Source organism: Phyllobates terribilis, unplaced genomic scaffold (genome assembly GCF_046119375.1).
Source record: "Phyllobates terribilis strain yellow unplaced genomic scaffold, ASM4611937v1 Scaffold_2032__1_contigs__length_175373, whole genome shotgun sequence".
Classification (NCBI taxonomy): domain Eukaryota; kingdom Metazoa; phylum Chordata; class Amphibia; order Anura; family Dendrobatidae; genus Phyllobates; species Phyllobates terribilis.
Genome location: NW_027364792.1, coordinates 1 through 72,089, shown reverse-complemented (window position 1 = coordinate 72,089; position 72,089 = coordinate 1). Strand labels below are relative to the sequence as shown.

The 72,089-nt window shown below is 54.2% G+C and overlaps 1 protein-coding gene across 1 annotated transcript; it reads left to right on the top strand.

Annotated features, from left to right (window-relative positions):
* Nucleotides 1-33,282: 33,282 nt before the first annotated feature.
* Nucleotides 33,283-69,930, top strand: LOC141245678 (regulator of G-protein signaling 9-like; the record flags this gene model as incomplete). Its single annotated transcript, XM_073669083.1, has 8 exons — nt 33,283-33,441; nt 53,267-53,363; nt 53,582-53,632; nt 53,949-54,055; nt 67,965-68,016; nt 68,103-68,161; nt 69,514-69,590; nt 69,849-69,930. Coding segments are annotated over exons 1-8 (588 nt in total), but the record flags the coding sequence as incomplete, so codon positions are not given.
* Between the last annotated feature and the right edge of the window lie 2,159 nt (nt 69,931-72,089).

Here is a 72,089-nt window from a genome sequence, read left to right as displayed (position 1 = left end):
AGATACACTGCTCAGCAGATGGTATCACACAGGATAGGATTAGATACACGGCTCAGCAGACAGTATCACACAGGAGAGGATTAGATACACGGCTCAGCAGACAGTATCACACAGGAGAGGATTAGATACACGGCTCAGCAGACAGTATCACACAGGAGAGGATTAGATACACAGCTCAGCAGAGAGTATCACACAGGATAGGATTAGATACACGGCTCAGCAGACAGTATCACACAGGATAGGATTAGATACACGGCTCAGCAGACAGTATCACACAGGAGAGGATTAGATACACGGCTCAGCAGACAGTATCACACAGGATAGGATTAGATACACGGCTCAGCAGACAGTATCACACAGGATAGGATTAGATACACGGCCCAGCAGACAGTATCACACAGGATAGGATTAGATACAAGGCTCAGCAGACAGTATCACACAGGAGAGGATTAGATACACGGCTCAGCAGACAGTATCACACAGGAGAGGATTAGATACACGGCTCAGCAGTCCGTATCACACAGGAGAGGATTAGATACACAGCTCAGCAGACAGTATCACACAGGAGAGGATTAGATACACGGCTCAGCAGACAGTATCACACAGGAGAGGATTAGATACACGGCTCAGCAGTCAGTATCACACAGGAGAGGATTAGATACACGGCTCAACAGACAGTATCACACAGGATAGGATTAGATACACGGCTCAGCAGACAGTATCACACAGGAGAGGATTAGATACACGGCTCAGCAGACAGTATCACACAGGATAGGATTAGATACACGGCTCAGCAGACAGTATCACACAGGATAGGATTAGATACACGGCTCAGCAGACAGTATCACACAGGAGAGGATTAGATACGCGGCTCAGCAGTCAGTATCACACAGGAGAGGATTAGATACACGGCTCAGCAGACAGTATCACACAGGAGAGGATTAGATACACGGCTCAGCAGACAGTATCACACAGGAGAGCATTAGATACACAGCTCAGCAGACAGTATCACACAGGATAGGATTAGATACACGGCTCAGGAGACAGTATCACACAGGATAGGATTAGATACACGGCTCAGCAGACAGTATCACACAGGATAGGATTAGATACACGGCTCAGCAGACAGTATCACACAGGATAGGATTAGATACACGGCTCAGCAGACAGTATCACACAGGATAGGATTAGATACATGGCTCAGCAGTCAGTATCACACAGGAGAGGATTAGATACGCGGCTCAGCAGTCAGTATCACACAGGAGAGGATTAGATACACGGCTCAGCAGACAGTATCACACAGGAGAGGATTAGATACACGGCTCAGCAGACAGTGTCACACAGGATAGGATTAGATACACGGCTCAGCAGACAGTATCACACAGGAGTGGATTAGATACACAGCTCAGCAGACAGTATCACACAGGAGAGGATTAGATACACGGCTCAGCAGTCAGTATCACACAGCAGAGGATTAGATACACGGCTCAGCAGACAGTATCACACAGGATAGGATTAGATACACGGCTCAGCAGTCAGTATCACACAGGAGAGGATTAGATACACAGCTCAGCAGACAGTATCACACAGGATAGGATTAGATACACGGCTCAGCAGACAGTATCACAAGGAGAGGATTAGATACACGGCTCAGCAGACAGTATCACACAGGATAGGATTAGATACACGGCTCAGCAGACAGTATCACACAGGAGAGGATTGGATACACGGCTCAGCAGACAGTATCACACAGGATAGCATTAGATACACGGCTCAGCAGTCAGTATCACACAGGAGAGGATTAGATACACGGCTCAGCAGACAGTATCACACAGGAGAGGATTGGATACACGGCTCAGCAGACAGTATCACACAGGATAGGATTAGATACACGGCTCAGCAGACAGTATCACACAGGAGAGGATTGGATACACGGCTCAGCAGACAGTATCACACAGGAGAGGATTAGATACACGGCTCAGCAGTCAGTATCACACAGGAGAGGATTAGATACACGGCTCAGCAGACAGTATCACACAGGATAGGATTAGATACACGGCTCAGCAGTCAGTATCACACAGGAGAGGATTAGATACACAGCTCAGCAGACAGTATCACACAGGATAGGATTAGATACACGGCTCAGCAGACAGTATCACAAGGAGAGGATTAGATACACGGCTCAGCAGACAGTATCACACAGGATAGGATTAGATACACGGCTCAGCAGACAGTATCACACAGGAGAGGATTGGATACACGGCTCAGCAGACAGTATCACACAGGATAGCATTAGATACACGGCTCAGCAGACAGTATCACACAGGAGAGGATTAGATACACGGCTCAGCAGACAGTATCACACAGGATAGCATTAGATACACGGCTCAGCAGACAGTATCACACCGAAGAGGATTAGATACACGGCTCAGCAGACAGTATCACACAGGAGAGGATTAGATACACGGCTCAGCAGACAGTATCACACAGGAGAGGATTAGATACACGGCTCAGCAGACAGTATCACACAGGAGAGGATTAGATACACGGCTCAGCAGACAGTATCACACAGGATAGGATTAGATACATGGCTCAGCAGACCGTATCACACCGAAGAGGATTAGATACACGGCTCAGCATACAGTATCAAACAGGATGGGATTAGATACACGGCTCAGCAGACAGTATCACACAGGAGAGGATTAGATACACGGCTCAGCAGACAGTATCACACAGGAGAGGATTAGATACACGGCTCAGCAGACAGTATCACACAGGAGAGGATTAGATACACGGCTCAGCAGAGAGTATCACACAGGAGAGGATTAGATACACGGCTCAGCAGACAGTATCACACAGGATAGGATTAGATACACGGCTCAGCAGTCAGTATCACACAGGATAGGATTAGATACACGGCTCAGCAGTCAGTATCACACAGGATAGGATTAGATACACGGCTTAGCAGACAGTATCACACAGGATAGGATTAGATACACGGCTCAGCAGACAGTATCACACAGGAGAGGATTAGATACACGGCTCAGCAGTCAGTATCACACAGGAGAGGATTAGATACACGGCTCAGTAGAGAGTATCACACAGGAGAGGATTAGATACACGGCTCAGCAGACAGTATCACACAGGAGAGGATTAGATACATGGCTCAGCAGACAGTATCACACAGGAGAGGATTAGATACACGGCTCAGCAGTCAGTATCACACAGGAGAGGATTAGATACACGGCTCAGCAGACAGTATCACACAGGAGAGGATTAGATACATGGCTCAGCAGACAGTATCACACAGGAGAGGATTAGATACACGGCTCAGCAGTCAGTATCACACAGGAGAGGATTAGATACACGGCTCAGCAGACAGTATCACACAGGAGAGGATTAGATACACGGCTCAGCAGACAGTATCACACAGGAGAGGATTAGATACACGGCTCAGCAGTCAGTATCACACAGGAGAGGATTAGATACACGGCTCAGCAGACAGTATCACACAGGAGAGGATTAGATACATGGCTCAGCAGACAGTATCACACAGGAGAGGATTAGATACACGGCTCAGCAGTCAGTATCACACAGGAGAGGATTAGATACACGGCTCAGCAGTCAGTATCACACAGGAGAGGATTAGATACACGGCTCAGCAGACAGTATCACACAGGAGAGGATTAGATACATGGCTCAGCAGACAGTATCACACAGGAGAGGATTAGATACACGGCTCAGCAGTCAGTATCACACAGGAGAGGATTAGATACACGGCTCAGCAGACAGTATCACACAGGAGAGGATTAGATACATGGCTCAGCAGACAGTATCACACAGGAGAGGATTAGATACACGGCTCAGCAGTCAGTATCACACAGGAGAGGATTAGATACACGGCTCAGCAGACAGTATCACACAGGAGAGGATTAGATACACGGCTCAGCAGACAGTATCACACAGGAGAGGATTAGATACACGGCTCAGCAGACAGTATCACACAGGATAGGATTAGATACACGGCTCAGCAGACAGTATCACACAGGATAGGATTAGATACATGGCTCAGCAGACAGTATCACACAGGAGAGGATTAGATACACGGCTCAGCAGACAGTATCACACAGGAGAGGATTAGATACACGGCTCAGCAGACAGTATCACACAGGATAGGATTAGATACACGGCTCAGCAGACAGTATCACACAGGAGAGGATTAGATACACGGCTCAACAGACAGTATCACACAGGAGAGGATTAGATACACGGCTCAGCAGTCAGTATCACACAGGATAGGATTAGATACACGGCTCAGCAGACAGTATCACACAGGAGAGGATTAGATACACGGCTCAGCAGACAGTATCACACAGGAGAGGATTAGATACAAGGCTCAGCAGTCAGTATCACACTGCAGAGGATTAGATACACGGCTCACCAGACAGTATCACACAGGAGAGGATTAGATACACAGCATCACACAGGAGAGGATTAGATACACGGCTCAGCAGACAGTATCACACAGGAGAGGATTAGATACACAGCTCAGCAGACAGTATCACACAGGATAGGATTAGATACACAGCTCAGCAGACAGTATCACACAGGAGAGGATTAGATACACGGCTCAGCAGACAGTATCACACAGGAGAGGATTAGATACACGGCTCAGCAGACAATATCACACAGGATAGGATTAGATACACGGCTCAGCAGACAGTATCACACAGGAGAGGATTAGATACACCGCTCAGCAGACAGTATCACACAGGAGAGGATTAGATACACCGCTCAGCAGACAGTATCACACAGGAGAGGATTAGATACACGGCTCAGCAGACAGTATCACACAGGATAGGATTAGATACACGGCTCAGCAGACAGTATCACACAGGAGAGGATTAGATACACGGCTCAGCAGACAGTATCACACAGGAGAGGATTAGATACACGGCTCAGCAGACAGTATCACACAGGAGAGGATTAGATACACGGCTCAGCAGTATCACACAGGAGAGGATTAGATACACGGCTCAGCAGACAGTATCACACAGGATAGGATTAGATACACGGCTCAGCAGACAGTATCACACAGGATAGGATTAGATACACGGCTCAGCAGACAGTATCACACAGGATAGGATTAGATACACGGCTCAGCAGACGGTATTACACAGGAGAGGATTAGATACACGGCTCAGCAGTCAGTATCACACAGGAGAGGATTAGATACACGACTCAGCAGACGGTATTACACAGGAGAGGATTAGATACACGGCTCAGCAGACTGTATCACACAGGATAGGATTAGATACACGGCTCAGCAGTCAGAATCACACAGGAGAGGATTAGATACACGGCTCAGCAGACAGTATCACACAGGAGAGGATTAGATACACAGCTCAGCAGACAGTATCACACAGGAGAGGATTAGATACACGGCTCAGCAGACAGTATCACACAGGATAGGATTAGATACACGGCTCAGCAGACAGTATCACACAGGATAGGATTAGATACACGGCTCAGCAGACAGTATCACACAGGATAGGATTAGATACACGGCTCAGCAGACAGTATCACACAGGATAGGATTAGATACACGGCTCAGCAGACAGTATCACACAGTAGAGGATTAGATACACGGCTCAGCAGACAGTATCACACAGGATAGGATTAGATACACGGCTCAGCAGACAGTATCACACAGGAGAGGATTAGATACACGGCTCAGCAGACAGTATCACACAGGAGAGGATTAGATACACAGCTCAGCAGAGAGTATCACACAGGATAGGATTAGATACACGGCTCAGCAGTCAGTATCACACAGGAGAGGATTAGATACACGGCTCAGCAGACAGTATCACACAGGAGATGATTAGATACACGGCTCAGCAGACAGTATCACACAGGAGAGGATTAGATACACGGCTCAGCAGAGAGTATCACACAGGATAGGATTAGATACACGGCTCAGCAGACAGTATCACACAGGAGAGGATTAGATACACGGCTCAGCAGACAGTATCACACAGGATAGGATTAGATACACGGCTCAGCAGACAGTATCACACAGGATAGGATTAGATACACGGCTCAGCAGACAGTATCACACAGGAGAGGATTAGATACACGGCTCAGCAGACAGTATCACACAGGAGAGGATTAGATACACGGCTCAGCAGACAGTATCACACAGGATAGGATTAGATACACGGCTCAGCAGACAGTATCACACAGGAGAGGATTAGATACACAGCTCAGCAGACAGTATCACACAGGAGAGGATTAGATACACGGCTCAGCAGACAGTATCACACAGGATAGGATTAGATACACGGCTCAGCAGACAGTATCACACAGGATAGGATTAGATACACGGCTCAGCAGACAGTATCACACAGGAGAGGATTAGATACACGGCTCAGCAGACAGTATCACACAGGATAGGATTAGATACACGGCTCAGCAGACAGTATCACACAGGATAGGATTAGATACACGGCTCAGCAGACAGTATCACACAGGATAGGATTAGATACACGGCTCAGCAGTCAGTATCACACAGGAGAGGATTAGATACACGGCTCAGCAGACAGTATCACACAGGAGATGATTAGATACACGGCTCAGCAGACAGTATCACACAGGAGAGGATTAGATACACGGCTCAGCAGAGAGTATCACACAGGATAGGATTAGATACACGGCTCAGCAGACAGTATCACACAGGAGAGGATTAGATACACGGCTCAGCAGACAGTATCACACAGGATAGGATTAGATACACGGCTCAGCAGAAAGTATCACACAGGAGAGGATTAGATACATAGCTCAGCAGACAGTATCACACAGGAGAGGATTAGATACACGGCTCAGCAGACAGTATCACACAGGATAGGATTAGATACACGGCTCAGCAGACAGTATCACACAGGATAGGATTAGATACACGGCTCAGCAGACAGTATCACACAGGATAGGATTAGATACACAGCTCAGCAGTCAGTATCACACAGGAGAGGATTAGATACACGGCTCAGCACACAGTATCACACAGGAGAGGATTAGATACACGGCTCAGCAGACAGTATCACACAGGAGAGGATTAGATACACGGCTCAGCAGACAGTATCACACAGGAGAGGATTAGATACCCGGCTCAGCAGACAGTATCACACAGGAGAGGATTAGATACACGGCTCAGCAGACAGTATCACACAGGAGAGGATTAGATACACGGCTCAGCAGACAGTATCACACAGAAGAGGATTAGATACACGGCTCAGCAGACAGTATCACACAGGAGAGGATTAGATACACGGCTCAACAGACAGTATCACACAGGATAGGATTAGATACACAGCTCAGCAGACAGTATCACACAGGAGAGGATTAGATACACGGCTCAGCAGACAGTATCACACAGGATAGGATTAGATACACGGCTCAGCAGACAGTATCACACAGGAGAGGATTAGATACACAGCTCAGCAGACAGTATCACACAGGAGAGGATTAGATACACGGCTCAGCGGACAGTATCACACAGGATAGGATTAGATACACGGCTCAGCAGACAGTATCACACAGGATAGGATTAGATACACGGCTCAGCAGACAGTATCACACAGGATAGGATTAGATACACAGCTCAGCAGACAGTATCACACAGGAGAGGATTAGATACACGGCTCAGCAGACAGTATCACACAGGATAGGATTAGATACACGGCTCAGCAGACAGTATCACACAGGAGAGGATTAGATACACGGCTCAGCAGTCAGTATCACACAGGAGAGGATTAGATACACGGCTCAGCAGACAGTATCACACAGGATAGGATTAGATACACGGCTCAGCAGACAGTATCACACAGGATAGGATTAGATACACGGCTCAGCAGACAGTATCACACAGGAGAGGATTAGATACACGGCTCAGCAGTCAGTATCACACAGGAGAGGATTAGATACACGGCTCAGCAGACAGTATCACACAGGAGAGGATTAGATACACGGCTCAGCAGTCAGTATCACACAGGAGAGGATTAGATACACGGCTCAGCAGTCAGTATCACACAGGATAGGATTAGATACACGGCTCAGCAGTCAGTATCACACAGGAGAGATTAGATACACGGCTCAGCACACAGTATCACACAGGATAGGATTAGATACACGGCTCAGCAGTCAGTATCACACAGGAGAGATTAGATACACGGCTCAGCACACAGTATCACACAGGATAGGATTAGATACACGGCTCAGCACACAGTATCACACAGGAGAGGATTAGATACACGGCTCAGCAGACAGTATCACACAGGATAGGATTAGATACACGGCTCAGCAGACAGTATCACACAGGACAGGATTAGATACACGGCTCAGCAGTCAGTATCACACAGGAGAGGATTAGATACACAGCTCAGCAGACAGTATCACACAGGAGAGGATTAGATACACGGCTCAGCACACAGTATCACACAGGAGAGGATTAGATACACGGCTCAGCAGACAGTATCACACAGGAGAGGATTAGATACACGGCTCAGCAGACAGTATCACACAGGAGAGGATTAGATACCCGGCTCAGCAGACAGTATCACACAGGAGAGGATTAGATACACGGCTCAGCAGACAGTATCACACAGGAGAGGATTAGATACACGGCTCAGCAGACAGTATCACACAGGAGAGGATTAGATATACGGCTCAGCAGACAGTATCACACAGGATAGGATTAGATACACAGCTCAGCAGACAGTATCACACAGGATAGGATTAGATACACGGCTCAGCGGACAGTATCACACAGGATAGGATTAGATACACGGCTCAGCAGACAGTATCACACAGGATAGGATTAGATACACGGCTCAGCAGACAGTATCACACAGGAGAGGATTAGATACACGGCTCAGCAGACAGAATCACACAGGAGAGGATTAGATACACGGCTCAGCAGACAGTATCACACAGGAGAGGATTAGATACACGGCTCAGCAGTCAGTATCACACAGGAGAGGATTAGATACACGGCTCAGCAGACAGTATCACACAGGAGAGGATTAGATACGCGGCTCAGCAGACAGTATCACACAGGAGAGGATTAGATACATGGCTCAGCAGACAGTATCACACAGGATAGGATTAGATACACGGCTCAGCAGACAGAATCACACAGGAGAGGATTAGATACACAGCTCAGCAGACAGTATCACACAGGATAGGATTAGATACACGGCTCAGCGGACAGTATCACACAGGATAGGATTAGATACACGGCTCAGCAGACAGTATCACACAGGATAGGATTAGATACACGGCTCAGCAGACAGAATCACACAGGAGAGGATTAGATACACAGCTCAGCAGACAGTATCACACAGGATAGGATTAGATACACGGCTCAGCGGACAGTATCACACAGAAGAGGATTAGATACACAGCTCAGCAGACAGTATCACACAGGATAGGATTAGATACACGGCTCAGCATACAGAATCACACAGGAGAGGATTAGATACACGGCTCAGCAGACAGTATCACACAGGATAGGATTAGATACACGGCTCAGCAGACAGTATCACACAGGAGAGGATTAGATACACGGCTCAGCAGACAGTATCACACAGGATAGGATTAGATACACGGCTCAGCAGACAGTATCACACAGGAGAGGATTAGATACACGGCTCAGCATACAGTATCACACAGGATAGGATTAGATACACGGCTCAGGAGACAGTATCACACAGAAGAGGATTAGATACACAGCTCAGCAGACAGTATCACACAGGATAGGATTAGATACACGGCTCAGCGGACAGTATCACACAGGAGAGGATTAGATACACGGCTCAGCAGTCAGTATCACACAGGATAGGATTAGATACACGGCTCAGCATACAGAATCACACAGGAGAGGATTAGATACACGGCTCAGCAGACAGTATCACACAGGAGAGGATTAGATACACGGCTCAGCAGACAGTATCACACAGGATAGGATTAGATACACGGCTCAGCAGTCAGTATCACACAGGATAGGATTAGATACACAGCTCAGCAGTCAGTATCACACAGGAGAGGATTAGATACACAGCTCAGCAGACAGTATCACACAGAAGAGGATTAGATACACAGCTCAGCAGACAGTATCACACAGGATAGGATTAGATACACGGCTCAGCGGACAGTATCACACAGGAGAGGATTAGATACACGGCTCAGCAGTCAGTATCACACAGGATAGGATTAGATACACAGCTCAGCAGACAGTATCACACAGGAGAGGATTAGATACACGGCTCAGCAGACAGTATCACACAGGATAGGATTAGATACACGGCTCAGCAGACAGTATCACACAGGATAGGATTAGATACACGGCTCAGCAGTCAGTATCACACAGGATAGGATTAGATACACGGCTCAGCAGACAGTATCACACAGGAGAGGATTAGATACACGGCTCAGCAGACAGTATCACACAGGAGAGGATTAGATACACGGCTCAGCAGACAGTATCACACAGAATAGGATTAGATACACGGCTCAGCAGACAGTATCACACAGGATAGGATTAGATACACAGCTCAGCAGACAGTATCACACAGGACAGGATTAGATACACGGCTCAGCAGACAGTATCACACAGGAGAGGATTAGATACACGGCTCAGCACACAGTATCACACAGGATAGGATTAGATACACGGCTCAGCAGACAGTATCACACAGGATAGGATTAGATACACGGCTCAGCAGTCAGTATCACACAGGAGAGATTAGATACACGGCTCAGCACACAGTATCACACAGGATAGGATTAGATACACGGCTCAGCACACAGTATCACACAGGAGAGGATTAGATACACGGCTCAGCAGTCAGTATCACACAGGATAGGATTAGATACACGGCTCAGCAGACAGTATCACACAGGAGAGGATTAGATACACGGCTCAGCAGTCAGTATCACACAGGATAGGATTAGATACACGGCTCAGCAGTCAGTATCACACAGGATAGGATTAGATACACGGCTCAGCAGTCAGTATCTCACAGGAAAGGATTAGATACACGGCTCAGCAGACAGTATCACACAGGATAGGATTAGATACACGGCTCAGCAGTCAGTATCTCACAGGATAGGATTAGATACACGGCTCAGCAGACAGTATCACACAGGATAGGATTAGATACACTGCTCAGCAGACAGTATCACACAGGAGAGGATTAGATACACGGCTCAGCAGACAGTATCACACAGGAGAGGATTAGATACACGGCTCAGCAGTCAGTATCACACAGGATAGGATTAGATACACGGCTCAGCAGACAGTATCACACAGGAGAGGATTAGATACACGGCTCAGCAGACAGTATCACACAGGAGAGGATTAGATACACGGCTCAGCAGACAGTATCACACAGGAGAGGATTAGATACACGGCTCAGCACACAGTATCACACAGGATAGGATTAGATACACGGCTCAGCACACAGTATCACACAGGATAGGATTAGATACACGGCTCAGCAGACAGTATCACACAGGATAGGATTAGATACACGGCTCAGCAGACAGTATCACACAGGATAGGATTAGATACACAGCTCAGCACACAGTATCACACAGGAGAGGATTAGATACACGGCTCAGCAGACAGTATCACACAGGATAGGATTAGATACACGGCTCAGCAGACAGTATCACACAGCATAGGATTAGATACACGGCTCAGCAGACAGTATCACACAGGAGAGGATTAGATACACGGCTCAGCAGACAGTATCACACAGGAGAGGATTAGATACACGGCTCAGCAGACAGTATCACACAGGAGAGGATTAGATACACGGCTCAGCAGACAGTATCACACAGGATAGGATTAGATACACGGCTCAGCAGACAGTATCACACAGGATAGGATTAGATACACAGCTCAGCACACAGTATCACACAGGAGAGGATTAGATACACGGCTCAGCAGACAGTATCACACAGGAGAGGATTAGATACACGGCTCAGCAGTCATTATCACACAGGAGAGGATTAGATACACGGCTCAGCAGACAGTATCACACAGGAGAGGATTAGATACACGGCTCAGCAGACAGTATCACACAGGAGAGGATTAGATACACGGCTCAGCAGTCATTATCACACAGGAGAGGATTAGATACACGGCTCAGCAGACAGTATCACACAGGAGAGGATTAGATACACGGCTCAGCAGACAGTATCACACAGGAGAGGATTAGATACACGGCTCAGCAGTCAGTATCACACAGGAGAGGATTAGATACACGGCTCAGCAGACAGTATCACACAGGATAGGATTAGATACACGGCTCAGCAGTCAGTATCACACAGGATAGGATTAGATACACGGCTCAGCAGACAGTATCACACAGGATAGGATTAGATACACGGCTCAGCAGACAGTATCACACAGGATAGGATTAGATACACAGCTCAGCAGACAGTATCACACAGGAGAGGATTAGATACACGGCTCAGCAGACAGTATCACACAGGAGAGGATTAGATACACAGCTCAGCAGACAGTATCACACAGGAGAGGATTAGATACACGGCTCAGCAGACAGTATCACACAGGAGAGGATTAGATACACGGCTCAGCAGACAGTATCACACAGGAGAGGATTAGATACACGGCTCAGCAGACAGTATCACACAGGATAGGATTAGATACACGGCTCAGCAGTCAGTATCACACAGGATAGGATTAGATACACGGCTCAGCAGACAGTATCACACAGGATAGGATTAGATACACGGCTCAGCAGACAGTATCACACAGGATAGGATTAGATACACGGCTCAGCAGACAGTATCACACAGGATAGGATTAGATACACGGCTCAGCAGTCAGTATCACACAGGATAGGATTAGATACACGGCTCAGCAGACAGTATCACACAGGATAGGATTAGATACACGGCTCAGCAGACAGTATCACACAGGAGAGGATTAGATACACGGCTCACCAGACAGTATCACACAGGATAGGATTAGATACACGGCTCAGCAGTCAGTATCACACAGGAGAGGATTAGATACACGGCTCAGCAGACAGTATCACACAGGAGAGGATTAGATACACGGCTCAGCAGACAGTATCACACAGGATAGGATTAGATACACGGCTCAGCAGTCAGTATCACACAGGATAGGATTAGATACACGGCTCAGCAGACAGTATCACACAGGAGAGGATTAGATACAAGGCACAGCAGACAGTATCACACAGGAGAGGATTAGATACACGGCTCAGCAGACAGTATCACACAGGAGAGGATTAGATACACGGCTCAGCAGTCAGTATCACACAGGAGAGGATTAGATACACGGCTCAGCAGACAGTATCACACAGGATAGGATTAGATACACGGCTCAGCAGTCAGTATCACACAGGATAGGATTAGATACACGGCTCAGCAGACAGTATCACACAGGATAGGATTAGATACACGGCTCAGCAGACAGTATCACACAGGAGAGGATTAGATACACTGCTCACCAGACAGTATCACACAGGATAGGATTAGATACACCGCTCAGCAGACAGTATCACACAGGAGAGGATTAGATACACGGCTCAGCAGTCAGTATCACACAGGAGAGGATTAGATACACGGCTCAGCAGACAGTATCACACAGGATAGGATTAGATACACAGCTCAGCAGACAGTATCACACAGGATAGGATTAGATACACGGCTCAGCAGACAGTATCACACAGGAGAGGATTAGATACACTGCTCACCAGACAGTATCACACAGGATAGGATTAGATACACAGCTCAGCAGACAGTATCACACAGGATAGGATTAGATACACGGCTCAGCAGACAGTATCACACAGGAGAGGATTAGATACACTGCTCACCAGACAGTATCACACAGGATAGGATTAGATACACGGCTCAGCAGTCAGTATCACACAGGAGAGGATTAGATACACGGCTCAGCAGACAGTATCACACAGGATAGGATTAGATACACGGCTCAGCAGTCAGTATCACACAGGATAGGATTAGATACACGGCTCAGCAGACAGTATCACACAGGATAGGATTAGATACACGGCTCAGCAGACAGTATCACACAGGATAGGATTAGATACACAGCTCAGCAGACAGTATCACACAGGAGAGGATTAGATACACGGCTCAGCAGACAGTATCACACAGGAGAGGATTAGATACACGGCTCAGCAGACAGTATCACACAGGAGAGGATTAGATACACGGCTCAGCAGACAGTATCACACAGGAGAGGATTAGATACACGGCTCAGCAGACAGTATCACACAGGAGAGGATTAGATACACGGCTCAGCAGACAGTATCACACAGGATAGGATTAGATACACGGCTCAGCAGTCAGTATCACACAGGATAGGATTAGATACACGGCTCAGCAGACAGTATCACACAGGAGAGGATTAGATACACGGCACAGCAGACAGTATCACACAGGAGAGGATTAGATACACGGCTCAGCAGACAGTATCACACAGGAGAGGATTAGATACACGGCTCAGCAGTCAGTATCACACAGGAGAGGATTAGATACACGGCTCAGCATACAGTATCAAACAGGATGGGATTAGATACACGGCTCAGCAGACAGTATCACACAGGAGAGGATTAGATACACGGCTCAGCAGAGAGTATCACACAGGAGAGGATTAGATACACGGCTCAGCAGAGAGTATCACACAGGAGAGGATTAGATACACGGCTCAGCAGACAGTATCACACAGGAGAGGATTAGATACACGGCTCAGCAGTCAGTATCACACAGGAGAGGATTAGATACACGGCTCAGCAGACAGTATCACACAGGATAGGATTAGATACACGGCTCAGCAGTCAGTATCACACAGGATAGGATTAGATACACGGCTCAGCAGTCAGTATCACACAGGATAGGATTAGATACACAGCTCAGCAGACAGTATCACACAGGATAGGATTAGATACACGGCTCAGCGGACAGTATCACACAGAAGAGGATTAGATACACAGCTCAGCAGACAGTATCACACAGGATAGGATTAGATACACGGCTCAGCATACAGAATCACACAGGAGAGGATTAGATACACGGCTCAGCAGACAGTATCACACAGGATAGGATTAGATACACGGCTCAGCATACAGTATCACACAGGAGAGGATTAGATACACGGCTCAGCATACAGTATCACACAGGATAGGATTAGATACACGGCTCAGGAGACAGTATCACACAGAAGAGGATTAGATACACAGCTCAGCAGACAGTATCACACAGGATAGGATTAGATACACGGCTCAGCGGACAGTATCACACAGGAGAGGATTAGATACACGGCTCAGCAGTCAGTATCACACAGGATAGGATTAGATACACGGCTCAGCATACAGAATCACACAGGAGAGGATTAGATACACGGCTCAGCAGACAGTATCACACAGGATAGGATTAGATACACGGCTCAGCAGACAGTATCACACAGGATAGGATTAGATACACGGCTCAGCAGTCAGTATCACACAGGATAGGATTAGATACACAGCTCAGCATACAGAATCACACAGGAGAGGATTAGATACACAGCTCAGCAGACAGTATCACACAGAAGAGGATTAGATACACAGCTCAGCAGACAGTATCACACAGGATAGGATTAGATACACGGCTCAGCGGACAGTATCACACAGGAGAGGATTAGATACACGGCTCAGCAGTCAGTATCACACAGGATAGGATTAGATACACGGCTCAGCAGTCAGTATCACACAGGATAGGATTAGATACACGGCTCAGCAGACAGTATCACACAGGAGAGGATTAGATACACGGCTCAGCAGACAGTATCACACAGAATAGGATTAGATACACGGCTCAGCAGACAGTATCACACAGGATAGGATTAGATACACAGCTCAGCAGACAGTATCACACAGGACAGGATTAGATACACGGCTCAGCAGACAGTATCACACAGGAGAGGATTAGATACACGGCTCAGCACACAGTATCACACAGGATAGGATTAGATACACGGCTCAGCAGACAGTATCACACAGGATAGGATTAGATACACGGCTCAGCAGTCAGTATCACACAGGAGAGATTAGATACACGGCTCAGCACACAGTATCACACAGGATAGGATTAGATACACGGCTCAGCACACAGTATCACACAGGAGAGGATTAGATACACGGCTCAGCAGACAGTATCACACAGGAGAGGATTAGATACACGGCTCAGCAGTCAGTATCACACAGGATAGGATTAGATACACAGCTCAGCAGTCAGTATCACACAGGATAGGATTAGATACACGGCTCAGCAGTCAGTATCACACAGGATAGGATTAGATACACTGCTCAGCAGACAGTATCACACAGGAGAGGATTAGATACACGGCTCAGCAGACAGTATCACACAGGAGAGGATTAGATACACGGCTCAGCAGTCAGTATCACACAGGATAGGATTAGATACACGGCTCAGCAGACAGTATCACACAGGAGAGGATTAGATACACGGCTCAGCAGACAGTATCACACAGGAGAGGATTAGATACACGGCTCAGCAGACAGTATCACACAGGAGAGGATTAGATACACAGCTCAGCACACAGTATCACACAGGAGAGGATTAGATACACGGCTCAGCAGACAGTATCACACAGGATAGGATTAGATACACGGCTCAGCAGACAGTATCACACAGGAGAGGATTAGATACACGGCTCAGCAGACAGTATCACACAGGAGAGGATTAGATACACGGCTCAGCAGACAGTATCACACAGGAGAGGATTAGATACACGGCTCAGCAGACAGTATCACACAGGATAGGATTAGATACACGGCTCAGCAGACAGTATCACACAGGATAGGATTAGATACACAGCTCAGCACACAGTATCACACAGGAGAGGATTAGATACACGGCTCAGCAGACAGTATCACACAGGAGAGGATTAGATACACGGCTCAGCAGTCATTATCACACAGGAGAGGATTAGATACACGGCTCAGCAGACAGTATCACACAGGAGAGGATTAGATACACGGCTCAGCAGACAGTATCACACAGGAGAGGATTAGATACACGGCTCAGCAGTCATTATCACACAGGAGAGGATTAGATACACGGCTCAGCAGACAGTATCACACAGGAGAGGATTAGATACACGGCTCAGCAGACAGTATCACACAGGAGAGGATTAGATACACGGCTCAGCAGTCAGTATCACACAGGAGAGGATTAGATACACGGCTCAGCAGACAGTATCACACAGGATAGGATTAGATACACGGCTCAGCAGTCAGTATCACACAGGATAGGATTAGATACACGGCTCAGCAGACAGTATCACACAGGATAGGATTAGATACACGGCTCAGCAGACAGTATCACACAGGATAGGATTAGATACACAGCTCAGCAGACAGTATCACACAGGAGAGGATTAGATACACGGCTCAGCAGACAGTATCACACAGGAGAGGATTAGATACACAGCTCAGCAGACAGTATCACACAGGAGAGGATTAGATACACGGCTCAGCAGACAGTATCACACAGGAGAGGATTAGATACACGGCTCAGCAGACAGTATCACACAGGATAGGATTAGATACACGGCTCAGCAGACAGTATCACACAGGAGGGGATTAGATACACGGCTCAGCAGACAGTATCACACAGGATAGGATTAGATACACGGCTCAGCAGTCAGTATCACACAGGATAGGATTAGATACACGGCTCAGCAGACAGTATCACACAGGATAGGATTAGATACACGGCTCAGCAGACAGTATCACACAGGAGAGGATTAGATACACGGCTCACCAGACAGTATCACACAGGATAGGATTAGATACACGGCTCAGCAGTCAGTATCACACAGGAGAGGATTAGATACACGGCTCAGCAGACAGTATCACACAGGAGAGGATTAGATACACGGCTCAGCAGACAGTATCACACAGGATAGGATTAGATACACGGCTCAGCAGTCAGTATCACACAGGATAGGATTAGATACACGGCTCAGCAGACAGTATCACACAGGAGAGGATTAGATACAAGGCACAGCAGACAGTATCACACAGGAGAGGATTAGATACACGGCTCAGCAGACAGTATCACACAGGAGAGGATTAGATACACGGCTCAGCAGTCAGTATCACACAGGAGAGGATTAGATACACGGCTCAGCAGACAGTATCACACAGGATAGGATTAGATACACGGCTCAGCAGTCAGTATCACACAGGATAGGATTAGATACACGGCTCAGCAGACAGTATCACACAGGATAGGATTAGATACACGGCTCAGCAGACAGTATCACACAGGAGAGGATTAGATACACTGCTCAGCAGACAGTATCACACAGGATAGGATTAGATACACAGCTCAGCAGACATTATCACACAGGAGAGGATTAGATACACGGCTCAGCAGTCAGTATCACACAGGAGAGGATTAGATACACGGCTCACCAGACAGTATCACACAGGAGAGGATTAGATACACGGCTCAGCAGACAGTATCACACAGGAGGGGATTAGATACACGGCTCAGCAGACAGTATCACACAGGATAGGATTAGATACACGGCTCAGCAGACAGTATCACACAGGATAGGATTAGATACACGGCTCAGCAGACAGTATCACACAGGAGAGGATTAGATACACTGCTCACCAGACAGTATCACACAGGATAGGATTAGATACACGGCTCAGCAGTCAGTATCACACAGGAGAGGATTAGATACACGGCTCAGCAGACAGTATCACACAGGATAGGATTAGATACACGGCTCAGCAGTCAGTATCACACAGGATAGGATTAGATACACGGCTCAGCAGACAGTATCACACAGGATAGGATTAGATACACGGCTCAGCAGACAGTATCACACAGGATAGGATTAGATACACAGCTCAGCAGACAGTATCACACAGGAGAGGATTAGATACACGGCTCAGCAGACAGTATCACACAGGAGAGGATTAGATACACGGCTCAGCAGACAGTATCACACAGGAGAGGATTAGATACACGGCTCAGCAGACAGTATCACACAGGAGAGGATTAGATACACGGCTCAGCAGACAGTATCACACAGGAGAGGATTAGATACACGGCTCAGCAGACAGTATCACACAGGATAGGATTAGATACACGGCTCAGCAGTCAGTATCACACAGGATAGGATTAGATACACGGCTCAGCAGACAGTATCACACAGGAGAGGATTAGATACACGGCTCAGCAGTCAGTATCACACAGGAGAGGATTAGATACACGGCTCAGCATACAGTATCAAACAGGATGGGATTAGATACACGGCTCAGCAGACAGTATCACACAGGAGAGGATTAGATACACGGCTCAGCAGAGAGTATCACACAGGAGAGGATTAGATACACGGCTCAGCAGAGAGTATCACACAGGAGAGGATTAGATACACGGCTCAGCAGACAGTATCACACAGGAGAGGATTAGATACACGGCTCAGCAGAGAGTATCACACAGGAGAGGATTAGATACACGGCTCAGCAGACAGTATCACACAGGAGAGGATTAGATACACGGCTCAGCAGTCAGTATCACACAGGAGAGGATTAGATACACGGCTCAGCAGACAGTATCACACAGGATAGGATTAGATACACGGCTCAGCAGTCAGTATCACACAGGATAGGATTAGATACACGGCTCAGCAGTCAGTATCACACAGGATAGGATTAGATACACAGCTCAGCAGACAGTATCACACAGGATAGGATTAGATACACGGCTCAGCAGACAGTATCACACAGGATAGGATTAGATACACGGCTCAGCAGACAGTATCACACAGGAGAGGATTAGATACACGGCTCAGCAGTCAGTATCACACAGGAGAGGATTAGATACACGGCTCAGCAGACAGTATCACACAGGATAGGATTAGATACACGGCTCAGCAGTCAGTATCACACAGGATAGGATTAGATACACGGCTCAGCAGACAGTATCACACAGGAGAGGATTAGATACAAGGCACAGCAGACAGTATCACACAGGAGAGGATTAGATACACGGCTCAGCAGACAGTATCACACAGGAGAGGATTAGATACACGGCTCAGCAGTCAGTATCACACAGGAGAGGATTAGATACACGGCTCAGCAGACAGTATCACACAGGATAGGATTAGATACACGGCTCAGCAGTCAGTATCACACAGGATAGGATTAGATACACGGCTCAGCAGACAGTATCACACAGGATAGGATTAGATACACGGCTCAGCAGACAGTATCACACAGGAGAGGATTAGATACACTGCTCACCAGACAGTATCACACAGGATAGGATTAGATACACCGCTCAGCAGACAGTATCACACAGGAGAGGATTAGATACACGGCTCAGCAGTCAGTATCACACAGGAGAGGATTAGATACACGGCTCACCAGACAGTATCACACAGGATAGGATTAGATACACAGCTCAGCAGACAGTATCACACAGGAGAGGATTAGATACACGGCTCAGCAGACAGTATCACACAGGAGAGGATTAGATACACTGCTCACCAGACAGTATCACACAGGATAGGATTAGATACACAGCTCAGCAGACAGTATCACACAGGATAGGATTAGATACACGGCTCAGCAGACAGTATCACACAGGAGAGGATTAGATACACTGCTCACCAGACAGTATCACACAGGATAGGATTAGATACACGGCTCAGCAGTCAGTATCACACAGGAGAGGATTAGATACACGGCTCAGCAGACAGTATCACACAGGATAGGATTAGATACACGGCTCAGCAGTCAGTATCACACAGGATAGGATTAGATACACGGCTCAGCAGACAGTATCACACAGGATAGGATTAGATACACGGCTCAGCAGACAGTATCACACAGGATAGGATTAGATACACAGCTCAGCAGACAGTATCACACAGGAGAGGATTAGATACACGGCTCAGCAGACAGTATCACACAGGAGAGGATTAGATACACGGCTCAGCAGACAGTATCACACAGGAGAGGATTAGATACACGGCTCAGCAGACAGTATCACACAGGAGAGGATTAGATACACGGCTCAGCAGACAGTATCACACAGGAGAGGATTAGATACACGGCTCAGCAGACAGTATCACACAGGATAGGATTAGATACACGGCTCAGCAGTCAGTATCACACAGGATAGGATTAGATACACGGCTCAGCAGACAGTATCACACAGGAGAGGATTAGATACACGGCACAGCAGACAGTATCACACAGGAGAGGATTAGATACACGGCTCAGCAGACAGTATCACACAGGAGAGGATTAGATACACGGCTCAGCAGTCAGTATCACACAGGAGAGGATTAGATACACGGCTCAGCATACAGTATCAAACAGGATGGGATTAGATACACGGCTCAGCAGACAGTATCACACAGGAGAGGATTAGATACACGGCTCAGCAGAGAGTATCACACAGGAGAGGATTAGATACACGGCTCAGCAGAGAGTATCACACAGGAGAGGATTAGATACACGGCTCAGCAGACAGTATCACACAGGAGAGGATTAGATACACGGCTCAGCAGAGAGTATCACACAGGAGAGGATTAGATACACGGCTCAGCAGACAGTATCACACAGGAGAGGATTAGATACACGGCTCAGCAGTCAGTATCACACAGGAGAGGATTAGATACACGGCTCAGCAGACAGTATCACACAGGATAGGATTAGATACACGGCTCAGCAGTCAGTATCACACAGGATAGGATTAGATACACGGCTCAGCAGTCAGTATCACACAGGATAGGATTAGATACACAGCTCAGCAGACAGTATCACACAGGATAGGATTAGATACACGGCTCAGCGGACAGTATCACACAGAAGAGGATTAGATACACAGCTCAGCAGACAGTATCACACAGGATAGGATTAGATACACGGCTCAGCATACAGAATCACACAGGAGAGGATTAGATACACGGCTCAGCAGACAGTATCACACAGGATAGGATTAGATACACGGCTCAGCATACAGTATCACACAGGAGAGGATTAGATACACGGCTCAGCATACAGTATCACACAGGATAGGATTAGATACACGGCTCAGGAGACAGTATCACACAGAAGAGGATTAGATACACAGCTCAGCAGACAGTATCACACAGGATAGGATTAGATACACGGCTCAGCGGACAGTATCACACAGGAGAGGATTAGATACACGGCTCAGCAGTCAGTATCACACAGGATAGGATTAGATACACGGCTCAGCATACAGAATCACACAGGAGAGGATTAGATACACGGCTCAGCAGACAGTATCACACAGGAGAGGATTAGATACACGGCTCAGCAGACAGTATCACACAGGATAGGATTAGATACACGGCTCAGCAGTCAGTATCACACAGGATAGGATTAGATACACAGCTCAGCATACAGAATCACACAGGAGAGGATTAGATACACAGCTCAGCAGACAGTATCACACAGAAGAGGATTAGATACACAGCTCAGCAGACAGTATCACACAGGATAGGATTAGATACACGGCTCAGCAGACAGTATCACACAGGAGAGGATTAGATACACGGCTCAGCAGTCAGTATCACACAGGATAGGATTAGATACACGGCTCAGCAGTCAGTATCACACAGGATAGGATTAGATACACGGCTCAGCAGACAGTATCACACAGGAGAGGATTAGATACACGGCTCAGCAGACAGTATCACACAGGAGAGGATTAGATACACGGCTCAGCAGACAGTATCACACAGAATAGGATTAGATACACGGCTCAGCAGACAGTATCACACAGGATAGGATTAGATACACAGCTCAGCAGACAGTATCACACAGGACAGGATTAGATACACGGCTCAGCAGACAGTATCACACAGGAGAGGATTAGATACACGGCTCAGCACACAGTATCACACAGGATAGGATTAGATACACGGCTCAGCAGACAGTATCACACAGGATAGGATTAGATACACGGCTCAGCAGTCAGTATCACACAGGAGAGATTAGATACACGGCTCAGCACACAGTATCACACAGGATAGGATTAGATACACGGCTCAGCACACAGTATCACACAGGAGAGGATTAGATACACGGCTCAGCAGACAGTATCACACAGGAGAGGATTAGATACACGGCTCAGCAGTCAGTATCACACAGGATAGGATTAGATACACAGCTCAGCAGTCAGTATCACACAGGATAGGATTAGATACACGGCTCAGCAGTCAGTATCACACAGGATAGGATTAGATACACTGCTCAGCAGACAGTATCACACAGGAGAGGATTAGATACACGGCTCAGCAGACAGTATCACACAGGAGAGGATTAGATACACGGCTCAGCAGTCAGTATCACACAGGATAGGATTAGATACACGGCTCAGCAGACAGTATCACACAGGAGAGGATTAGATACACGGCTCAGCAGACAGTATCACACAGGAGAGGATTAGATACACGGCTCAGCAGACAGTATCACACAGGAGAGGATTAGATACACGGCTCAGCACACAGTATCACACAGGATAGGATTAGATACACGGCTCAGCACACAGTATCACACAGGATAGGATTAGATACACGGCTCAGCAGACAGTATCACACAGGATAGGATTAGATACACAGCTCAGCACACAGTATCACACAGGAGAGGATTAGATACACGGCTCAGCAGACAGTATCACACAGGAGAGGATTAGATACACGGCTCAGCAGACAGTATCACACAGGAGAGGATTAGATACACGGCTCAGCAGACAGTATCACACAGGATAGGATTAGATACACGGCTCAGCAGACAGTATCACACAGGATAGGATTAGATACACAGCTCAGCACACAGTATCACACAGGAGAGGATTAGATACACGGCTCAGCAGACAGTATCACACAGGAGAGGATTAGATACACGGCTCAGCAGTCATTATCACACAGGAGAGGATTAGATACACGGCTCAGCAGACAGTATCACACAGGAGAGGATTAGATACACGGCTCAGCAGACAGTATCACACAGGAGAGGATTAGATACACGGCTCAGCAGACAGTATCACACAGGAGAGGATTAGATACACGGCTCAGCAGTCATTATCACACAGGAGAGGATTAGATACACGGCTCAGCAGACAGTATCACACAGGAGAGGATTAGATACACGGCTCAGCAGTCAGTATCACACAGGAGAGGATTAGATACACGGCTCAGCAGACAGTATCACACAGGATAGGATTAGATACACGGCTCAGCAGTCAGTATCACACAGGATAGGATTAGATACACGGCTCAGCAGACAGTATCACACAGGATAGGATTAGATACACGGCTCAGCAGACAGTATCACACAGGATAGGATTAGATACACAGCTCAGCAGACAGTATCACACAGGAGAGGATTAGATACACGGCTCAGCAGACAGTATCACACAGGAGAGGATTAGATACACAGCTCAGCAGACAGTATCACACAGGAGAGGATTAGATACACGGCTCAGCAGACAGTATCACACAGGAGAGGATTAGATACACGGCTCAGCAGACAGTATCACACAGGATAGGATTAGATACACGGCTCAGCAGACAGTATCACACAGGAGGGGATTAGATACACGGCTCAGCAGACAGTATCACACAGGATAGGATTAGATACACGGCTCAGCAGTCAGTATCACACAGGATAGGATTAGATACACGGCTCAGCAGACAGTATCACACAGGATAGGATTAGATACACGGCTCAGCAGACAGTATCACACAGGAGAGGATTAGATACACGGCTCACCAGACAGTATCACACAGGATAGGATTAGATACACGGCTCAGCAGTCAGTATCACACAGGAGAGGATTAGATACACGGCTCAGCAGACAGTATCACACAGGAGAGGATTAGATACACGGCTCAGCAGACAGTATCACACAGGATAGGATTAGATACACGGCTCAGCAGTCAGTATCACACAGGATAGGATTAGATACACGGCTCAGCAGACAGTATCACACAGGAGAGGATTAGATACAAGGCACAGCAGACAGTATCACACAGGAGAGGATTAGATACACGGCTCAGCAGACAGTATCACACAGGAGAGGATTAGATACACGGCTCAGCAGTCAGTATCACACAGGAGAGGATTAGATACACGGCTCAGCAGTCAGTATCACACAGGAGAGGATTAGATACACGGCTCAGCAGTCAGTATCACACAGGATAGGATTAGATACACGGCTCAGCAGTCAGTATCACACAGGATAGGATTAGATACACGGCTCAGCAGACAGTATCACACAGGATAGGATTAGATACACGGCTCAGCAGACAGTATCACACAGGAGAGGATTAGATACACTGCTCAGCAGACAGTATCACACAGGATAGGATTAGATACACAGCTCAGCAGACAGTATCACACAGGAGAGGATTAGATACACGGCTCAGCAGTCAGTATCACACAGGAGAGGATTAGATACACGGCTCACCAGACAGTATCACACAGGAGAGGATTAGATACACGGCTCAGCAGACAGTATCACACAGGAGGGGATTAGATACACGGCTCAGCAGACAGTATCACACAGGATAGGATTAGATACACGGCTCAGCAGACAGTATCACACAGGATAGGATTAGATACACGGCTCAGCAGACAGTATCACACAGGAGAGGATTAGATACACAGCTCAGCAGACAGTATCACACAGGAGAGGATTAGATACACGGCTCAGCAGACAGTATCACACAGGAGAGGATTAGATACACGGCTCAGCAGACAGTATCACACAGGATAGGATTAGATACACGGCTCAGCAGACAGTATCACACAGGAGGGGATTAGATACACGGCTCAGCAGACAGTATCACACAGGATAGGATTAGATACACGGCTCAGCAGTCAGTATCACACAGGATAGGATTAGATACACGGCTCAGCAGACAGTATCACACAGGATAGGATTAGATACACGGCTCAGCAGACAGTATCACACAGGAGAGGATTAGATACACGGCTCACCAGACAGTATCACACAGGATAGGATTAGATACACGGCTCAGCAGTCAGTATCACACAGGAGAGGATTAGATACACGGCTCAGCAGACAGTATCACACAGGAGAGGATTAGATACACGGCTCAGCAGACAGTATCACACAGGATAGGATTAGATACACGGCTCAGCAGTCAGTATCACACAGGATAGGATTAGATACACGGCTCAGCAGACAGTATCACACAGGAGAGGATTAGATACAAGGCACAGCAGACAGTATCACACAGGAGAGGATTAGATACACGGCTCAGCAGACAGTATCACACAGGAGAGGATTAGATACACGGCTCAGCAGTCAGTATCACACAGGAGAGGATTAGATACACGGCTCAGCAGACAGTATCACACAGGATAGGATTAGATACACGGCTCAGCAGTCAGTATCACACAGGATAGGATTAGATACACGGCTCAGCAGACAGTATCACACAGGATAGGATTAGATACACGGCTCAGCAGACAGTATCACACAGGAGAGGATTAGATACACTGCTCAGCAGACAGTATCACACAGGATAGGATTAGATACACAGCTCAGCAGACAGTATCACACAGGAGAGGATTAGATACACGGCTCAGCAGTCAGTATCACACAGGAGAGGATTAGATACACGGCTCACCAGACAGTATCACACAGGAGAGGATTAGATACACGGCTCAGCAGACAGTATCACACAGGAGGGGATTAGATACACGGCTCAGCAGACAGTATCACACAGGATAGGATTAGATACACGGCTCAGCAGACAGTATCACACAGGATAGGATTAGATACACGGCTCAGCAGACAGTATCACACAGGAGAGGATTAGATACACTGCTCACCAGACAGTATCACACAGGATAGGATTAGATACACGGCTCAGCAGTCAGTATCACACAGGAGAGGATTAGATACACGGCTCAGCAGACAGTATCACACAGGATAGGATTAGATACACGGCTCAGCAGTCAGTATCACACAGGATAGGATTAGATACACGGCTCAGCAGACAGTATCACACAGGATAGGATTAGATACACGGCTCAGCAGACAGTATCACACAGGATAGGATTAGATACACAGCTCAGCAGACAGTATCACACAGGAGAGGATTAGATACACGGCTCAGCAGACAGTATCACACAGGAGAGGATTAGATACACGGCTCAGCAGACAGTATCACACAGGAGAGGATTAGATACACGGCTCAGCAGACAGTATCACACAGGAGAGGATTAGATACACGGCTCAGCAGACAGTATCACACAGGAGAGGATTAGATACACGGCTCAGCAGACAGTATCACACAGGATAGGATTAGATACACGGCTCAGCAGTCAGTATCACACAGGATAGGATTAGATACACGGCTCAGCAGACAGTATCACACAGGAGAGGATTAGATACACGGCTCAGCAGTCAGTATCACACAGGAGAGGATTAGATACACGGCTCAGCATACAGTATCAAACAGGATGGGATTAGATACACGGCTCAGCAGACAGTATCACACAGGAGAGGATTAGATACACGGCTCAGCAGAGAGTATCACACAGGAGAGGATTAGATACACGGCTCAGCAGAGAGTATCACACAGGAGAGGATTAGATACACGGCTCAGCAGAGAGTATCACACAGGAGAGGATTAGATACACGGCTCAGCAGACAGTATCACACAGGAGAGGATTAGATACACGGCTCAGCAGAGAGTATCACACAGGAGAGGATTAGATACACGGCTCAGCAGACAGTATCACACAGGAGAGGATTAGATACACGGCTCAGCAGTCAGTATCACACAGGAGAGGATTAGATACACGGCTCAGCAGACAGTATCACACAGGATAGGATTAGATACACGGCTCAGCAGTCAGTATCACACAGGATAGGATTAGATACACAGCTCAGCAGACAGTATCACACAGGATAGGATTAGATACACGGCTCAGCAGACAGTATCACACAGGATAGGATTAGATACACGGCTCAGCAGACAGTATCACACAGGAGAGGATTAGATACACGGCTCAGCAGTCAGTATCACACAGGAGAGGATTAGATACACGGCTCAGCAGACAGTATCACACAGCATAGGATTAGATACACAGCTCAGCAGACAGTATCACACAGGATAGGATTAGATACACGGCTCAGCAGACAGTATCACACAGGATAGGATTAGATACACGGCTCAGCAGAGAGTATCACACAGGAGAGGATTAGATACACGGCTCAGCAGACCGTATCACACCGAAGAGGATTAGATACACGGCTCAGCATACAGTATCAAACAGGATGGGATTAGATACACGGCTCAGCAGACAGTATCACACAGGAGAGGATTAGATACACGGCTCAGCAGAGAGTATCACACAGGAGAGGATTAGATACACGGCTCAGCAGACAGTATCACACAGGAGAGGATTAGATACACGGCTCAGCAGACAGTATCACACAGGAGAGGATTAGATACACGGCTCAGCAGAGAGTATCACACAGGAGAGGATTAGATACACGGCTCAGCAGACAGTATCACACAGGAGAGGATTAGATACACGGCTCAGCAGAGAGTATCACACAGGAGAGGATTAGATACACGGCTCAGCAGACAGTATCACACAGGAGAGGATTAGATACACGGCTCAGCAGTCAGTATCACACAGGAGAGGATTAGATACACGGCTCAGCAGACAGTATCACACAGGATAGGATTAGATACACAGCTCAGCAGTCAGTATCACACAGGATAGGATTAGATACACGGCTCAGCAGACAGTATCACACAGGATAGGATTAGATACACGGCTCAGCAGAGAGTATCACACAGGATAGGATTAGATACACGGCTCAGCAGACAGTATCACACAGGAGAGGATTAGATACACGGCTCAGCAGTCAGTATCACACAGGAGAGGATTAGATACACGGCTCAGCAGACAGTATCACACAGGATAGGATTAGATACACGGCTCAGCAGTCAGTATCACACAGGATGGGATTAGATACACGGCTCAGCAGACAGTATCACACAGGAGAGGATTAGATACACAGCTCAGCAGACAGTATCACACAGGATAGGATTAGATACACGGCTCAGCAGTCAGTATCACACAGGAGAGGATTAGATACACGGCTCAGCAGACAGTATCACACAGGATAGGATTAGATACACGGCTCAGCAGTCAGTATCACACAGGATAGGATTAGATACACGGCTCAGCAGACAGTATCACACAGGGTAGGATTAGATACACAGCTCAGCAGTCAGTATCACACAGGAGAGGATTAGATACACGGCTCAGCAGACAGTATCACACAGGATAGGATTAGATACACAGCTCAGCAGACAGTATCACACAGGATAGGATTAGATACACAGCTCAGCAGACAGTATCACACAGGATAGGATTAGATACACAGCTCAGCAGACAGTATCACACAGGATAGGATTAGATACACGGCTCAGCAGACAGTATCACACAGGATAGGATTAGATACACGGCTCAGCAGACAGTATCACACAGGAGAGGATTAGATACACGGCTCAGCAGACAGTATCACACAGGAGAGGATTAGATACACGGCTCAGCAGTCAGTATCACACAGGAGAGGATTAGATACATGGCTCAGCAGACAGTATCACACAGGATAGGATTAGATACACGGCTCAGCAGTCAGTATCACACAGGAGAGGATTAGATACACGGCTCAGCAGTCAGTATCACACAGGATAGGATTAGATACACGGCTCAGCAGACAGTATCACACAGGAGAGGATTAGATACACGGCTCAGCAGACAGTATCACACAGGAGAGGATTAGATACACGGCTCAGCAGACAGTATCACACAGGATAGGATTAGATACACGGCTCAGCAGACAGTATCACAGAGGAGAGGATTAGATACAGGGCTCAGCAGACAGTATCACACAGGAGAGGATTAGATACACGGCTCAGCAGACAGTATCACACAGGATAGGATTAGATACACGGCTCAGCAGACAGTATCACACAGGATAGGATTAGATACACGGCTCAGCAGACAGTATCACAGAGGAGAGGATTAGATACACGGCTCAGCAGACAGTATCACACAGGAGAGGATTAGATACACGGCTCAGCAGACAGTATCACACAGGAGAGGATTAGATACACGGCTCAGCAGACAGTATCACACAGGATAGGATTAGATACAGGGCTCAGCAGACAGTATCACACAGGATAGGATTAGATACACGGCTCAGCAGACAGTATCACAGAGGAGAGGATTAGATACACGGCTCAGCAGACAGTATCACACAGGATAGGATTAGATACACGGCTCAGCAGACAGTATCACACAGGAGAGGATTAGATACACGGCTCAGCAGACAGTATCACACAGGATAGGATTAGATACACGGCTCAGCAGACAGTATCACAGAGGAGAGGATTAGATACACGGCTCAGCAGACAGTATCACACAGGATAGGATTAGATACACGGCTCAGCAGACAGTATCACACAGGATAGGATTAGATACACGGCTCAGCAGTCAGTATCACACAGGAGAGGATTAGATACACGGCTCAGCAGACAGTATCACACAGGAGAGGATTAGATACACGGCTCAGCAGACAGTATCACACAGGGGAGGATTAGATACACGGCTCAGCAGACAGTATCACACAGGAGAGGATTAGATACACGGCTCAGCAGACAGTATCACACAGGAGAGGATTAGATACACAGCTCAGCAGACAGTATCACACAGGAGAGGATTAGATACACGGCTCAGCAGACAGTATCACACAGGATAGGATTAGATACACAGCTCAGCAGACAGTATCACACAGGAGAGGATTAGATACACGGCTCAGCAGACAGTATCACACAGGATAGGATTAGATTCACGGCTCAGCAGACAGTATCACACAGGATAGGATTAGATACACGGCTCAGCAGTCAGTATCACACAGGATAGGATTAGATACACGGCTCAGCAGACAGTATCACACAGGAGAGGATTAGATACACGGCTCAGCAGACAGTATCACACAGGAGAGGATTAGATACACGGCTCAGCAGACAGTATCACACAGGATAGGATTAGATACACGGCTCAGCAGACGGTATTACACAGGAGAGGATTAGATACACAGCTCAGCAGACAGTATCACACAGGAGAGGATTAGATACACGGCTCAGCAGACAGTATCACACAGGATAGGATTAGATACACGGCTCAGCAGACAGTATCACACAGCATAGGATTAGATACACGGCTCAGCAGTCAGTATCACACAGGAGAGGATTAGATACACGGCTCAGCAGACAGTATCACACAGGATAGGATTAGATACACGGCTCAGCAGACAGTATCACACAGGAGAGGATTAGATACACAGCTCAGCAGACAGTATCACACAGGAGAGGATTAGATACACGGCTCAGCAGACAGTATCACACAGGAGAGGATTAGATACACGGCTCAGCAGACAGTATCACACAGGAGAGGATTAGATACACAGCTCAGCAGACAGTATCACACAGGAGAGGATTAGATACACGGCTCAGCAGACAGTATCACACAGGAGAGGATTAGATACACGGCTCAGCAGACAGTATCACACAGGATAGGATTAGATACACGGCTCAGCAGACAGTATCACACAGGAGAGGATTAGATACACAGCTCAGCAGACAGTATCACACAGGAGAGGATTAGATACACGGCTCAGCAGACAGTATCACACAGGAGAGGATTAGATACACAGCTCAGCAGACAGTATCACACAGGAGAGGATTAGATACACGGCTCAGCAGACAGTATCACACAGGATGGGATTAGATACACAGCTCAGCAGACAGTATCACACAGGATAGGATTAGATACACGGCACAGCAGACAGTATCACACAGGATAGGATTAGATACACGGCTCAGCAGTCAGTATCACACAGGATAGGATTAGATACACGGCTCAGCAGTCAGTATCACACAGGAGAGGATTAGATACACGGCTCAGCAGACAGTATCACACAGGAGAGGATTAGATACACAGCTCAGCAGACAGTATCACACAGGATAGGATTAGATACACAGCTCAGCAGACAGTATCACACAGGAGAGGATTAGATACACAGCTCAGCAGTCAGTATCACACAGGATAGGATTAGATACAGTAGCTCAGCAGACAGTATCACACAGGATAGGATTAGATACACAGCTCAGCAGACAGTATCACACAGGATAGGATTAGATACACGGCTCAGCAGACAGTATCACACAGGAGAGGATTAGATACACAGCTCAGCAGACAGTATCACACAGGATAGGATTAGATACACGGCTCAGCAGACAGTATCACACAGGAGAGGATTAGATACACAGCTCAGCAGAGAGTATCACACAGGAGAGGATTAGATACACGGCTCAGCAGACAGTATCACACAGGATAGGATTAGATACACGGCTCAGCACACGGTATCACACAGGATAGGATTAGATACACGGCTCAGCAGACAGTATCACACAGGATAGGATTAGATACACGGCTCAGCAGACAGTATCACACAGGAGAGGATTAGATACACAGCTCAGCAGACAGTATCACACAGGATAGGATTAGATACACGGCTCAGCAGACAGTATCACACAGGAGAGGATTAGATACACGGCTCAGCAGACAGTATCACACAGGATAGGATTAGATACACGGCTCAGCAGACAGTATCACACAGGAGAGGATTAGATACACAGCTCAGCAGACAGTATCACACAGGATAGGATTAGATACACGGCTCAGCAGACAGTATCACACAGGAGAGGATTAGATACACAGCTCAGCAGACAGTATCACACAGGATAGGATTAGATACACGGCTCAGCAGACAGTATCACACAGGAGAGGATTAGATACACGGCTCAGCAGACAGTATCACACAGGATAGGATTAGATACACGGCTCAGCAGACAGTATCACACAGGAGAGGATTAGATACATATTTTCAGTCTCTGGTTATCATCATGTCAGTGATTCCTGTGCAGCACGCGCTCCCTCTTGTGGCTGTTAGCGGTAGTGCTGCTCCTGAATGTTTTTATTCTCAGGCGGGTGCTGATTGGCTGTAGCGTGTGAGTGACAGGTGTGAGGGGAGGAGCCCGCGGAGGCTATACAACCTGTGTCTGCGGCTGCTGCTGTCTGTGGATCTGTCTGTTCAGCCGCAAACATGACGGTGAAGCACCTGGACCAAGGCCAGCACTACCGGCCCAGGATGGCGTTCCTCAAGAGGGTAAGCGCTGCAGAGCAGAGCAGAGCAGTGTGTGTGTGCAGAGCAGAGCAGTGTGTGTGTGCAGAGCAGAGTGTGTGCAGAGCAGTGTGTGTGCAGAGCAGAGCAGTGTGTGTGTGCAGAGCAGAGCAGTGTGTGTGCAGAGCAGTGTGTGTGCAGAGCAGAGCAGTGTGTGTGCAGAGCAGAGCAGTGCAGTGTGTGTGCAGAGCAGAGCAGTGTGTGTGTGCAGATCAGAGCAGTGTGTGTGCAGAGCAGAGCAGTGTGTGTGTGCAGAGCAGAGCAGTGTGTGTGCAGAGCAGTGTGTGTGCAGAGCAGAGCAGTGTGTGTGCAGAGCAGAGCAGTGCAGTGTGTGTGCAGAGCAGAGCAGTGTGTGTGTGCAGATCAGAGCAGTGTGTGTGCAGAGCAGAGCAGTGCAGTGTGTGTGCAGAGCAGAGCAGTGTGTGTGCAGAGCAGTGTGTGTGCAGAGCAGTGTGTGTGCAGTGCAGTGTGTGTGCAGAGCAGTGCAGTGTGTGTGCAGAGCAGAGCAGTGTGTGTGCAGAGCAGTGTGTGTGCAGAGCAGTGTGTGTGCAGAGCAGTGTGTGTGAAGAGCAGTATGTGTGCAGTGTGTGTGCAGAGCAGAGCAGTGTGTGTGCAGAGCAGAGCAGTGTGTGTGCAGAGCAGTGTGTGTGCAGTGCAGAGCAGAGCAGTGTGTGTGCAGAGAAGTGTGTGTGCAGAGCAGAGCAGTGTATGTGCAGAGCAGTGTGTGTGCGGAGCCTGGGGTTCTGGTCGCTGCAGGTGCCATAGTGCTGTGTGTACCCAGCCATGTATCACTGAATGCTGCTGCATCTGCTCTTCAGCTGTCACCTCTTGTGATCTCTGCTGGGTGTAGTAGTGTCACACAGCATTGCCTAGAGCACAGTGGGCTTGGCCGTGTCGCCGGGCTGTGGCGTTCTGGGAGTTGTAGTGTTTTCAGTGGTGAGCAGTCAGCGTCCTGTGCTCTCCACCTGCTGGAGGTGGCTCCTCATCTAATGTCCGGCTGTGATGTCATCGCTGCACCTGTATTATCTGCCAGGATAACCCGCCCCTCACTGGGTCTTGTGTGATGTCATCGCTGAGCTGATGATGTCACTGCCTGCCACTGATTACGGGGCGATAATCTGTGTTATCCCTGCTTCTCGCGTCCTCAGATTATCCGGCTGATGAGGCTTATAGTTATTGTGAGTGACATGTCCAGCTGCTCACTATGGCGCAGAAGGTCAAAGGTCACGTGACTGCGAAGAGTTAATCCAGACCTATGGATTGTACGTGACTCTGGAAAACCAAGATGTAACTCGAAGTTCTGTGCGGAATCAGCCCCAAAAAGTGTGCAGCACTACATCCTGCTGCTCCTGCACAGCCTGCTGACCGTTATATAAGTATTGTCTCCACCGTACTCCCCATACGCTCAGCGTGTCCCGTCCCCCCCCGACGCACGCTCGGCACGTCCCCCCCTGACGCACGCTCGGCACGTCCCCCCCTGACGCACGCTCGGCACGTCCCCCCCGACGCACGCTCGGCACGTCCCCCCCTGACGCACGCTCGGCACGTCCCCCCCTGACGCACGCTCGGCACGTCCCCCCCTGACGCACGCTCGGCACGTCCCCCCCTGACGCACGCTCGGCACGTCCCCCCCTGACGCACGCTCGGCACGTCCCCCCCTGACGCACGCTCGGCACGTCCCCCCCTGACGCACGCTCGGCACGTCCCCCCCTGACGCACGCTCGGCACGTCCCCCCCTGACGCACGCTCGGCACGTCCCCCCCTGACGCACGCTCGGCACGTCCCCCCCTGACGCACGCTCGGCACGTCCCCCCCTGACGCACGCTCGGCACGTCCCCCCCTGACGCACGCTCGGCACGTCCCCCCCTGACGCACGCTCGGCACGTCCCCCCGACGCACGCTCGGCACGTCCCCCCGACGCACGCTCGGCACGTCCCCCTCCAACCAATGTCACCATTCCTCCAACGCCAATTTGATCGCCAAAAGTTCCCTATTACCCAACGTCATAATTCCTCTCAGCCGAAGATAATTTTTTAGAAAAGAAAGCGCATGGACGCCATTTACCAGGGGCCGGACCCTGAGAGAACACAGCCCCAACCCCGACATCCGAAGCATCGACCTCCACAATAAAGGGCTGGGATTCTACCCAGGTTGTCGGCTCCCCTTAAATCCATCTTGGAGACCACCTTAGCTCCCACAACCTGGCTGAACAAATCTGGAATCAGAGGAAGAGGGTATGGATCACGGAGGGTAATTTGATTTAATTCCCGGAAATCTAATCAGGGACGTAGACCGCCATCTTTTTTTCTTCACAAAGAAGAACCCTGCCGCCACGGGCGAAGATGAGGGTCTGATGTGTCCCTTCTCCAGACTCTCCGAAATGAAATCCTTCATGGCTTGTCTCTGAGGGACAGAGAGATTATACAATCTGGACTTCGGTAGTTTAGCTTCGGGGGTCAGGTTAATAGGACAGTCATATGCACGATGAGGAGGCAAATCCTGACACCCCCTCTCAGAAAAAGCGTCCTCAAAACCAGACAGAAAAGCAGGTAATATTTCCGTAGAGACAGTGGCAAGGGAGATATCTAAACAGTTCTCATGGCAATAATCTCCCCGGTTTGCCAATCCACCAATGGATTATGTTTCACCAACCAGGGTAGACCCAAAACAATCGGTGTGGGAAGATTGTCCAGGACATAGCAAGGGATTATCTCACAATGAACTAACACCACCCTCAGTTTTACATTATGTACCGTCTGAGTAAATGCTTTCTATGCAAGTGGCGCCGAGTCGATGGAAATAGGTTCAGCTAAAGCACAGCAAGCAAGATCATGAATTCTCACAAACTCACCATCGACCATCCTCACTCCGGCTACACTGTCTACAAACACAGAAATTTTCTTGGTTTTGCTCTCTAGCACCACCTCTGCTATCAGGACAAACCGAGTCCTGCGGTAAGGAAGACGCCCAGGACTGAGGATCTCCCTGCAGTAGAGAGATCACAATACCAACCCGTAGCTCCTCATTACCGGAGGAGTAAGGATGAAGTTTAAAGTAGAGTTCGCAGGCCTCCTTGAACACAAAAAACTTGTCCCTACCTCCTGAAAACCTGTCCAGGAGGGCGACCTTGGGTTCAGGCTGGACAGGCCTTCCTGCAGAGACCCCCACATTGGTGACCTGTAACCGCTGCTGCTGCTGAACCTCACAGCGGAGGCCAGACACCTCCAGAGACAGCCTGCGCAGTCGCTCTGCAAGCTCTGCAACTGGACCCATACCAAGGGAGAAAGGGGGAAAGAAAAACACGCCCGAAAAAAAACAAAACAGACAAACCCAAGTCTTTTTTTTTTTTTTTTTCATACAAGCTGTAGGAAAGACTTAGGGGAAGGGAGCCGAGACACTAGGGAAAGGGGAGTGGAGACCTCCTAGGCTGATCTGATATCACCCTGTCTCCCCTACCGTCCCTATATTGGTTCCTCACCAATCGCCGCACAGGAACCTAAACCCTGTATTTCCCTAGAGCTTGGCCCTGGGTAGGGAAGGAGGGGATGAGAACTGGTCAGTCCCCACTAACAACTATACACAACAAGGGAGACAAACACGGGGGAAAGTAACTTGGCTTACGCCGACTTCAGAGAGATTACACCACACGTCCTCCTAACACCAGAGAGGATGTAAGCAGACTGCAATAGCTCCAAGCCTTCACCAGGGTACATGTGAATATCACCGGCACCTCCCTGTAGCAAACAGAAAGTATTTAAACAGCCAGGCCTGGGTGTCAATTAGCAGGAGGGAGGTAGCCGCTGGGTTCTAGAGTGATACAGATCTAAAAAGGTGTCGGTAATGCCAAACGAAGAGATCTTCTGCAACCAACTGTAGGGCGACTGTCTGACACACCCGTGACGGTTGTCTGATGGAGAGCAGACAGGAAGTTCTTACAACGTCTGTACAACAGGCTGGGGGGTGAGACTTTCTTCACCTGTGGAAATAAGTTTCCTCTGTTCAAAGTCACAAATAGCCAAAAATGGCAGATGCTCTGGCACCGGCTTCCCGTTATGAATATTGGATTTTTTTTTTTGTGAGTGGCTTGGCCTCTGTTATAGGAGACATATATTTTCGACGACGTGGCGAACGTAACACGTTTACTTGCATCGCCATGCGGTCTGCGCTTCAGCCCCAAATTAATATTGACCCGATGGATTTATATATGCCATGTGTCCAAAATATGGCATTAGTATCTCCTGCCTGGGACCTCCAGCGGGGCAGATATTCAAAGGTTGGCGATATCATCATTTTTTTGGGGGACCTAGCCACATCTGATTTGACCAGCTCCAATCTGAGGTCACCATGGCAGGTATGTGGGAGTGACTGTTATCTGAGAAATACTGTAAGGACTGCACCATTTTCCAATTGGAGCGCTCCGCTAACATCACAAAGTGCTGCTCCAACAGCGCCCTGCTGACACTGAGGAACTGGTAGACTGTCTTATTCCCCAGAGCTGCGATCACAATTCTGCAATATCCAGCAGTCACATCTAAGGCTGCGTTCACATTCGACCTGTTGTGACCTAGATTTGTCAGCAGTGACTGCATTGTGGGAAATGTCTCCTCTTAATACAGCGAGGAGTGTGCGCAGCGCTGCTGTTCAGACTGTCAGCAGGGACGTATGAGAGCCTGAGAGCTAACTGCAAAGCAACAAGTCAGCTTGCCCCACTGCTAGTCCGGAGCGTGCAGTATACACGCAGGGGGCGCCACTGTGTAAGGCTCATCTCTAGCCTCTCAGAATACAAGTAAGCTGTAGCCGCTCTGCAGGAATGTTCTGCGTGTTGTCTGTTAGAATCTGTTGTTTTGCTATCGGCCATCTTGTTGTGGTTTGCTGGCTTCTAGTCTTTTCCTCTGGTGCTGGGTGTCTTGGTCACGTGATCTCTGCACTCTTTATTACTCAGCACCTGTCTCCCATTCCTTGTTGAACATCAGTGTTGTAACGCTTGTGCTCTGGCTAAGTAGCCTTGTTTAGTTCTTTCTTGTTTTGGACTATTGTTATCCTGGGACTTCTTGTTCCACCAGTTTTGTTTCCTTTTTATTTTTGTTTCTGTTAGGAGGTCTCCTGCTTTTGCTCCCAGTCCTTAGATCTTTTAGGGACCCCTTTCCCTTTCCTACAGGTCTTCGTTTGAGTTCAGTGCAGGAGTGTCGGTGGGGCTATTCATAAGGAATAGGGCACTCGCCCCAGCGTAGGGTAAAGCTGAGTCTCAGTGCAGGGACAGCTTTTCCCTCCTGTTCCTTAGTCCTAGGTTGCAGAACATAACAGTCTCCAGTGTATATAGAGCTGACGTCTGACATTGTGCGGAGCCGGATTCCTGCACGACACCGACTGCAGACACTGAGCAGAGACCGTGGCCGCCCCTAATAAGGGATGACAGTGGACCGGGACCCCAGTATCAGTGCAATGTTACCCCCCCCCCATCATCATGTGACTGATGGCAGCCTCCTAGAACGCTGCAGTTGGTGGCCGGTGTACATTAGCGGCCCCTTCCTTTCCGCGCTCTGCTGTCGCCTCAAACCCAGAGATTGTTTTACCTGCAGAGAACGTGAGGAGCGGTGACCCCGAGCCTAGGCGGCATTCTCAGTGATGTCACCGCTGATCTCTGGTGATGGATAGGAGGCATTCTCAGTGATGTCACTGCTGATCTCTGGTGATGGATAGGAGGCATTCTCAGTGATGTCACTGCTGATCTCTGGTGATGGATAGGCGGCATTCTCAGTGATGTCACCTCTGATCTCTAGTGATGGATAGGCGGCATTCTCAGTGATGTCACCGCTGATCTCTGGTGATGGATAGGCGGCATTCTCAGTGATGTCACCGCTGATCTCTGGTGAGGGATAGGAGGCATTCTCAGTGATGTCACCGCTGATCTCTGGTGATGGATAGGCGGCATTCTCAGTGATGTCACCGCTGATCTCTAGTGATGGATAGGAGGCATTCTCAGTGATGTCACCACTGATCTCTGGTGATGGATAGGCGGCATTCTCAGTGATGTCACCACTGATCTCTGGTGATGGATAGGAGGCATTCTCAGTGATGTCACCGCTGATCTCTGGTGATGGATAGGAGGCATTCTCAGTGATGTCACCGCTGATCTGTAGTGATGGATAGGCGGCATTCTCAGTGATGTCACCGCTGATCTCTGGTGATGGATAGGCGGCATTCTCAGTGATGTCACCGCTGATCTCTGGTGAGGGATAGGCAGCATTCTCAGTGATGTCACCTCTGATCTCTGGTGATGGATAGGAGGCATTCTCAGTGATGTCACCGCTGATCTCTGGTGATGGATAGGAGGCATTCTCAGTGATGTCACCGCTGATCTCTAGTGATGGATAGGCGGCATTCTCAGTGATGTCACCGCTGATCTCTGGTGATGGATAGGCGGCATTCTCAGTGATGTCACCGCTGATCTCTGGTGAGGGATAGGCAGCATTCTCAGTGATGTCACCTCTGATCTCTGGTGATGGATAGGAGGCATTCTCAGTGATGTCACCGCTGATCTCTGGTGATGGATAGGCGGCATTCTCAGTGATGTCACCGCTGATCTCTAGTGATGGATAGGCGGCATTCTCAGTGATGTCACCGCTGATCTCTAGTGATGGATAGGCGGCATTCTCAGTGATGTTACCGCTGATCTCTAGTGATGGATAGGCGGCATTCTCAGTGATGTTACCGCTGATCTCTGGTGATGGATAGGCGGCATTCTCAGTGATGTCACCGCTGATCTCTGGTGATGGATAGGCGGCATTCTCAGTGATGTCACCGCTGATCTCTAGTGATGGATAGGCGGCATTCTCAGTGATGTCACCGCTGATCTCTAGTGATGGATAGGCGGCATTCTCAGTGATGTCACTGCTGATCTCTAGTGATGGATAGGCGGCATTCTCAGTGATGTCACCGCTGATCTCTAGTGATGGATAGGAGGCATTCTCAGTGATGTCACCGCTGATCTCTAGTGATGGATAGGCGGCATTCTCAGTGATGTCACCGCTGATCTCTGGTGAGGGATAGGAGGCATTCTCAGTGATGTCACGGCTGATCTCTGGTGATGGATAGGAGGCATTCTCAGTGATGTCACTGCTGATCTCTAGTGATGGATAGGCGGCATTCTCAGTGATGTCACCGCTGATCTCTGGTGATGGATAGGAGGCATTCTCAGTGATGTCACCTCTGATCTCTAGTGATGGATAGGCGGCATTCTCAGTGATGTCACCGCTGATCTCTAGTGATGGATAGGAGGCATTCTCAGTGATGTCACCGCTGATCTCTAGTGATGGATAGGCGGCATTCTCAGTGATGTCACCGCTGATCTCTAGTGATGGATAGGAGGCATTCTCAGTGATGTCACCGCTGATCTCTAGTGATGGATAGGCGGCATTCTCAGTGATGTCACCGCTGATCTCTAGTGATGGATAGGAGGCATTCTCAGTGATGTCACCGCTGATCTCTGGTGATGGATAGGAGGCATTCTCAGTGATGTCACCGCTGATCTCTGGTGATGGATAGGCGGCATTCTCAGTGATGTCACCGCTGATCTCTGGTGATGGATAGGAGGCATTCTCAGTGATGTCACCGCTGATCTCTGGTGATGGATAGGAGGCATTCTCAGTGATGTCACCTCTGGTGATGGATAGGTGGCATTCTCAGTGATGTCACCGCTGATCTCTGGTGATGGATAGGAGGCATTCTCAGTGATGTCACCGCTGATCTCTAGTGATGGATAGGTGGCATTCTCAGTGATGTCACCGCTGATCTCTGGTGATGGATAGGAGGCATTCTCAGTGATGTCACCGCTGATCTCTAGTGATGGATAGGAGGCATTCTCAGTGATGTCACCTCTGATCTCTGGTGATGGATAGGCGGCATTCTCAGTGATGTCACCTCTGATCTCTGGTGATGGATAGGAGGCATTCTCAGTGATGTCACCGCTGATCTCTGGTGATGGATAGGAGGCATTCTCAGTGATGTCACCGCTGATCTCTGGTGATGGATAGGAGGCATTCTCAGTGATGTCACCGCTGATCTCTGGTGATGGATAGGTGGCATTCTCAGTGATGTCACCTCTGATCTCTAGTGATGGATAGGCGGCATTCTCAGTGATGTCACCTCTGATCTCTGGTGATGGATAGGAGGCATTCTCAGTGATGTCACCTCTGATCTCTGGTGATGGATAGGAGGCATTCTCAGTGATGTCACCTCTGATCTCTGGTGATGGATAGGAGGCATTCTCAGTGATGTCACCGCTGATCTCTAGTGATGGATAGGCGGCATTCTCAGTGATGTCACCGCTGATCTCTGGTGATGGATAGGCGGCATTCTCAGTGATGTCACCGCTGATCTCTGGTGATGGATAGGCGGCATTCTCAGTGATGTTACCGCTGATCTCTGGTGATGGATAGGAGGCATTCTCAGTGATGTCACCGCTGATCTCTGGTGATGGATAGGCGGCATTCTCAGTGATGTCACCGCTGATCTCTGGTGATGGATAGGCGGCATTCTCAGTGATGTCACCGCTGATCTCTGGTGATGGATAGGCGGCATTCTCAGTGATGTTACCGCTGATCTCTGGTGATGGATAGGCGGCATTCTCAGTGATGTTACCGCTGATCTCTGGTGATGGATAGGAGGCATTCTCAGTGATGTCAACACTGATCTCTAGTGATGGATAGGCGGCATTCTCAGTGATGTCACCTCTGATCTCTAGTGATGGATAGGCGTCATTCTCAGTGATGTCACCTCTGATCTCTAGTGATGGATAGGAGGCATTCTCAGTGATGTCACCGCTGATCTCTAGTGATGGATAGGAGGCATTCTCAGTGATGTCACCGCTGATCTCTAGTGATGGATAGGCGGCATTCTCAGTGATGTCACCGCTGATCTCTAGTGATGGATAGGAGGCATTCTCAGTGATGTCACCGCTGATCTCTAGTGATGGATAGGAGGCATTCTCAGTGATGTCACCTCTGATCTCTGGTGATGGATAGGAGGCATTCTCAGTGATGTCACCTCTGATCTCTGGTGATGGATAGGAGGCATTCTCAGTGATGTCACGGCTGATCTCTAGTGATGGATAGGCGGCATTCTCAGTGATGTCACCGCTGATCTCTGGTGATGGATAGGTGGCATTCTCAGTGATGTCACCGCTGATCTCTGGTGATGGATAGGAGGCATTCTCAGTGATGTCACCGCTGATCTCTAGTGATGGATAGGAGGCATTCTCAGTGATGTCACCGCTGATCTCTGGTGATGGATAGGAGGCATTCTCAGTGATGTCACCGCTGATCTCTGGTGATGGATAGGCGGCATTCTCAGTGATGTCACCGCTGATCTCTAGTGATGGATAGGAGGCATTCTCAGTGATGTCACCGCTGATCTCTGGTGATGGATAGGAGGCATTCTCAGTGATGTCACCGCTGATCTCTGGTGATGGATAGGCGGCATTCTCAGTGATGTCACCGCTGATCTCTGGTGATGGATAGGAGGCATTCTCAGTGATGTCACCGCTGGTCTCTGGTGATGGATAGGAGGCATTCTCAGTGATGTCACTGCTGATCTCTAGTGATGGATAGGTGGCATTCTCAGTGATGTCACCTCTGATCTCTAGTGATGGATAGGAGGCATTCTCAGTGATGTCACCGCTGATCTCTGGTGATGGATAGGAGGCATTCTCAGTGATGTCACCGCTGATCTCTGGTGATGGATAGGCGGCATTCTCAGTGATGTCACCTCTGATCTCTAGTGATGGATAGGTGGCATTCTCAGTGATGTCACCGCTGATCTCTGGTGATGGATAGGTGGCATTCTCAGTGATGTCACCGCTGATCTCTGGTGATGGATAGGTGGCATTCTCAGTGATGTCACCGCTGATCTCTGGTGATGGATAGGAGGCATTCTCAGTGATGTCACCTCTGATCTCTGGTGATGGATAGGCGGCATTCTCAGTGATGTCACCGCTGATCTCTGGTGATGGATAGGAGGCATTCTCAGTGATGTCACTGCTGATCTCTAGTGATGGATAGGCGGCATTCTCAGTGATGTCACCGCTGATCTCTGGTGATGGATAGGCGACATTCTCAGTGATGTCACCGCTGATCTCTAGTGATGGATAGGCGGCATTCTCAGTGATGTCACCGCTGATCTCTGGTGATGGATAGGAGGCATTCTCAGTGATGTCACCGCTGATCTCTAGTGATGGATAGGAGGCATTCTCAGTGATGTCACCGCTGATCTCTAGTGATGGATAGGAGGCATTCTCAGTGATGTCACCGCTGATCTCTGGTGATGGATAGGAGGCATTCTCAGTGATGTCACCGCTGATCTCTAGTGATGGATAGGAGGCATTCTCAGTGATGTCACCGCTGATCTCTGGTGATGGATAGGTGGCATTCTCAGTGATGTCACCGCTGATCTCTAGTGATGGATAGGAGGCATTCTCAGTGATGTCACCGCTGATCTCTAGTGATGGATAGGCGGCATTCTCAGTGATGTCACCGCTGATCTCTAGTGATGGATAGGAGGCATTCTCAGTGATGTCACCGCTGATCTCTAGTGATGGATAGGCGGCATTCTCAGTGATGTCACCGCTGATCTCTAGTGATGGATAGGAGGCATTCTCAGTGATGTCACCGCTGATCTCTGGTGATGGATAGGAGGCATTCTCAGTGATGTCACCGCTGATCTCTAGTGATGGATAGGCGGCATTCTCAGTGATGTCACCGCTGATCTCTAGTGATGGATAGGCGGCATTCTCAGTGATGTCACCGCTGATCTCTAGTGATGGATAGGTGACATTCTCAGTGATGTCATCGCTGATCTCTGGTGATGGATAGGAGGCATTCTCAGTCATGTCACCTCTGATCTCTGGTGATGGATAGGCGGCATTCTCAGTGATGTCACCTCTGATCTCTAGTGATGGATAGGAGGCATTCTCAGTGATGTCACTGCTGATCTCTAGTGATGGATAGGAGGCATTCTCAGTGATGTCACCTCTGATCTGTAGTGATGGATAGGAGGCATTCTCAGTGATGTCACTGCTGATCTCTAGTGATGGATAGGAGGCATTCTCAGTGATGTCACCGCTGATCTCTAGTGATGGATAGGAGGCATTCTCAGTGATGTCACCGCTGATCTCTGGTGATGGATAGGAGGCATTCTCAGTGATGTCACCGCTGATCTCTGGTGATGGATAGGCGGCATTCTCAGTGATGTCACCGCTGATCTCTGGTGATGGATAGGAGGCATTCTCAGTGATGTCACCTCTGATCTCTGGTGATGGATAGGAGGCATTCTCAGTGATGTCACCTCTGATCTCTGGTGATGGATAGGAGGCATTCTCAGTGATGTCACCTCTGATCTCTGGTGATGGATAGGCGTCATTCTCAGTGATGTCACCGCTGATCTCTGGTGATGGATAGGCGGCATTCTCAGTGATGTCACCTCTGATCTGTAGTGATGGATAGGAGGCATTCTCAGTGATGTCACCTCTGATCTCTGGTGATGGATAGGCGTCATTCTCAGTGATGTCACCTCTGATCTCTAGTGATGGATAGGAGGCATTCTCAGTGATGTCACCTCTGATCTCTGGTGATGGATAGGAGGCATTCTCAGTGATGTCACCGCTGATCTCTGGTGATGGATAGGAGGCATTCTCAGTGATGTCACCGCTGATCTCTAGTGATGGATAGGAGGCATTCTCAGTGATGTCACTGCTGATCTCTAGTGATGGATAGGCGTCATTCTCAGTGATGTCACCTCTGATCTGTAGTGATGGATAGGAGGCATTCTCAGTGATGTCACCGCTGATCTCTAGTGATGGATAGGCGGCATTCTCAGTGATGTCACCGCTGATCTCTGGTGATGGATAGGAGGCATTCTCAGTGATGTCACCGCTGATCTCTGGTGATGGATAGGAGGCATTCTCAGTGATGTCACCTCTGATCTCTGGTGATGGATAGGAGGCATTCTCAGTGATGTCACCTCTGATCTCTAGTGATGGATAGGCGGCATTCTCAGTGATGTCACCTCTGATCTCTAGTGATGGATAGGCGGCATTCTCAGTGATGTCACCTCTGATCTCTGGTGATGGATAGGCGTCATTCTCAGTGATGTCACCGCTGATCTCTGGTGATGGATAGGTGGCATTCTCAGTGATGTCACCGCTGATCTCTAGTGATGGATAGGTGGCATTCTCAGTGATGTCACGGCTGATCTCTGGTGATGGATAGGAGGCATTCTCAGTGATGTCACCTCTGATCTCTGGTGATGGATAGGCGTCATTCTCAGTGATGTCACCTCTGATCTCTAGTGATGGATAGGCGTCATTCTCAGTGATGTCACCTCTGATCTCTAGTGATGGATAGGAGGCATTCTCAGTGATGTCACCACTGATCTCTGGTGATGGATAGGCGGCATTCTCAGTGATGTCACCGCTGATCTCTGGTGATGGATAGGAGGCATTCTCAGTGATATCACCGCTGATCTCTAGTGATGGATAGGCGTCATTCTCAGTGATGTCACCTCTGATCTCTAGTGATGGATAGGCGGCATTCTCAGTGATGTCACCACTGATCTCTGGTGATGGATAGGCGGCATTCTCAGTGATGTCACCGCTGATCTCTGGTGATGGATAGGAGGCATTCTCAGTGATATCACCGCTGATCTCTAGTGATGGATAGGCGTCATTCTCAGTGATGTCACCTCTGATCTCTAGTGATGGATAGGCGGCATTCTCAGTGATGTCACTGCTGATCTCTAGTGATGGATAGGAGGCATTCTCAGTGATGTCACCGCTGATCTCTGGTGATGGATAGGCGTCATTCTCAGTGATGTCACCTCTGATCTGTAGTGATGGATAGGAGGCATTCTCAGTGATGTCACCGCTGATCTCTGGTGATGGATAGGCGGCATTCTCAGTGATGTCACCGCTGATCTCTGGTGATGGATAGGCGGCATTCTCAGTGATGTCACCTCTGATCTCTGGTGATGGATAGGAGGCATTCTCAGTGATGTCACCGCTGATCTCTAGTGATGGATAGGCGGCATTCTCAGTGATGTCACCGCTGATCTCTGGTGATGGATAGGCGGCATTCTCAGTGATGTCACCGCTGATCTCTAGTGATGGATAGGTGGCATTCTCAGTGATGTCACCGCTGATCTCTGGTGATGGATAGGAGGCATTCTCAGTGATGTCACCGCTGATCTCTAGTGATGGATAGGTGGCATTCTCAGTGATGTCACCGCTGATCTCTAGTGATGGATAGGCGGCATTCTCAGTGATGTCACCGCTGATCTCTGGTGATGGATAGGCGGCATTCTCAGTGATGTCACCGCTGATCTCTAGTGATGGATAGGTGGCATTCTCAGTGATGTCACCGCTGATCTCTGGTGATGGATAGGCGGCATTCTCAGTGATGTCACTGCTGATCTCTAGTGATGGATAGGCGGCATTCTCAGTGATGTCACCGCTGATCTCTGGTGATGGATAGGCGGCATTCTCAGTGATGTCACCGCTGATCTCTAGTGATGGATAGGTGGCATTCTCAGTGATGTCACCGCTGATCTCTGGTGATGGATAGGAGGCATTCTCAGTGATGTCACCGCTGATCTCTGGTGATGGATAGGCGGCATTCTCAGTGATGTCACCTCTGATCTCTAGTGATGGATAGGCGGCATTCTCAGTGATGTCACCGCTGATCTCTGGTGATGGATAGGAGGCATTCTCAGTGATGTCACCGCTGATCTCTGGTGATGGATAGGCGGCATTCTCAGTGATGTCACCGCTGATGTCTGGTGATGGATAGGCGGCATTCTCAGTGATGTCACCACTGATCTCTAGTGATGGATAGGAGGCATTCTCAGTGATGTCACCGCTGATCTCTGGTGATGGATAGGCGGCATTCTCAGTGATGTCACCGCTGATCTCTAGTGATGGATAGGAGGCATTCTCAGTGATGTCACCGCTGATCTCTGGTGATGGATAGGAGGCATTCTCAGTGATGTCACCGCTGATCTCTAGTGATGGATAGGCGGCATTCTCAGTGATGTCACCGCTGATCTCTAGTGATGGATAGGAGGCATTCTCAGTGATGTCACCGCTGATCTCTAGTGATGGATAGGCAGCATTCTCAGTGATGTCACCTCTGATCTCTAGTGATGGATAGGCGTCATTCTCAGTGATGTCACCGCTGATCTCTGGTGATGGATAGGCGGCATTCTCAGTGATGTCACCTCTGATCTCTAGTGATGGATAGGCGTCATTCTCAGTGATGTCACCGCTGATCTCTAGTGATGGATAGGCGTCATTCTCAGTGATGTCACCGCTGATCTCTAGTGATGGATAGGAGGCATTCTCAGTGATGTCACCTCTGATCTCTAGTGATGGATAGGCGTCATTCTCAGTGATGTCACCGCTGATCTCTAGTGATGGATAGGCGGCATTTTCAGTGATGTCACTGCTGATCTCTGGTGATGGATAGGAGGCATTCTCAGTGATGTCACCGCTGATCTCTAGTGATGGATAGGCGGCATTTTCAGTGATGTCACCGCTGATCTCTAGTGATGGATAGGCGTCATTCTCAGTGATGTCACCGCTGATCTCTAGTGATGGATAGGCGGCATTTTCAGTGATGTCACTGCTGATCTCTAGTGATGGATAGGAGGCATTCTCAGTGATGTCACCGCTGATCTCTAGTGATGGATAGGAGGCATTCTCAGTGATGTCACCGCTGATCTCTAGTGATGGATAGGAGGCATTCTCAGTGATGTCACCTCTGATCTCTAGTGATGGATAGGCGGCATTCTCAGTGATGTCACCTCTGATCTCTAGTGATGGATAGGCGTCATTCTCAGTGATGTCACCGCTGATCTCTAGTGATGGATAGGCGGCATTTTCAGTGATGTCACTGCTGATCTCTGGTGATGGATAGGAGGCATTCTCAGTGATGTCACCTCTGATCTCTAGTGATGGATAGGAGGCATTCTCAGTGATGTCACCTCTGATCTCTAGTGATGGATAGGCGGCATTCTCAGTGATGTCACCTCTGATCTCTAGTGATGGATAGGCGTCATTCTCAGTGATGTCACCGCTGATCTCTAGTGATGGATAGGCGGCATTTTCAGTGATGTCACTGCTGATCTCTGGTGATGGATAGGAGGCATTCTCAGTGATGTCACCGCTGATCTCTAGTGATGGATAGGCGGCATTTTCAGTGATGTTACCGCTGATCTCTAGTGATGGATAGGCGTCATTCTCAGTGATGTCACCGCTGATCTCTAGTGATGGATAGGCGGCATTTTCAGTGATGTCACCGCTGATCTCTGGTGATGGATAGGAGGCATTCTCAGTGATGTCACCACTGATCTCTGGTGATGGATAGGAGGCATTCTCAGTGATGTCACTGCTGATCTCTAGTGATGGATAGGAGGCATTCTCAGTGATGTCACCGCTGATCTCTGGTGATGGATAGGCGGCATTCTCAGTGATGTCACCGCTGATCTCTAGTGATGGATAGAATGCTGAGAGGTTGTCAGCCCCGCCCCCTGATACAGGCGGGTTGTCGGTATACCTGTGGCAGCTGTCAGCTCCGCCCCTTGGTGTGCGCTGTCTGGCGGTATACCTGTGGCGGTTGTCGGCCCCTTGGTGTGCGCTGTCTGGCGGTATACCTGTGGCGGTTGTCGGCCCCTTGGTGTGCACTGTCTGGCGGTATACCTGTCGCAGCCCCGCCCCTTGGTGTGCACTGTCTGGCGGTATACCTGTGGCGGTTGTCGGCCCCTTGGTGTGCACTGTCTGGCGGTATACCTGTGGCGGTTGTCGGCCCCTTGGTGTGCACTGTCTGGCGGTATACCTGTGGCGATTGTCGGCCCCTTGGTGTGCACTGTCTGGCGGTATACCTGTGGCGATTGTCGGCCCCTTGGTGTGCACTGTCTGGTGGTATACCTGTGGCGGTTGTCGGCCCCTTGGTGTGCGCTGTCTGGCGGTATACCTGTGGCGGTTGTCGGCCCCTTGGTGTGCGCTGTCTGGCGGTATACCTGTGGCGGTTGTCGGCCCCTTGGTGTGCGCTGTCTGGCGGTATACCTGTGGCGGTTGTCGGCCCCTTGGTGTGCGCTGTCTGGCGGTATACCTGTGGCAGCTGTCAGCTCCGCCCCTTGGTGTGCGCTGTCTGGCGGTATACCTGTGTCAGCCCCGCCCCTTGGTGTGCACTGTCTGGCGGTATACCTGTGGCGGCTGTCGGCCCCTTGGTGTGCACTGTCTGGCGGTATACATGTGTCAGCCCCGCCCCTTGGTGTGCACTGTCTGGCGGTATACCTGTGGCAGCTGTCAGCTCCGCCCCTTGGTGTGCACTGTCTGCGGTATACCTGTGGCGGTTGTCGGCCCCTTGGTGTGCACTGTCTGGTGGTATACCTGTGGCGGTTGTCGGCCCCTTGGTGTGCGCTGTCTGGCGGTATACCTGTGGCGGTTGTCGGCCCCTTGGTGTGCGCTGTCTGGCGGTATACCTGTGGCGGTTGTCGGCCCCTTGGTGTGCGCTGTCTGGCGGTATACCTGTGGCGGTTGTCGGCCCCTTGGTGTGCGCTGTCTGGCGGTATACCTGTGGCAGCTGTCAGCTCCGCCCCTTGGTGTGCACTGTCTGGCTGTATACCTGTGTCAGCCCCGCCCCTTGGTGTGCACTGTCTGGCGGTATACCTGTGGCGGCTGTCGGCCCCTTGGTGTGCACTGTCTGGCTGTATACCTGTGGCAGCCCCGCCCCTTGGTGTGCACTGTCTGGCGGTATACCTGTGGCGGTTGTCGGCCCCTTGGTGAGCGCTGTCTGGCGGTATTCCTGTGGCAGCCCCGCCCCTTGGTGTGCGCTGTCTGGCGGTATACCTGTGGCGGTTGTCGGCCCCTTGGTGTGCGCTGTCTGGCGGTATACCTGTCGCAGCCCCGCCCCTTGGTGTGCACTGTCTGGCGGTATACCTGTGGCGGTTGTCGGCCCCTTGGTGTGCGCTGTCTGGCGGTATACCTGTGGCGGTTGTCGGCCCCTTGGTGTGCACTGTCTGGCGGTATACCTGTGGCAGCTGTCAGCTCCGCCCCTTGGTGTGCGCTGTCTGGCGGTATACCTGTGGCAGCTGTCAGCTCCGCCCCTTGGTGTGCGCTGTCTGGCGGTATACCTGTGGCAGCCCCGCCCCTTGGTGTGCACTGTCTGGCGGTATACCTGTGGCAGCCCCGCCCCTTGGTGTGCACTGTCTGGCGGTATACCTGTGGCAGCCCCGCCCCTTGGTGTGCACTGTCTGGCGGTATACCTGTGCCAGCCCCGCCCCTTGGTGTGCACTGTCTGGCGGTATACTTGTGGCAGCCCCGCCCCTTGGTGTGCACTGTCTGGCGGTATACCTGTGTCGGTTGTCGGCCCCTTGGTGTGCACTGTCTGGCGGTATACCTGTGGCGGTTGTCGGCCCCTTGGTGTGCGCTGTCTGGCGGTATACCTGTGGCGGTTGTCGGCCCCTTGGTGTGCACTGTCTGGCGGTATACCTGTGGCGGTTGTCGGCCCCTTGGTGTGCACTGTCTGGCGGTATACCTGTGGCGGTTGTCGGCCCCTTGGTGTGCACTGTCTGGCGGTATACCTGTGGCAGCTGTCAGCTCCGCCCCTTGGTGTGCGCTGTCTGGCGGTATACCTGTGGCGGTTGTCGGCCCCTTGGTGTGCGCTGTCTGGCGGTATACCTGTGGCAGCTGTCAGCTCCGCCCCTTGGTGTGCGCTGTCTGGCGGTATACCTGTGGCAGCCCCGCCCCTTGGTGTGCACTGTCTGGCGGTATACCTGTGGCAGCCCCGCCCCTTGGTGTGCACTGTCTGGCGGTATACCTGTGGCAGCCCCGCCCCTTGGTGTGCACTGTCTGGCGGTATACCTGTGGCGGTTGTCGGCCCCTTGGTGTGCACTGTCTGGCGGTATACCTGTGGCGGTTGTCGGCCCCTTGGTGTGCGCTGTCTGGCGGTATACCTGTCGCAGCCCCGCCCCTTGGTGTGCACTGTCTGGCGGTATACCTGTGGCGGTTGTCGGCCCCTTGGTGTGCACTGTCTGGCGGTATACCTGTGGCGGTTGTCGTCCCCTTGGTGTGCGCTGTCTGGCGGTATACCTGTGGCGGTTGTCGGCCTCTTGGTGTGCGCTGTCTGGCGGTATACCTGTGGCGGTTGTCGGCCCCTTGGTGTGCGCTGTCTGGCGGTATACCTGTGGCAGCCCCGCCCCTTGGTGTGCACTGTCTGGCGGTATACCTGTGGCGGTTGTCGGCCCCTTGGTGTGCGCTGTCTGGCGGTATACCTGTGGCAGCTGTCAGCTCCGCCCCTTGGTGTGCGCTGTCTGGCGGTTTACCTGAGGCAGCCCCGCCCCTTGGTGTGCGCTGTCTGGCGGTATACCTGTGGCGGTTGTCGGCCCCTTGGTGTGCGCTGTCTGGCGGTATACCTGTGGCGGTTGTCGGCCCCTTGGTGTGCGCTGTCTGGCGGTATACCTGTGGCGGTTGTCGGCCCCTTGGTGTGTGCTGTCTGGCGGTATACCTGTGGCAGCTGTCAGCTCCGCCCCTTGGTGTGCACTGTCTGGCTGTATACCTGTGTCAGCCCCGCCCCTTGGTGTGCACTGTCTGGCGGTATACCTGTGGCGGTTGTCGGCCCCTTGGTGTGCGCTGTCTGGCGGTATACCTGTGGCGGCTGTCGGCCCCTTGGTGTGCACTGTCTGGCTGTATACCTGTGTCAGCCCCGCCCCTTGGTGTGCGCTGTCTGGCGGTATACCTGTGGCAGCCCCGCCCCTTGGTGTGCACTGTCTGGCGGTATACCTGTGGCGGTTGTCGGCCCCTTGGTGAGCGCTGTCTGGCGGTATACCTGTGGCAGCCCCGCCCCTTGGTGTGCGCTGTCTGGCGGTATACCTGTGGCGGTTGTCGGCCCCTTGGTGTGCGCTGTCTGGCAGTATACCTGTGGCGGTTGTCGGCCCCTTGGTGTGCGCTGTCTGGCGGTATACCTGTGGCGGTTGTCGGCCTCTTGGTATGCGCTGTCTGGCGGTATACCTGTGGCGGTTGTCGGCCCCTTGGTGTGCGCTGTCTGGCGGTATACCTGTCGCAGCCCCGCCCCTTGGTGTGCACTGTCTGGCGGTATACCTGTGGCGGTTGTCGGCCCCTTGGTGTGCGCTGTCTGGCGGTATACCTGTGGCGGTTGTCGGCCCCTTGGTGTGCGCTGTCTGGCGGTATACCTGTGGCAGCTGTCAGCTCCGCCCCTTGGTGTGCGCTGTCTGGCGGTATACCTGTGGCAGCCCCGCCCCTTGGTGTGCACTGTCTGGCGGTATACCTGTGGCAGCCCCGCCCCTTGGTGTGCACTGTCTGGCGGTATACCTGTGGCAGCCCCGCCCCTTGGTGTGCACTGTCTGGCGGTATACCTGTGGCAGCCCCGCCCCTTGGTGTGCACTGTCTGGCGGTATACCTGTGGCGGTTGTCGGCCCCTTGGTGTGCGCTGTCTGGCGGTATACCTGTGGCGGTTGTCGGCCCCTTGGTGTGCGCTGTCTGGCGGTATACCTGTGGCAGCTGTCAGCCCCGCCCCTTGGTGTGCGCTGTCTGGCGGTATACCTGTGGCGGTTGTCGGCCCCTTGGTGTGCGCTGTCTGGCGGTATACCTGTGGCAGCCCCGCCCCTTGGTGTGCACTGTCTGGCGGTATACCTGTGGCGGTTGTCGGCCCCTTGGTGTGCGCTGTCTGGCGGTATACCTGTGTCAGCCCCGCCCCTTGGTGTGCACTGTCTGGCGGTAACCCTTCTGTCCTCTGTGCTGCAGGTGGAGGCGCTGCTCCTGGAGATGCAGGATGTGGAGAGCGGCATTAAGATGCACACACAGCGGCTGATGATCACCACCATCCCGCACGCCGTCACAGGTACCACCCATCATCTGTCCTGACCGCTGCTGGACTACAACTCCCAGCATGGAAGCATATGTATCGGTAATATTGGAGAATGAGATGCCAGCTCTGTAATGGGTTAATGACGCGGTGGCGGCTGTGCCCCCCGGACCTGTGCGGTGCTGCCTCGCAGCGTGTCTTCATCACAGTGTGTCAGTGGCTGCCGCAGGTGACCTTGTTGTGTTTGTCTGCAGGACACGACATCCTGGAGTGGATCATCCAGCGGCTGCAGATCACGGATGAAGGTGGGTGTCACGGAGGAGAGGGTGGGGGTCCTGTCCCCAGCACTCTGCAGCCCCCATATCAGGAGACGCAGCGCCCACCACAGGATCCAACACTGCATTACACCTATAAGGGAAACATGGCCAATATGGAAACACGTGCAAATATACTGATCTCAGCTCATCCTGAGCCTCCTGGTGCAAGAATAGAATGCCAGCAGCGCAGTCCATACTGACACAAGCAGTAGGAGACAGTATTGCAGCAGGGAGGACGTCCTGCTACTGAGGCTCCTCATTGTGGGGTCCGGGCGCCTCTAACCTCTGCACGTCTTCTCCACAGAGGGGCAGCACCTCGGGAACCTGATGGTGAAGTGCGGACACGTCTACCCCCTGCAGGAGCCCAGCAACCTCATCCTGCGGCCGGACAGCAGCCTGTACAGGTTCCAGGTGCGGGGGAGCCGGATATCAGCACAACGGGGTGCAGGATATAGGAGGGGAGGATACGGGAGGGGTGTGATATGGGGGGTGCAGGATACGGGAGGGGAGGATACGGGAGCAGGAGCCCAGCAACCTCATCCTGCGGCCGGACAGCAGCCTGTACAGGTTCCAGGTGCGGGGGAGCCGGCTATCAGCACAACGTGGTGCAGGATACGGGGGGGAAGGAAGATACGGGAGGGGAGGATACGGGAGCAGGAGCCCAGCAACCTCATCCTGTGGCCGGACAGCAGCCTGTACAGGTTCCAGGTGCGGGGGAGCCGGATATCAGCACGACCTGGTGCAGGATACGGGAGGGGAGGATACAGGAGGGAAGGAGGATACGGGAGGGGAGGATACGGGAGCAGGAGCCCAGCAACCTCATCCTGCGGCCGGACAGCAGCCTGTACAGGTTCCAGGTGCGGAGGAGCCGGATATCAGCACAACCTGGTGCAGGATACGGGAGGGGAAGGAGGATACGGGAGGGGAGGATACGGGAGCAGGAGCCCAGCAACCTCATCCTGCGGCCAGACAGCAGCCTGTACAGGTTCCAGGTGCGGGGGAGCCGGATATCAGCACAACCTGGTGCAGGATACGGGGGGGAAGGAGGATACGGGAGGGGAGGATACGGGAGGGGAGGGGTGTGATATGGGGGGTGCAGGATATGGGAGGGGAGGATACGGGAGCAGGAGCCCAGCAACCTCATCCTGCGGCCGGACAGCAGCCTGTACAGGTTCCAGGTGCGGGGGAGTCGGATATCAGCACAACCTGGTGCAGGATACGGGGGGGAAGGAGGATACGGGAGGGGTGTGATATGGGGGGTGCAGGATACGGGAGGGGAGGATAAGGGAGCAGGAGCCCAGCAACCTCATCCTGCGGCCGGACAGCAGCCTGTACAGGTTCCAGGTGCGGGGGAGCCGGATATCAGCACAACGGGGTGCAGGATATGGGCGGGGAAGGAGGATACAGGAGGGGAGGATACTGGAGGGGTGTGATATGGGGGGTGCAGGATACGGGAGGGGAGGATACGGGAGCAGGAGCCCAGCAACCTCATCCTGCAGCCGGACAGCACCCTGTACAGGTTCCAGGTGCGGGGGAGCCGGATATCAGCACGACCTGGTGCAGGATACGGGAGGGGAAGGAGGATAGGGGAGGGCAGGATACGGGAGCAGGAGCCCAGCAACCTCATCCTGCGGCCGGACAGCAGCCTGTATAGGTTCCAGGTGCGGGGGAGCCGGCTATCAGCACAACGGGGTGCAGGATACGGGGGGGAAGGAAGATACGGGAGGGGAGGATACGGGAGCAGCAGCCCAGCAACCTCATCCTGCGGCCGGACAGCAGCCTGTACAGGTTCCAGGTGCGGGGGAGCCGGCTATCAGCACAACCTGGTGCAGGATACGGGAGGGGAAAGAGGATACGGGAGGGGAGGATACGGGAGCAGGAGCCCAGCAACCTCATCCTGCGGCCGGACAGCAGCCTGTACAGGTTCCAGGTGCGGGGGAGCCAGGTATCAGCACAACCTGGTGCAGGATACGGGGGGGAAGGAGGATACGGGAGGGGAGGATACGGGAGGGGAGGGGTGTGATATGGGGGGTGCAGGATATGGGAGGGGAGGATACGGGAGCAGGAGCCCAGCAACCTCATCCTGCGGCCGGACAGCAGCCTGTACAGGTTCCAGGTGCGGGGGAGCCGGATATCAGCACAACCTGGTGCAGGATACGGGGTGGAAGGAGGATACGGGAGGGGTGTGATATGGGGGGTGCAGGATACGGGAGGGGAGGATAAGGGAGCAGGAGCCCAGCAACCTCATCCTGCGGCCGGACAGCAGCCTGTACAGGTTCCAGGTGCGGGGGAGCTGGATATCAGCACAACGGGGTGCAGGATACGGGGGGGGAAGGAGGATACAGGAGGGGAGGATACGGGAGGGGTGTGATATGGGGGGTGCAGGATACGGGAGGGGAGGATACGGGAGCAGGAGCCCAGCAACCTCATCCTGCGGCCAGACAGCAGCCTGTACAGGTTCCAGGTGCGGGGGAGCCGGATATCAGCACGACCTGGTGCAGGATACGGGGGGGAAGGAGGATACGGGAGGGGAGGATACGGGAGGGGTGTGATATGGGGGGTGCAGGATACGGGAGGGGAGGATACGGGAGCAGGAGCCCAGCAACCTCATCCTGCGGCCGGACAGCAGCCTGTACAGGTTCCAGGTGCGGAGGAGCCGGATATCAGCACGATCTGGTGCAGGATACGGGGGGGAAGGAGGATACGGGAGGGGAGGATACGGGAGGGGTGTGATATGGGGGGTGCAGGATACGGGAGGGGAGGATACAGGAGCAGGAGCCCAGCAACCTCATCCTGCGGCCGGACAGCAGCCTGTACAGGTTCCAGGTGCGGGGGAGCCGGATATCAGCACAACCTGGTGCAGGATACGGGGTGGAAGGAGGATACGGGAGGGGTGTGATATGGGGGGTGCAGGATACGGGAGGGGAGGATAAGGGAGCAGGAGCCCAGCAACCTCATCCTGCGGCCGGACAGCAGCCTGTACAGGTTCCAGGTGCGGGGGAGCTGGATATCAGCACAACGGGGTGCAGGATACGGGGGGGGAAGGAGGATACAGGAGGGGAGGATACGGGAGGGGTGTGATATGGGGGGTGCAGGATACGGGAGGGGAGGATACGGGAGCAGGAGCCCAGCAACCTCATCCTGCGGCCAGACAGCAGCCTGTACAGGTTCCAGGTGCGGGGGAGCCGGATATCAGCACGACCTGGTGCAGGATACGGGGGGGAAGGAGGATACGGGAGGGGAGGATACGGGAGGGGTGTGATATGGGGGGTGCAGGATACGGGAGGGGAGGATACGGGAGCAGGAGCCCAGCAACCTCATCCTGCGGCCGGACAGCAGCCTGTACAGGTTCCAGGTGCGGGGGAGCCGGATATCAGCACGACCTGGTGCAGGATACGGGGGGGAAGGAGGATACGGGAGGGGAGGATACGGGAGCAGGAGCCCAGCAACCTCATCCTGCGGCCGGACAGCAGCCTGTACAGGTTCCAGGTGCGGGGGAGCCGGATATCAGCACAACCTGGTGCAGGATACGGGGGGGAAGGAGGATACGGGAGGGGTGTGATATGGGGGGTGCAGGATACGGGAGGGGAGGATAAGGGAGCAGGAGCCCAGGAACCTCATCCTGCGGCCGGACAGCAGCCTGTACAGGTTCCAGGTGCGGGGGAGCCGGATATCAGCACAACGGGGTGCAGGATACGGGGGGGGGGAAGGAGGATACAGGAGGGGAGGATACGGGAGGGGTGTGATATGGGGGGTGCAGGATACGGGAGGGGAGGATACGGGAGCAGGAGCCCAGCAACCTCATCCTGCGGCCAGACAGCAGCCTGTACAGGTTCCAGGTGCGGGGGAGCCGGATATCAGCACGACCTGGTGCAGGATACGGGGGGGGGAAGGAGGATACGGGAGGGGAGGATACGGGAGGGGTGTAGGATACGGGAGGGGAGGATACGGGAGCAGGAGCCCAGCAACCTCATCCTGCGGCCGGACAGCAGCCAGTACAGGTTCCAGGTGCGGAGGAGCCGGATATCAGCACGACCTGGTGCAGGATACGGGAGGGGGGTGCAGGATACGGGAGGGGAGGATACTGGAGCAGTAGCCCAGCAACCTCATCCTGCGGCCGGACAGCAGCCTGTACAGGTTCCAGGTGGGGGGGAGCCGGATATCAGCACGACCTGGTGCAGGATACGGGGGGGGGGGGGGAGGATACGGGAGGGGAGGATACGGGAGCAGGAGCCCAGCAACCTCATCCTGCGGCCGGACAGCAGCCTGTACAGGTTCCAGGTGCGGAGGAGCCGGATATCAGCACGATCTGGTGCAGGATACGGCGGGGAAGGAGGATACGGGAGGGGAGGATACGGGAGGGGTGTGATATGGGGGGTGCAGGATACGGGAGGGGAGGATACTGGAGCAGGAGCCCAGCAACCTCATCCTGCGGCCGGACAGCAGCCTGTACAGGTTCCAGGTGCGGGGGAGCCGGATATCAGCACGACCTGGTGCAGGATACGGGGGTAAGGAGGATAGGGGAGGGGAGGATACGGGAGCAGGAGCCCAGCAACCTCATCCTGCGGCCAGACAGCAGCCTGTACAGGTTCCAGGTGCGGGGGGAGCCGGATATCAGCACGACCTGGTGCAGGATACGGGAGGGGGGGATACGGGAGCAGGAGCCCAGCAACCTCATCCTGCGGCCAGACAGCAGCCTGTACAGGTTCCAGGTGCGGGGGAGCCGGCTATCAGCACAACCTGGTGCAGGATACGGGGGGAGAAGGAGGATACGGGAGGGGTGTGATATGGGGGGAGGAGGATACGGGAGGGGAGGATACGGGAGCTGGAGCCCAGCAACCTCATCCTGCGGCCGGACAGCAGCCTGTACAGGTTCCAGGTGCGGGGGAGCCGGATATCAGCACGACCTGGTGCAGGATACGGGGGGGAAGTAGGATACGGGAGGGGAGGATACGGGAGCAGGAGCCCAGCAACCTCATCCTGCGGCCAGACAGCAGCCTGTACAGGTTCCAGGTGCGGGGGAGCCGGATATCAGCACGACCTGGTGCAGGATACGGGGGGAAGGAGGATACGGGAGGGGAGGATACGGGAGCAGGAGCCCAGCAACCTCATCCTGCGGCCGGACAGCAGCCAGTACAGGTTCCAGGTGCGGAGGAGCCGGATATCCGCACGACCTGGTGCAGGATACGGGAGGGGGGTGCAGGATACGGGAGGGGAGGATACTGGAGCAGGAGCCCAGCAACCTCATTCTGCGGCCGGACAGCAGCCTGTACAGGTTCCAGGTGCGGGGGAGCCGGATATCAGCACGACCTGGTGCAGGATACGGGAGGGGAGGATACGGGAGCAGGAGCCCAGCAACCTCATCCTGCGGCCGGACAGCAGCCTGTACAGGTTCCAGGTGCGGAGGAGCCGGATATCCGCACGACCTGGTGCAGGATACGGGGGGGAAGGAGGATACGGGAGGGGAGGATACGGGAGGGGTGTGATATGGGGGGTGCAGGATACGGGAGGGGAGGATACTGGAGCAGGAGCCCAGCAACCTCATCCTGCGGCCGGACAGCAGCCTGTACAGGTTCCAGGTGCGGGGGAGCCGGATATCAGCACGACCTGGTGCAGGATACGGGGGGAGAAGGAGGATACGGGAGGGGTGTGATATGGGGGGAGGAGGATACGGGAGGGGAGGATACGGGAGCTGGAGCCCAGCAACCTCATCCTGCGGCCGGACAGCAGCCTGTACAGGTTCCAGGTGCGGGGGAGCCGGATATCAGCACGACCTGGTGCAGGATACGGGGGGGGGGAAGGATACGGGAGGGGAGGATACAGGAGGGGAGGATACGGGAGCAGGAGCCCAGCAACCTCATCCTGCGGCCAGACAGCAGCCTGTACAGGTTCCAGGTGCGGGGGAGCCGGATATCAGCACGACCTGGTGCAGGATACGGGAGGGGAGGATACGGGAGCAGGAGCCCAGCAACCTCATCCTGCGACCAGACAGCAGCCTGTACAGGTTCCAGGTGCGGGGGAGCCGGCTATCAGCACAACCTGGTGCAGGATACGGGGGGGAGAAGGAGGATACGGGAGGGGTGTGATATGGGGGGAGGAGGATACGGGAGGGGAGGATACGGGAGCTGGAGCCCAGCAACCTCATCCTGCGGCCGGACAGCAGCCTGTACAGGTTCCAGGTGCGGGGGAGCCGGATATCAGCACGACCTGGTGCAGGATACGGGGGGGGGGGGAAGGATACGGGAGGGGAGGATACAGGAGCAGGAGCCCAGCAACCTCATCCTGCGGCCAGACAGCAGCCTGTACAGGTTCCAGGTGCGGGGGAGCCGGATATCAGCACGACCTGGTGCAGGATACGGGGGGGAAGTAGGATACGGGAGGGGAGGATACGGGAGCAGGAGCCCAGCAACCTCATCCTGCGGCCAGACAGCAGCCTGTACAGGTTCCAGGTGCGGGGGAGCCGGATATCAGCACGACCTGGTGCAGGATACGGGGGGGAAGGAGGATATGGGAGGTGTGTGATATGGGGGGGGGAGGATACTGGAGGTGTGTGATATGGGGGGGGGGAGGATACGGGAGGTGTCTGATATGGGGGGAGGATACGGGAGGTGTGTGATATGGGGGGGGGGAGGATACGGGAGGTGTGTGATATGGGGGGGGGAGGATACGGGAGGTGTGTGATATGGGGGGGGATACGGGAGGTGTGTGATATGGGGGGGAGGATATGGGAGGTGTGTGATATGGGGGGGAGGATATGGGAGGTGTGTGATATGGGGGGAGGATACGGGAGGTGTGTGATATGGGGGGGGAGGATACGGGAGGTGTGTGATATGGGGGGGGAGGATACGGGAGGTGTGTGATATGGGGGGGGAGGATACGGGAGGTGTGTGATATGGGGGGGGAGGATACGGGAGGTGTGTGATATGGGGGGGGAGGATACGGGAGGTGTGTGATATGGGGGGGGAGGATACGGGAGGTGTGTGATATGGGGGGGAGGATACGGGAGGTGTGTGATATGGGGGGGGAGGATACGGGAGGTGTGTGATATGGGGGGGAGGATACGGGAGGTGTGTGATATGGGGGGGGGGGATACGGGAGGTGTGTGATATGGGGGGGGAGGATACGGGAGGTGTGTGATATGGGGGGGGAGGATACGGGAGGTGTGTGATATGGGGGGGGAGGATACGGGAGGTGTGTGATATGGGGGGGGAGGATACGGGAGGTGTGTGATATGGGGGGGGAGGATACGGGAGGTGTGTGATATGGGGGGGGAGGATACGGGAGGTGTGTGATATGGGGGGGGAGGATACGGGAGGTGTGTGATATGGGGGGGGGAGGATACGGGAGGTGTGTGATATGGGGGGGGGAGGATACGGGAGACGTGTGTTATAGGGGGGGGTTGGATACGGGAGGTGTGTGATATGGGGGGGCGATACGAGAGGTGTGTGATATGGGGGGGGAGGATACGGGAGGTGTGTGATATGGGGGGGATATGGGAGGTGTGTGATATGGGGGGGAGGATACGGGAGGTGTGTGATATGGGGGGAGGGGGATACGGGAGGGGTGCTGTGCTGGTGCAGTATTCTAGTTGATCTCTATTGATAGTTTTGAGGATGTTGGTAGTAATATGGGGGCAGCAGAGGCCGGGTCTTCTCGTCCCCATCTCGCCCCCATCTCGCTGTGTGTAGAACGAGGGGGCGGTTCCTTCGCGCGGGGTGTGATATGGGGGGGGGGGGGATACGGGAGGGGTGTGATATGGGGGGGAGGATACGGGAGGGGTGCAGGATACGGGAGGGATGTGATATGGGGGGGAGGATATCGGGGGAGGATACGGGAATACGGGAGGGGTGTGATATGGTGGGGAGGATACGGGAAGGGTGCAGGATACGGTAGGGGTGTGATATGGGGGGGAGGATGCTGGAGGGGTGCAGGATACGGGAGGGGTGCTGTGCTGGTGCAGTATTCTTGGTGTATTCTGATTGATCTCTATTGATAGTTTTGAGGATGTTGGTAGTAATATGGGGGCAGCAGAGGCCGGGTCTTCTCGCCCCCATCTCGCTGTGTGTAGAACGAGGGGGCGGTTCCCTCGGGCGGGGCGTACGACGCCCCCCTCGCATAGTGGCCCCTCGGGCGGGGCGTACGACGGCCCCCCTCGCATAGTGGCCCCTCGGGCGGGGCGTACGACGGCCCCCCTCGCATAGTGGCGCCTCGGGCGGGGCGTACGACGGCCCCCCTCGCATAGTGGCGCCTCGGGCGGGGCGTACGACGGCCCCCCTCGCATAGTGGCGCCTCGGGCGGGGCGTACGACGGCCCCCCTCGCATAGTGGCCCCTCGGGCGGGGCGTACGACGGCCCCCTCGTATAGTGGCCCCTCGGGCAGGGCGTCCGACGGCCCCCCTCGTATAGTGGCCCCTCGGGCGGGGCGTCCGACGGCCCCCCTCGCATAGTAGCGCCTCGGGCGGGGCGTCCGACGGCCCCCCTCGCATAGTGGCGCCTCGGGCGGGGCGTACGACGGGCCCCTCGAGCGGGGCGTACGACGGCCGCTGACCTTCTGAATCCTCCATGTCGGCCGCTCCAGGCTGAGGTAAAATGAAAGCTGCTCTCTGGTTACATAAGAGCTGAGCAACAAAGGAGATTTCCTGTCAGACTTTCTGTGCACGAGGGCCCCTGTACAGTGATCGGGGGGGGGGGTGAGGGCCCCTGTACAGTGATCGGGGGGGGGGGGTGAGGGCCCCTGTACAGTGATCGGGGGGGGGGGGTGAGGGCCCCTGTACAGTGATCGGGGGGAGGGGGGTGAGGGCCCCTGTACAGTGATCGGGGGGGGGGGTGAGGGCCCCTGTACAGTGATCGGGGGGGGGGGGTGAGGGCCCCTGTACAGTGATCGGGGGGAGGGGGGTGAGGGCCCCTGTACAGTGATCGGGGGGGGGGGGTGAGGGCCCCTGTACAGTGATCGGGGGGAGGGGGGTGAGGGCCCCTGTACAGTGATCGGGGGGGGGGGTGAGGGCCCCTGTACAGTGATCGGGGGGGGGGTGAGGGCCCCTGTACAGTGATCGGGGGGAGGGGGGTGAGGGCCCCTGTACAGTGATCGGGGGGGGGGGGTGAGGGCCCCTGTACAGTGATCGGGGGGAGGGGGGTGAGGGCCCCTGTACAGTGATCGGGGGGGGGGGTGAGGGCCCCTGTACAGTGATCGGGGGGGGGGGGTGAGGGCCCCTGTACAGTGATCGGGGGGGGGGGTGAGGGCCCCTGTACAGTGATCGGGGGGGGGGTGAGGGCCCCTGTACAGTGATCGGGGGGGGGGGGGTGAGGGCCCCTGTACAGTGATCGGGGAGGGGTGAGGGCCCCTGTACAGTGATCGGGGGGGGGGGTGAGGGCCCCTGTACAGTGATCGGGGGGAGGGGGGTGAGGGCCCCTGTACAGTGATCGGGGGGGGGGGTGAGGGCCCCTGTACAGTGATCGGGGGGAGGGGGGTGAGGGCCCCTGTACAGTGATCGGGGGGGGGGGGGTGAGGGCCCCTGTACAGTGATCGGGGGGGGGGGTGAGGGCCCCTGTACAGTGATCGGGGGGAGGGGGGTGAGGGCCCCTGTACAGTGATCGGGGGGAGGGGGGTGAGGGCCCCTGTACAGTGATCGGGGGGGGGGGTGAGGGCCCCTGTACAGTGATCGGGGGGAGGGGGGTGAGGGCCCCTGTACAGTGATCGGGGGGGGGGGTGAGGGCCCCTGTACAGTGATCGGGGGGAGGGGGGTGAGGGCCCCTGTACAGTGATCGGGGGGAGGGGGGTGAGGGCCCCTGTACAGTGATCGGGGGGGGGGGGGGTGAGGGCCCCTGTACAGTGATCGGGGGGAGGGGGGTGAGGGCCCCTGTACAGTGATCGGGGGGAGGGGGGTGAGGGCCCCTGTACAGTGATCGGGGGGAGGGGGGTGAGGGCCCCTGTACAGTGATCGGGGGGAGGGGGGTGAGGGCCCCTGTACAGTGATCGGGGGAGGGGGGTGAGGGCCCCTGTACAGTGATCGGGGGGAGGGGGGTGAGGGCCCCTGTACAGTGATCGGGGGGAGGGGGGTGAGGGCCCCTGTACAGTGATCGGGGGGAGGGGGGTGAGGGCCCCTGTACAGTGATCGGGGGGGAGGGGTGAGGGCCCCTGTACAGTGATCGGCGGGGGGTGAGGGCCCCTGTACAGTGATCGGGGGAGGGGGGTGAGGGCCCCTGTACAGTGATCGGGGGGAGGGGTGAGGGCCCCTGTACAGTGATCGGGGGGGGTGAGGGCCCTGTACAGTGATCGGGGAGGGGTGAGGGCCCCTGTACAGTGATCGGGGGGAGGGGGGTGAGGGCCCCTGTACAGTGATCGGGGGGAGGGGGGTGAGGGCCCCTGTACAGTGATCGGGGGGGGGGGGGGGTGAGGGCCCCTGTACAGTGATCGGGGGGGGGGGGGGTGAGGGCCCCTGTACAGTGATCGGGGGGAGGGGGGTGAGGGCCCCTGTACAGTGATCGGGGGGAGGGGGGTGAGGGCCCCTGTACAGTGATCGGGGAGGGGTGAGGGCCCCTGTACAGTGATCGGGGGGGAGGGGTGAGGGCCCCTGTACAGTGATCGGGGGGGGGTGAGGGCCCCTGTACAGTGATCGGGGGAGGGGGGTGAGGGCCCCTGTACAGTGATCGGGGGGGGGGGGGGTGAGGGCCCCTGTACAGTGATCGGGGGGGGTGAGGGCCCCTGTACAGTGATCGGGGAGGGGTGAGGGCCCCTGTACAGTGATCGGGGAGGGGTGAGGGCCCCTGTACAGTGATCGGGGAGGGGTGAGGGCCCCTGTACAGTGATCGGGGGGGGGGGGTGAGGGCCCCTGTACAGTGATCGGGGGGGGGGGGGTGAGGGCCCCTGTACAGTGATCGGGGGGGGGGGGGTGAGGGCCCCTGTACAGTGATCGGGGGGGGGGGGGTGAGGGCCCCTGTACAGTGATCGGGGGGGGGGGGTGAGGGCCCCTGTACAGTGATCGGGGGGGGGGGGTGAGGGCCCCTGTACAGTGATCGGGGGGGGGGGGTGAGGGCCCCTGTACAGTGATCGGGGGGAGGGGGGTGAGGGCCCCTGTACAGTGATCGGGGGGAGGGGGGTGAGGGCCCCTGTACAGTGATCGGGGGGGGGGGTGAGGGCCCCTGTACAGTGATCGGGGGGGGGGGGGTGAGGGCCCCTGTACAGTGATCGGGGGGGGGGGGGTGAGGGCCCCTGTACAGTGATCGGGGGGGGGGGGGTGAGGGCCCCTGTACAGTGATCGGGGGGGGGGGTGAGGGCCCCTGTACAGTGATCGGGGGGGGTGAGGGCCCCTGTACAGTGATCGGGGGAGGGCCCCTGTACAGTGATCGGGGGGGGGGGGTGAGGGCCCCTGTACAGTGATCGGGGGGGGGTGAGGGCCCCTGTACAGTGATCGGGGGGGGTGAGGGCCCCTGTACAGTGATCGGGGGGGGTGAGGGCCCCTGTACAGTGATCGGGGGGGGTGAGGGCCCCTGTACAGTGATCGGGGGGAGGGGGGTGAAGGCCCCTGTACAGTGATCGGGGGGGGGTGAGGGCCCCTATACAGTGATCGGGGGGGGGGGGTGAGGGCCCCTGTACAGTGATCGGGGGGGGGGGGTGAGGGCCCCTGTACAGTGATCGGGGAGGGGTGAGGGCCCCTGTACAGTGATCGGGGGGGGGGGTGAGGGCCCCTGTACAGTGATCGGGGAGGGGTGAGGGCCCCTGTACAGTGATCGGGGGGGGGGTGAGGGCCCCTGTACAGTGATCGGGGGGGGGGGTGAGGGCCCCTGTACAGTGATCGGGGGGGGGGGTGAGGGCCCCTGTACAGTGATCGGGGAGGGGTGAGGGCCCCTGTACAGTGATCGGGGAGGGGTGAGGGCCCCTGTACAGTGATCGGGGGAGGGGGTGAGGGCCCCTGTACAGTTATCGGGGAGGGGTGAGGGCCCCTGTACGGTTCTCGGGGGGGCTGCCCTGTAGATGGGGGGTGGGGGGGGTGAGGGCCCCTGTAGATGGGGGGGTGGTGAGGGCCCCTGTACGGTTCTCGGGGGCTGCCCTGTAGATGGGGGGGTGGTGAGGGCCCCTGTACGGTTTTCGGGGGCTGCCCTGTAGATGGGGGGGGGGGGGGGGGTGAGGGCCCCTGTACGGTTCTCGGGGGGGCTGCCCTGTAGATGGGGGGGGGGGGTGAGGGCCCCTGTACGGTTCTCGGGGGGGCTGCCCTGTAGATGGGGGGGTGGTGAGGGCCCCTGTACGGTTCTCGGGGGGGCTGCCCTGTAGATGGGGGGGGTGGGTGGTGAGGGCCCCTGTACGGTGCTCGGGGGCTGCCCTGTAGATGTGTAGATGGGGGGGGTGGTGAGGGCCCCTGTACGGTTCCCGGGGGCTGCCCTGTAGATGGGGGGGGGGGGGGTGGTGAGGGCCCCTGTACGGTTCTCGGGGGGGCTGCCCTGTAGATGGGGGGGGGGGGGGGGGTGAGGGCCCCTGTACGGTTATCGGGGGCTGCCCTGTAGATGTGTAGATGGGGGGGGGGGGTGGTGAGGGCCCCTGTATGGTTCCCGGGGGCTGCCCTGTAGATGGGGGGGTGGGGGGGTGGTGAGGGCCCCTGTACGGTTCCCGGGGGCTGCCCTGTAGATGGGGGGGTGGTGAGGGCCCCTGTACGGTTCTCGGGGGGGCTGCCCTGTAGATGGGGGGGGTGGTGAGGACCCCTGTACGGTTCTCGGGGGGGGGGCTGCCCTGTAGATGGGGGGGGGGGGGTGGTGAGGGCCCCTGTACGGTTCCCGGGGGCTGCCCTGTAGATGGGGGGGTGGTGAGGGCCCCTGTACGGTTCTCGGGGGGGCTGCCCTGTAGATGGGGGGGTGGTGAGGACCCCTGTACGGTTCTCGGGGGGGGCTGCCCTGTAGATGGGGTGGTGAGGGCCCCTGTACGGTTCTCGGGGGGCTGCCCTGTAGATGGGGGGGTGGTGAGGGCCCCTGTACGGTTCTCGGGGGGGCTGCCCTGTAGATGGGGGGGGTGGTGAGGGCCCCTGTACGGTTCTCGGGGGGGCTGCCCTGTAGATGGGGGGTGGTGAGGGCCCCTGTATGGTTCTCGGGGGGGCTGCCCTGTAGATGGGGGGGGGGGGGTGAGGGCCCCTGTACGGTTCTCGGGGGGCCGCCCTGTAGATGGGGGGAGGGGGGGGTGGTGAGGGCCCCTGTACGGTTCTCGGGGGGCTGCCCTGAAGATGGGGGGGTGGTGAGGGCCTCTGTACGGTTCTCGGGGGGGCTGCCCTGTAGATTGGGGGGGGGGGGGTGATGAGGGCCCCTGTACGGTGCTCGGGGGCTGCCCTGTAGATGTGTAGATGGGTGGGGTGGTGAGGGCCCCTGTACGGTTCCCGGGGGCTGCCCTGTAGATTGGGGGGGGGGGGGTGGTGAGGGCCCCTGTACGGTGCTCGGGGGCTGCCCTGTAGATGTGTAGATGGGTGGTGTGGTGAGGGCCTCTGTACGGTTCTCGGGGGCTGCCCTGTAGATGGGGGGGTGGTGAGGGCCCCTGTACGGTTCCCGGGGGCTGCCCTGTAGATTGGGGGGGGGGGGGGTGGTGAGGGCCCCTGTACGGTTCTCGGGGGCTGCCCTGTAGATGTGTAGATGGGTGGTGTGGTGAGGGCCCCTGTACGGTTCTCGGGGGGCTGCCCTGTAGATGGGGTGGTGAGGGCCCCTGTACGGTTCTCGGGGGGCTGCCCTGTAGATGGGGGGGTGGTGAGGGCCCCTGTACGGTTCTCGGGGGGGCTGCCCTGTAGATGGGGGGGGGGGGGTGGTGAGGGCCCCTGTACGGTTCTCGGGGGGGCTGCCCTGTAGATGGGGGGGTGGTGAGGGCCCCTGTACGGTTCTCGGGGGGGCTGCCCTGTAGATGGGGGGGGGGGGGGGGTGAGGGCCCCTGTACGGTTCTCGGGGGGGCCGCCCTGTAGATGGGGGGAGGGGGGGGGTGGTGAGGGCCCCTGTACGGTTCTCGGGGGGCTGCCCTGTAGATGGTGGGGTGGTGAGGGCCTCTGTACGGTTCTCGGGGGGCTGCCCTGTAGATGGGGGGGGGGGTGAGGGCCCCTGTACGGTTCTCGGGGGCTGCCCTGTAGATGGGGGGGTGGTGAGGGCCCCTGTACGGTTCTCGGGGGCTGCCCTGTAGATGGGGGGGTGGTGAGGGCCCCTGTACGGTTCTCGGGGGGGGGGGGTGGGGGCTGCCCTCTGGTGGGGGGGGTGGTGAGGGCCCCTGTACGGTTCTCGGGGGCTGCCCTGTGGTTGGGGGGGTGGTGAGGGCCCCTGTACGGTTCTCGGGGTTCAGACGTCACCTTTTCCTGTTCTCTCCTCAGACTCCGTATTTTTGGCCGACGCAGCAGTGGCCGGCGGAGGACACCGACTATGGTGCGTATGTCCGGCGTTATGTAAATGATGGGGAGGAGTCAGATACCGCGCCGAATATTAATAATAATGTATTTATCGGTTTTTAGCCATTTATCTGGCGAAGAAAAATATCCGGAAGAAGGGAATCCTGGAGGAGTATGAGAAGGTGAGCGCCAGCACCGCCCCACCCGGACCCCCTGTGGATAGTACCCTGCCAGCCACACCCGGACCCCCTGTGGATAGTACCCTGCCGCCACACCCGGACCCCCTGTGGATACCCCGCCACCATGTCTGCACGTGACCTGCCACATCCGGACCCCCTGTGGATACCCCACCGCCATGTCTTCACGTGACCTGCCACATCCGGACCCCCTGTGGATACCCCACCGCCATGTCTGCACGCGACCTGCCACATCCGGACCCCCTGTGGATACCCCGCCGCCACATCCGGACCCCCTGTAGATACCCCGCTACCATGTCTGCATATGACCCGCCGCCACATCTGGGCCCCCTGTGGATACCCTGCTGCCACACCCGGACCCCCTGTGGATACCCCGCCGCCATGTCTGCACGTGACCCGCCGCCACATCTGGGCCCCCGGTGGATACCCTGCCGCCATGTCTGCACATGACCCGTCGCCACATCTGGGCCCCCTGTAGATACCCCGCCGCCATGTCTGCACGTGACCCGCCACATCTGGACCCCCTGTGGATACCCCGCCGCCATGTCTGCACGTGACCCGCCACATCTGGACCCCCTGTGGATACCCCGCCGCCATGTCTGCACGTGACCTGCCACATCTGGGCCACCGGTGGATACCCCGCCGCCATGTCTGCACGTGACCCGCCGCCACATCCAGATCCCCTGTGGATACTCCGCCGCCATGTCTGCACGCAACCCACCGCCACATCCAGATCCCCTGTGGATACACCGCCTCCATGTCTGCACGCAACCCACCGCCACATCCAGATCTCCTGTGGATACTCCGCCGCCATGTCTGCACGCAACCCACCGCCACATCCAGATCCCCTGTGGATACCCCGCCGCCATGTCTGCATTCAACCCACCGCCACATCCAGATCCCCTGTGGATACCCCGCTGCCATGTCTGCACGCAACCCACTGCCACATCCAGATCCCCTGTGGATACCCCGCCGCCATGTCTGCACGCAACCCACCGCCACATCCAGATCCCCTGTGGATACCCCGCCGCCATGTCTGCATTCAACCCACCGCCACATCCAGATCCCCTGTGGATACACCGCCTCCATGTCTGCACGTGACCCGCTGCCACATCCGGACCCCCTGTGGATAGTACCCTGCCACCTCCTCCGGACACCTTGTGGATACCCCGCCGCCATGTCTGCACGTGACCCGCCGCCACACCCGGACCCCCTGTGGATACCCTGCCGCCACACCCGGACCCCCTGTGGATACCCCGCCGCCACACCCGGCCCCCCTGTGGATACCCCGCGCTCTCGTCATTACTAGCTGCTGATAGTATTTTTTTCGGTCCCAGGAGAATTACAGCGCGCTGAACAAGAAGATCAACCACAAGTGGGACTTTATCATCATGCAGGCGAAGGAGCAGTACAAGTGAGTGCCCCGCCGATCATTACTATTCCCCCACCCCCGCCGATCATTACTATTCCCCCACCCCCGCCGATCATTACTATTCCCCCACCCCCGCCGATCATTACTATACCCCCACCCCCGCCGATCATTACCACCCCCCCGCCGATCATTACCCCCTTTGCCATTGATCCCCCTCCACCGCCAATCCACAGACCTCACACCCTCTGCTCATCCTGAGCCGCCTGCTTCATGTCTACACTTTCTTGCTTGTTATCTTAGGGCAGGAAAGGAGCGGAAGAAGTCAGATCGTGTGGTCCTGGATTGTCAGGAGAAGGCGTATTGGCTGGTGCATCGCCCCCCGGTGAGTCTCATCGTAATTGGGTCCTCAGTGTATTGTATCCTACATGGTCTGGACAATGCTGTTCTGTGGTGTCGGCTCCCTGTATGTGCGGGTCTGGCGCGCTGTGTGTGTGTGTGGGGGTCTGGCGCGCTCTGTGTGTGTGTGTGTGTGTGTGTGTGTGTGTGTGGGGGGGGGGGGGTCTGGCGCGCTCTCTGTGTGTGTGTGTGTGTGTGTGTGTGTGTGTGTGTGGGGGGGGGGGTCTGGCGCGCTCTCTGTGTGTGTGTGGGGGGGGTCTGGCGCGCTCTCTGTGTGTGTGTGTGGGGGGTCTGGCGCGCTCTGTGTGTGGGGGGGGGTCTGGCGCGCTCTGTGTGTGTGGGGGAGTCTGGCGCGCTCTGTGTGTGTGTGTGGGGGGGGTCTGGCGCGCTCTCTGTGTGTGGGGGGGGGGGGTCTGGCGCGCTCTCTGTGTGTGGGGGGTCTGGCGCGCTCTCTGTGTGTGGGGGGGTCTGGCGCGCTCTCTGTGTGTGGGGGGGGGGTCTGGCGCGCTCTCTGTGTGTGTGTGGGGGGGGTCTGGCGCGCTCTGTGTGTGGGGGGGGTCTGGCGCGCTCTCTGTGTGTGTGTGTGGGGGGGTCTGGCGCGCTCTGTGTGTGGGGGGGGTCTGGCGCGCTCTGTGTGTGTGGGGGGGGGTCTGGCGCGCTCTCTGTGTGTGTGGGGGGGGTCTGGCGCGCTCTGTGTGCGTGGGGGGGGTCTGGCGCGCTCTGTGTGTGTGGGGGGGGGTCTGGCGCGCTCTCTGTGTGTGGGGGGGGGGGTCTGGCGCGCTCTGTGTGTGTGGGGGGGGGTCTGGCGCGCTCTGTGTGTGTGGGGGGGGGTCTGGCGCGCTCTCTGTGTGTGGGGGGGGGTCTGGCGCGCTCTCTGTGTGTGTGTGGGGGGGGTCTGGCGCGCTCTGTGTGTGTGGGGGGGTCTGGCGCGCTCTGTGTGTGGGGGGGTCTGGTGCGTGGTGTGTGTGTGTGGGGGAGGTCTGGCGCGCTGTGTGTGGGGGGTCTGGTGCGCGCTGTGTGTGTGTGGGGGAGGTCTGGCGCGCTGTGTGTGGGGGGTCTGGCGCGCTCTCTGTGTGTGGGGGGGTCTGGTGCGCGCTGTGTGTGTGTGGGGGGGGTCTGGTGCGCGCTGTGTGTGTGTGTGGGGGGGTCTGGCGCGCTCTCTGTGTGTGTGGGGGGTCTGGCGCGCGCTCTGTGTGTGTGTGGGGGGGTCTGGCGCGCTCTGTGTGGGTGAGGTCTGGCACGCTGTGTGTGTGTGGGGGGTCTGGCGTGCTCTCTGTGTGTGTGGGGGGTCTGTCGCGCGCTCTGTGTGTGTGTGGGGGGTCTGGTGCGCGCTGTGTGTGTGGGGGGGGTCTGGCGCGCTCTGTGTGTGGGTGAGGTCTGGCGCGCTGTGTGTGTGTGGGGGGTCTGGCGCGCTCTCTGTGTGTGTGGGGGAGGTCTGGCGCGCTCTCTGTGTGTGTGTGGGGGGTCTGGCGCGCTCTCTGTGTGTGTGTGTGGGGGGGTCTGGCGCGCTCTGTGTGTGTGTGGGGGGGGGTCTGGCGCGCTCTCTGTGTGTGTGTGGGGGGTCTGGTGCGCTCTCTGTGTGTGTGTGGGGGGGTCTGGCGCGCTGTGTGTGTGTGTGGGGGGGTCTGGCGCGCTGTGTGTGTGTGGGGGGGTCTGGCGCGCTCTGTGTGTGTGTGGGGGGGGGTCTGGTGCCCGCTGTGTGTGTGTGGGGGGGTCTGGTGCGCGCTGTGTGTGTGGGGGGGTCTGGCGCGCTCTCTGTGTGTGTGTGGGGGGGTCTGGCGCGCTCTGTGTGTGTGTGTGGGGGGGTCTGGCGCGCTGTGTGTGGGGGGGGGGTCTGGCGCGCTCTCTGTGTGTGTGTGTGTGTGGGGGGGGGTCTGGCGCGCTCTCTGTGGGGGGGGGGTCTGGCGCGCTCTGTGTGTGTGGGTGAGGTCTGGCGCGCTGTGTGTGTGTGGGGGGTCTGGCGCGCGCTGTGTGTGTGTGGGGGAGGTCTGGCGCGCTGTGTGTGTGTGGGGGAGGTCTGGCGCTCTCTGTGTGTGTGGGGGAGGTCTGGCGCGCTCTCTGTGTGTGTGGGGGGGGGGTCTGGCGCGCTCTCTGTGTGTGTGTGGGGGGGGTCTGGCGCGCTCTGTGTGTGTGTGTGGGGGGGTC